The sequence below is a fragment of the Ptychodera flava genome, unplaced genomic scaffold (assembly GCF_041260155.1).
Source record: "Ptychodera flava strain L36383 unplaced genomic scaffold, AS_Pfla_20210202 Scaffold_93__1_contigs__length_395732_pilon, whole genome shotgun sequence".
Classification (NCBI taxonomy): Eukaryota; Metazoa; Hemichordata; class Enteropneusta; family Ptychoderidae; genus Ptychodera; species Ptychodera flava.
Genome location: NW_027248415.1, coordinates 7,502 through 79,590, shown reverse-complemented (window position 1 = coordinate 79,590; position 72,089 = coordinate 7,502). Strand labels below are relative to the sequence as shown.

At 38.4% G+C, this 72,089-nt stretch overlaps 1 protein-coding gene and 1 long non-coding RNA gene across 2 annotated transcripts; both read right to left on the bottom strand.

Annotated features, from left to right (window-relative positions):
* Positions 1-25,054: 25,054 nt before the first annotated feature.
* On the bottom strand, positions 25,055-41,068 carry LOC139129115 (medium-chain acyl-CoA ligase ACSF2, mitochondrial-like). The gene is made up of 8 exons (XM_070694767.1): positions 41,005-41,068; positions 40,572-40,737; positions 40,075-40,170; positions 39,121-39,269; positions 37,663-37,831; positions 35,400-35,507; positions 25,767-25,918; positions 25,055-25,097 (listed from the first exon to the last, which is right to left on the bottom strand). Exons 2-8 carry the CDS (start codon positions 40,710-40,712, stop codon positions 25,055-25,057), a joined length of 858 nt encoding a protein of 285 aa, XP_070550868.1. The 5' UTR covers positions 40,713-40,737; positions 41,005-41,068.
* Positions 41,069-42,517: 1,449 nt separating this feature from the next.
* Positions 42,518-47,437, bottom strand: LOC139129123 (uncharacterized). The gene is made up of 3 exons (XR_011551522.1): positions 47,282-47,437; positions 42,944-43,118; positions 42,518-42,696 (listed from the first exon to the last, which is right to left on the bottom strand). It is a non-coding gene; the product is annotated as an uncharacterized lncRNA (long non-coding RNA).
* Positions 47,438-72,089: the final 24,652 nt, after the last annotated feature.

Here is a 72,089-nt window from a genome sequence, read left to right as displayed (position 1 = left end):
AAATGAGAATAATACTGAAATGCAAACAACAAATACCGACCTGGCTGAGGTTCAGGGACGATGTTATTCTGATTTTCATCGGAACACAACACAAACTCAATGAATTCATATCAAACATCAACAAAATGCATCCTACTTTCAAATTTTCGTTTGAAAGCTCCTCTCAAGAAATCACATATTTAGACCTGACTATCTACAAAGGTCGTCGATACAACAAAGAGAATATTCTCGACATCAAGACACACCACAAAACCACAGATACTTTCCAGTTCTTACAAAGAAACTCATGCTATCCGGCAGCAAAATTCAAAGGTCTGATCAAAGGTGAAACATTACGATACATCAGAACACGTAACAACGAAACCGATTTTACACAGAAAGTCACACAATTTAGTGAAAAAAAATTAGTGAAAAATTACAAGACCGACAATATAAAACAAAATGAAATAGAACGCATTATCAGAGAGACAGATCATAAAAGCAGGAAAAGACTGCTTGAACAGCAAAAAGAAAGAAATAACGCCACCAACAATACAGTAGTCTTCATACCAACGTATAGCCCATACATTGACAGGACAAAAATCAAGCAAGCCCCGACATAAAACTGGAGTGAACTTGAAACAGACGAAACACTAAAAAACTATTCCAAAACTAACCAATAATCGCATATAGAAGGAACAGAAATATAGGCGACACACTTATAAGCGCCAGACTTCACAAAAACTATAATAGCTCAAACTCGGGTTCACACGAACCCACACAAACACAACAAGATCAAACAGTAGACATTCTAGCTTCCCTACCAAACGTAAATGGAACAACATATTACCAAATAAAAACAATCAACCATTCAACACGTCTCACCAATCAAAAATGAATTTTAAGTGACTGATGAAGAAAACTCTGTTTTCGAAACGTAGCGCCAAAGGATCGCAGTGTCACAGTAGTCTCTCCGCTCCAGTGCGGAGTAACATCAAGACACGTAGATTACGGGTACGTCTCGCCATGGCTAAGCAACATTTTGATGTGTGGAGTTGCTTTTGCCATTTTTTACATCCATGCTGTGACCAATTGTTGCCGCGATGGCAAAGCTTCTTACTTGAATACCGTCCATTGTGGTAATGACCGAACCGAAGACAGGATATAGTTCGGCGTTTAGTTCGGTGTTCTGTTCACACGTGTAAATAGGCCATTGTTTAGTACGGAGCACCGAACCTGGACCAGCCCTCTGACACCGAATTAATTTAGTTCTTTGTTAGTTCGGTGTTGTCTGTTTACACGTCCAACTGACACAGGTTTAAATTTATTCCGGTGTCAACTCCGGACTTAACTCACACGTGTAAACCCCCCTCAAAATACATGACCAAAGACAGACATTGTATAGACAGCCAGCATTGCATTGGAGTACAGGACATTGAAGGAAACAGACCTGACACTGCCACAGATAGACAAGACGTGTATACATTCTACTACCAGAGTAACTATCTCTGATGAGGATTTACTGTGTTACGGTTTTCACTACTCCTGTCAATAAACCCAATTCATACCAATATAATCGACACCCGTGTGAGGCGTGTAACAAGTACCGTAGATGACAGAAATTGGGGTAGATACAACAAGTCATTCAGAAAAGGGTTTTCATATAAAGATGGTAAAAGATTAAGGGCTAACTGTAAAGGAGGTTATAGATGTATGAATAAGGATTGTCCCTTTTTTAAATATTATAATAAACATAATACACAGCATAAGTTGACTTATGGCAAATCATCCCTATGCCAAGAATGTGAGCAAGAAATGACACACATTTCTTGTAATGCAGTCAAAATATGGGAATTTCCCAAAAAGAGCAACTTTGTCACTGTGTATCACTATGGTGAACACACTTGCATGGCAGTAAAAAAGCCCACTCTGCCTGGTAGTATGAAATCTTCTCTGAGTGAAAATCCAGATATGAAGCCATGTGTTGTTTCATCGCGTTTTCTCATGAATGTTGTTAAGAATGCTGAAACAAAACAAGAAGTTGAAGAGACAGCCTTTAACTTAACTGACTCTCACCAGAGTAGAAACCTGAAAGCAAAGGTGCTTGGGCCACAAGTTTGTAAAAGAAAGTTAGCAGAGTTACAAGATAAATGTGTAACACTTTATGAAGATGAATTTCTTTTGTATGAATACCAAATGAAGGAACAAAGGAATGGTGTGTGGTATGTTATACTGTCAAAGATAGAAAATGGTGTAGTAGTGAGAAAGGAATTCCAAACAGACACTCCTGAGAATTATAATACCTATGTAATAAAGTCATCCAAAGACAGATTAAAGACAGCAGTGAATATGATGGATAAAGAGCATTTCATGGGAAATGCATGGGATTTCATGGACTTCAAAGTAAATAGAGTGAAGATGAAAGGACAGAATCTAAAAAGTCTAAGTATCAGTATGTATCATACATTGCTCAAACGTATTGTATGGATTGCCCGAATGGACAGTGAGCATGAAGACACAAATACTGTTGTATTCTTTTTAAACAAGCTAGATGAGATGAGATAATATGTCAATTTTCTAATGGTGAATTGTTCAAACCAGCAGCTGGCTTCATGCTAGACGAAGGTGGTGGTTTGCATTCTGGGCTGGAAAATAAATATGGGAAGGTATACTGTGAAAATAATGTTATTACATGTCGCTTTCACCTTCTTCAGTGTGCAAATAGGCATGTGAAAGGTACATTTATTGGCCAACCTGAGAAAAATACAGCAGTCACAGAGTTCAAATCACTTGTAAATAAGCTAATCTATTCGACAACAGTTAATGAATACAATTCTTGGTACAAAAGAATTAAAGAGTTCATAAAAGAGAGTGAGAAACCAGGTCTAATGCGTTGGTTACACTGGTGGGATAAACGCCGATCTCATGTAGCACAGGCATATAGGCCAAAAGCAGATTCAAGTCCTAGTACAAATTTAGCAGAGTCTTGCCATGCCTCTATGGCACTGACTGGTGGATCAAATCTGACACTATCAGAAACTGCAGTCTTTGATGTTTCTGAGTCATTCAAGTATGCTCAGCTCATTAAAAGTTACTGTATTGGTACTGCTAAGTCTGGCACTGGACCATCATATGCCATGAAATTAAAAACACAAGAAAAGAATGAGGAGAAAAGAATAGACGCTCTTCTAAATGAATTAGATAAACAACATGACGGTGAAAGTGCTCCACTTGCACCGATAACAAATATATTTAGAGCTGATCCAATGTCATCACACAGGGCTGATAAAGGTAAAGATGGTGATATGAGACCAGTAGGGAGAACAAGGTCAACTGCCAGTAAGAATTTTAATTCTTCTCTACATAAAGCAAAGAACATGTGCCACTATAAGTTGACTGATACTGAGATTAACTCTCCAACACAAGCAACTATTTGTATTGAAGGTGGTGAAAACATTTATTTTGTTACTTTTGATGAGTTACCAATGTGCACATGTCCATTTGCTCAGAGTCAGATTTCTGTCCAGAAAGGCCCTGTTGCATGTAAACATCGTCTTTTCATCCTATTAAGTATTGGTTATAGGGAAACTGATAGAATAATGTTGCAGTATTGTTATACTCAACAAGAGTTGAGGGAAATTGTGAGTACGTTGACCAAGAACAAGAACAATCCATCACACATAATGGTTCCATCATCAAGCGTGAAAGCATTAAAGCTACAAACAGCACCAGATACAGAAAATGAACCATATGAGATAACTTTTTTGCAGGGTTTAATTTCAAAATGCTATGGCTGTAATGGCACATATAGTGAGAACAATAAAAAAGCACCTTATGATCTTATTATTAAGCATCGTGAAGTTAGACCACATTACAACAAAACAACTAAAGAATGGTTTATACCTGGAAAGAAAGAAAAGCAAAATGCTTATTATCATTTAAGCACAGCATGTGTGAAAAATATCCATGCAAATTTTGATCCTTTGTTTGTGACTATCCCAGCTACCTGGTGACCCAGGCAAACATTTCAGCTGAACACAAAGTTGTATTACAGACAGCTGGATTTTCACATTTGTCTAGCAAGGAGTAAGTGTTGTAGGTATTTATTAGATGCCATATGATGAGGCACAAGTATGCATGTAACCTCTGTCAGTACTGTGTCCATCTGTTGTCCATCAACATTTTTTATACACTGTCACATAATTTGAAATCTGAAGGTAAATTAATTTGGTCATAAAGGTCATTTATGAACCAAATTTTGGGGTCTTTTGACCTAATCTTTGCATCTCTTGTTGAATCATACATTTGTTTGTTTTATAGTTTTTTCTTACAATAAGGTATAGGATAAAGCCCGAGTACGAGGGCTCTCTGGTATATAAAGTCCAACCCAACGATAAAATGTCGAGGCCGCAGGCCGAGACATTTTATCGTAGGGTTGGACTTTATATACCAGAAAGCCCGAGTACGAGGGTTTTATCCGACTTAAAAACTATCGCCCCTAAACTGATATATTTTCGTTTTCAATGTGTTTACGTCAACCGTCCCCTTTGTCAATGTAACATGTTTAGGATATGAATTAAAACTTTTATTTGTGAATAGCCTTCCAGTGTAATGGAACATCCTATAAATGCCCTAGGGCACATTATATAAATGCCCTAGGGCACAGCAGATTTTGTGTTGCAGCTGGTTTCCGCTGTGTTACAAATTTGAATATTAAAACGTACCAGATGTCTACAGAATATGACATGTTCACTTTTGATTGGACAGTACTTTACTACGGCGCTGTCATTCGTTTCTGGAATTTGGTGACCAAGGCTTTACGAGTAGATAAAACACCCTGAATTGAGCACTCTGATTGGTCAATCAACAGTAGATAGTTTTTTCTTACAATAAGGTACAAATAAAATGGAATGTTCACTTTATAACTTAGTCAAATAAAGCATTTGGTTTGTTCAAGCAATCATGTCAGTTCATCCCCTGTCAAAATGAAAATTCAGGTTGGGTATGCATTGTCCACATAAAACATATATCATGCTTTGCTATACTGATGGATCCTAAATATGACCTCTGCATATGCAGAACTGATAAGGGAAATCCATCCATAAATTTGTACACATGAATAGTAAATTTGACGTTATTTTGGTCATTTGTACTTTCTTGGATAGATTATATTCAAATGAGTGAATTTGGCCCTTTAAGAGAAAAATATGATTGGGCTGATCAGTACCTTTGTCAGTAGTAAAGTAAACGTGGTCAACTGGGATTAGTAAGAATTTTTACACCCATTTTATTCATTTATCTACATGAAGCGAAGGAAAATTAACCATCCATGTAACTAAAGTATAACCCTGACCTATATACGAACTCACGCATGCGCAACAGCTGGCGCAGCAGTGCATTGTCCTGAACTAAGCGGGGAAATTCCCTGCTGAGCATGTTTATACACGTTCCGAAGGTGTACGGGAAATTCGTGTGAGTCATCACCATCAAACTAGCCTATATAAAGGACCCCCGTTGTCAGTCCGGCCGGCCGGTCGCGGAGTCTAGCTGAAGTTAACTAACTTTCATATCCATTCAATCCATAATATCGTAGATATCGCTCCAGCGGCGGACTAAATCCTTCTTGTTTTTGAATTTCTAGCGCCTGATGAAATATGTCCTGAATAAGTTCTGACCCCGGAGCCTCCTCGTTCCGAAGGGTTGCGCCTTTTTCTTGTATTTGTGTAAGCAGCTGTTTATATTGAACATAATAATGTTTATATTTCTCTCGTCTCTTTGCTACACCAGTTTTCCCTTGTATCACATCAATAACAACACCTGGTATAGGAGTTAAGGCTAACAGTACCGGAACTGTTGGAATTGCTGCTATGACAGCAGAGCTTACAAGAATTCCCTTAGTAATATTAAGAGCATATCAATTCGACCCATCAATTTGTAACTTCGTCGATATGCAGCACTTGTTCTTTCTATGTAATCAGCCAATTGTTCAACGCTTTCAACAACTGAGATGTGCATTTTTACTGTATATGTAAGGGATGATAAAAAATAATTGTAGTAATATAGAAATACAATATGGCAGAAGGAGGAGAAGATATACCACTCCAGGGTTTAGATGATGCAAATTTAAATGATGATGACGCTACTGCTGAAACATTCTTTATAGACGATGATAATGCCCTTGCAGAAGTCGATCCTTACCGGGATAGCTCAAGCGCGCGGAGCCCGCAGGTAGATCCTTCGACTAAATTTGGAGTAGAACTTAAAATACAAATGGCTAAAAAATTCTTAAACGAGAATAATATTACTGATGAAGCAGCACGAAACGAATTATTTTTGAATGCAAAGATTAGGTATGGAAAGCTGTATTATAAAGAACTCAGGCTATCAAAATTTCAGGAAGTGGTTTTAAATCGCTCAAGACAGTAAAAAAGAAGCAGGAGGATATGAATTTGTAACTAAAGTATACAGTAAGACGGGGAACAGCGCAGAGCCCGAATATGTGAGTCGTACATTGTATTCTGAAGATGTGAAAAATGATAAAATACCGGCTGAGAAGATGACGCCAGAAGACATGGGTATATACAAAGATGAACTGACAGAGTTACGGCAAGATGCTTCTGGTAATGCAGATAAAATACAAGCTTTTGAAAATAAAATCGAACAATGGAACAATCTAAACCAGAATATAGAGCTATTAATGATGAATTAAGGATTGCGAATATGCGTATTAGCGACCTTAACAACGAAAAAGTTAAAATAAGGCTATTGAAAAGAGAAGCTGAAAACAGTTAAAGGAAATTCCTGAAGATCACACCCAAGGAAAAGAAAAAGCCAAGAAACTACTAGCTGAACTCATAACAAGAGAAGCTAAAGTTGACAATCGAATTGAATACGAACATGGTAAGATCAGTGAGGCACGTGAAAGTCTGGCTACTACTAGTCTCTTCGTGATGTAATTTCCGATCCAGAATTATCACTCAGGCTGAAGCTGACAGAATTATTTAAACGGAATGGTATAACAATCGCTGCAATACTGACTGCCCTTGGAATGACAATATCAACAATTGCCCTGGCTGTGACTAGAGGAGGAGCAGGGAGCAGGAACTGGCGGGTCTGGTTCAGGTCCGCCAAAGTATATACAAAAGCGAAAGAAATTGTAAAGCAATTTGGTGAATGGTTAAAAACATTGGCCGCAAAAAGTGCTGCTGCAATACCAGGTTTAATCGGCTCCCTTGTCAGTTTTCTATTAAAAACAGCAGGATCGGTGGTCGGATTTGTTGGAGAACAGCTATGGATATTTTTAACTGGATTAACATTAGTCATTATAAATAAATTATGTATTAATATGGCATCAACATGTTTGGTGAAAAGAATATTACAAAGTTTCTTTCCAAAAATAAAGACCTGTTTGGTTTCTCTGTCGAATTGGAATGGTGCAAACTTCGGCGGGTAAATCGACATATACTTCGAGCAAATCCAGGTGTCCGACTCAAAGATGATAATCTATATCATAACATATTAGCTTTCGTGAAGGAATGTCAAAAGACTAACTTCTTTAAGCGACTAGAATTCATAGCTGTATTCCAGGATACTGAGGATGACCAAGAGGCTCATCATCTCCAAGAATATTGGGTTCTTCGATTGATTCGCGACACAGGCAATCGATTTATCTTTCAGTCAGACGGAAATATTTACGTAAAGATGTGATTTTTTCTTCTAAGTTATTATATACACGAAGTGAAACTTAAGATGTGATTAATTTTCTTTTTTTCTTCTACTATATACATTACACGAAAAATGGGGTACGATAGAACATTATCACCGACTTTCACCAACCGAATACCGAATGGAACGAAGTCAGAAAGAACTCATCACGTGATTGCTCATAATCCAAGTGAGGCAGATCCAGGCCAGACACTTATCATACGATGTCCGAAGTTAGAAAGCGGAGTACTCTTAGTTCCAGATACTTTCGACCTGGTTTTTGATCTCGAAGTAACGGGAGGTGGAACTACCCGTGTAGTACAAAATGTTGCAAAAAATTTGGTGGAGCGTATGAAACTCACATTTGAGGGTCAGACACTTTTCGATTTGAATAAATATAACCTTATTGAATGTTATCGCGATCTCTTCAAACATAAAAAGGAGAGAACGAACATGACACTGTACGGAATTCAGAACGAAAATCTAAGAAAATTAAGAAGCGGTTCGACCGATGCAGATGCCGCCGTCGTGGGCGATAATTTACTTTTCGACACATATAAAACAAAATATGCTATTCGTCTCACTCACCCCTCCTCATAACAGGTCATGGAGTTGCATATCCATCAGCGTTAGGGAGTCATATCGAATGGGAAATTACGTTGGCACCCGCCCCCCAATTACTTGTCAGTAATCAGTTTTATTACAACCAATTATAAATTAAAAAACATTCAAATGGAATACGAGACAATTTCTGACCTCGATCTCGCGAGGTCAACTGCTGGTTATTACAACGGTGGAAAAAGTTACCTTTACGAGCATATACATTATTTTAGAACAATCCCATTCAAAGAATCGGACACGGTTATCAATGAAAATATAAATGTACCACGACGTAGCATTAGAGGTATCGCTATACTCTTCACTAAAAATCAGAATCAGTCAGAACTGAACAGTGAACTTTTCTTTAACCCCTCCATTGAATCTGTGTCTGTAATGATTGAAGGCATTGCAAATAAAGTGTACGCTCAGAAGATGATACCAAGACAATTTTGGCGAGAGGTGCGACGGTATTTTGCTGAAGATAAAGATTGGTGTGAAATTGATATAGATGAGGCCGATTATTTGAAGAATAAATTCTGTCTGTTTATCGATCTGCGTAGTTTTAAAGATATTGAGTTTCATGGAAATGGTTTAAAAGTAATGAACACAAAGGACGGAATTCAACTTGAGATCCTGAAGAAAGATACCGCGTGGGGTGGCGATGACGCTCACAATGATAATATATTTGCCCACATTTATGTTATCAGTGATGCCCTAGTCTCTATTGAAAATAGTAGATTAATGTCTTTACAATTTTAAACCCGTCGTCCGTCCTATCGGCCATGTTTCTGCCAACCATTCGCCCGTGTCTGGATTATATAACTGCACACGTTTGATATCATTTGGCGCCATCATAATTTTACTACGCTTTTCACTACGGATTTCTCCAGCCTTTTTCCGTACAAACTGTACAAACTGTGCCGGCTCCGGCTCCTTCCCATTTCAAATAGATCTTTATAATCTTCAAAGTTCAAATGTTTTCTAACACAACAATCTTTCACCCCTTTATTTTTTTCGTCTCGGAAACGGGAGTTCGAAAAGCATACACTTTCGAGCGTATGCCGACAAAATCAAGAATAGGTTCACCATTCAACTCATCTTTAAATTTACCTATCACTTTTTTATTAATCTTCGGAAAGTTGGGGGCCACCATGGCCCCACTCATCCCACTAGTATCATATATAGACTTCTCACCATTCTTTTCCACATCTTCCCGAACTATATCATTGAAAGTTACGTCCGGGTCCGGGAGGGGCACACTGTAAACAAAACTGTCAGTATCCATGTAGGCTAATCGTATTCCAGGGAACTGGACCCGAAAGTAATTGTAATGCGTCTCATACATAAGCAGCTTAGAAAGTTCCAGTACTGCGGCGCCGATGAAAACTGGTTTTACATATCTATGCTCATCCGTTTTCAGTTCCAGTAGGGCACTGTCGCAGGAATCACCATCCTCTTCGGAAGTTATGAAGTTATATGTTTCATCTTTGGATTATACTTCTGAATCTTTTTACGTCCACTATCCGTGCCGTTCCAGTCCGAAACAAATTTAAAGTCTCTGTACTTTCGAACATCTTCTATTGTCTTACCGAACATTGCATTATTCATCAGCTTATAGAAATTCTTTTCAAATCTGTCCTCCCCTTTGCCCTCATTTTAGTGTTAAAGTCTATATATTTCGCGAGACATGGAGCTTCATCGAAAGCAAGCACCCGATAAATCTTTTTCAATCTCATTCCCATCCGAAGATAGAATTCCAGCAACTTGTAGTGTAAGACATAGGACTCTCTATCCATCACACTTGTAATCAGTCGACCGCCCTGCCTCGGAAATTCATAGTGATGCGGTGCTAATGGCAAATCGCTGTGTTCTTCATGTAATTCGGCTGGGTATTCTAAGTCTACTTCTAGAAAACTTGGTGGAAAGGTGGCGCCAGGTCCCCACGCTCCGCCAGCTCCGCCAGCTCGGGCCCCCGCTCCACCGACTCCGCCTTCCCATTCCTCCCACTCTTCCATCGTCATCCAATGAAGTCCGCCCGTAGGCATTGCCTGACTCATTGCCCAGCCGTAGAGATTGTTTGCATCGAGATATTTTATTTCGGTCACCGGTTTCTCCGGATCGTAATTCCCGCCAGTGGCGCCGGCCGCAGGATGATTTGTCTGTAAATAATGAATATTACACTGGCTGATACCGCCTCGAATCCCCCTCTGTACGAAATTCATCTGCTCAGCATCTTGAATGAGCCCAAATTTATTACCTGTGTAAAGTAACATAGCATCCCATGTCAAGCCGGGCGCTGACATATAGTGGGCTGGATCTAACTTATATGCTTCTAAACATGTGTCACGGAAATTTTCAATATATTTGCAAGAAGTAGAACGTCAGTCTCACAATAGAATTCCATATAATCACGAATCGTCTTACATCCAACTTCGTCCCATACTCTTAATGCATGTTCGTAATCAGACTCTGAAATCCCCTCTTCCGTCAATTCGCTATAAAATTCCCCCCTCTCCGGGAGCTCCCCCTCTCCCAGTCTGTCAACCGAGTCTAAATATTCGTAGGGGAAGAAACCTTTCGCCCTTTGAATGTTCGGGTATGAAAGTGGCGCCGCCGTCCACCCATCCTCCGACACAGTTTTTGCCAACTTCGCCAATGACCCCATCATCAACTGAGCACTGTCCATAAACTTTATAGAAAAGAAACGTTTCTTTATCTCCCTCCCCCCTCCGGCAACAACAATTGAGGCACTAAAAATAAATGTTTTCGAGAGGCCCATAATTCCACCATTGCTCGTCTTAGCTATTAAATTTGGCTCTTGTCCGGGACCATCATCTATTTCATGTAACTTTTTCAAAATAAAAGAACCATCGTATCCCTTGAGGTTGTGAAAGTAGATAGGAATGGTTCTCGACGGGCGACACCCTCGCAATAGAAGGTCGCCTCCTCCTTCACTACTCGGTATCCTGCCGGCTCTCCACATGCAATACAGACTGGATCACATCCGTCGCGCCGGTAATTAGAAGGATCCCTCATCGGTATTATTTTCCAATAATACGATTTCGAATAATACTCGGCCCGTTCTTTCATATCCTTTAGAAATTCTGTAACACAGGAGAGACCTGTGAATGTTCTTTTACCATAAACAGTGGGTCGGCCCGGGCCTCGTTCCGAAGGTCCCCACCCCCGTTCCACCATAACATACGAAAGACAAATTGGAATGTGCCGGCCGTCCCTTCTCAATAATTGCCTCAGTATCTGCATAGACGACGTAGGGGGCGGGGACCTTCTTCCGATGTCCTTCGAATTGACACACTTCCTTAGAAAAACTGGCTGGGCGTCGTCTGTTCCACAGTACACCTGATGTATTTCTAATTCTTCTGTTGACTTAAAACCTCTTTTACAAACCAGGCAAATACACTTCCTTCTGCGCTCATTCTTTCGATTAGTACGAGAATTACGAAGGCGATTTAACGCAGTAATTGGTATGAAGTGAGAACGGCCGCCGTCTTCGCCAACTATCAGTAAGATATTTGCTATTTGATTCCTATCACCTTCGGAACGGGCTCCGCCTTCCGTTCCGTCAGGGGCTCCGCTACAGCTACTATATAACACATTTATGCCGGACGGATCGGGATCATTCTCGTAGATCTGAAATACTTGAAGTTTGACCCCTGGATTTTGCTGCTCGAAGCGCCTGAATACAGTCATATCGGCGGGCGTGGGCGTGGGTATTCCCTCCCAACAGTAGTCAGCCATAAATGGGGCGTACGTATTCCATTTTCTCCTTACCTGACCACATTTCTTTTCACGAAACTCGGGGTCGGTCAACTTTAAACTTGCTACGATGGCGTATTGAAAACAGTTCTCAGCCCCCACCGGTAGAATAAGATCGCTAACACAATGCTTATTTTTTAACCATCCGGGAAGTTGGACTGCGCCAGCCCCCGGGCCAGCCCCGAGTAAAACTTCTACTAGAATTACTTCAAAATTAAGTATCTCCTCGAGAACGAGACCAGAACCCTCAACATTTTCAATTGTATCAAGCATACGATCGTAGCGATCTATTAATTGTTGCCCCACATCCGATCCCGATCCTCTTACATCTTTTGTGTATGTATCTTTTAATTTAACAGGCAATGTACGATTTTGTGTATTACCAGTTTTCGGATCCGATAATTTGACTTCCATTTCAGTATAAACAGAGTACATCTTTCGTTCCGAATGGACCATACCTTCAATATCCACCAGCTCCCCGATATCCTTGACTCGCTTGACTTCAGGAAATTTTTTTTGTAAAACTGCTCCCTTGAATGCTGTATGTAATCGACGGACCATAATAATCTTTATGATATATACTATCCTAAAAATTTTTTAAAATGAAAAATAATTATTCTATGATAGGTCATCAAAATCCACTATAATATTTTTGTCAGCATTTATTTGTTTATATATCTCACCTAATCTTTCTAAGTCGACTAGTTCTTCCACATCTTGAATTTCTGGTTTATTAGGCGCAGCACAAAATATTAATCTCTCAACAGTGAAAGAAAGGCCACGCTTACTTAAGCGCGGTTTAAATGCTAAGAATTCTATCTTACTACCTTTTCGGATATTACGAGGTACAATAGCAGGATTTTCTCGGACTGGTAGTAACGGACTCACTGTTTTAAAACCGCAGTCAATTTCTTGAACCATATCAATACATGTAGCGAAATCGTGAGCCCCTCTCCCTCTCCCTCTTTTAAACTGAAATTTAAAATACCTCATGCCCGGCTGAGGCCCCTCGCTCCCTCGCTTCTGATACACTTTAGATGGATTGTAAAATCCACAGGAATTATTCTTGGAGTGAGCGGCCAGGCTTAGAGCATAACTTTTAGCAGTAGATGCATCGAAACTTTCACCTAGGGTACGGAATATTATTAAATCAGTAAACTTTTGAAGACTCAGTTGCCAACTGACACACACCCCATCACATGTAGCTGGATCTCCTCCCGAACCATATTTAGGTCCGATGTTGAAAACTACTTCTAGCTCACTGTCTACGTATATGAAAGGATCTACATATTCACCAAATACTAATTTGCCTCCATCATCAATTTTGATGTTTTCTCCGGTTTCAAGTATTTTTATTGCATCTGAAATAGAAAGGATTGTCATTGTCTTATACGTATATATCTTAATAAAAAAAAATTTAAAAAAATTTCTATGATATAGTATCCCAAAATGTCATACATATTCATAAATGGACCAACTGGAAGTGGTAAGAGTTACGATGCAATAAATTTGGATCCGTATCACGTACCAGAATTTGACACTAGTTTTTCCAGCAACATTGCCGACTTTTATAATGGGCGCCACGTTTCGATTGCCGATTTCAGAACCAGTTTATAGAACATACGCTTAGTTTACAATGTCAGGCTGGGAGGAGGAGGAGGAGGAAACCTCCTCCCCCTCCCTTCAGAACACTACATTATTTGTGACTCTTCCATAATTCACATCTGACTTTTTCTCGAATCCGGGGCGTTTCCACGGAGTCGGAAGAAAAAAAGATTGTTTCTAGAGCATTTGACCATTTACACAGTTTCATTATCATATTCAAAGATATGCCTTGGGATTATTGCAGGCGGAATGTGTTGACTCGAGCCAGGTCGTACGAAATAGCCGCCTTAGAAGAACTAGAAGAGATTCACAATAAGTTCAAACAGACTTTCTTAGAAATTTGCCACGACTACAGACTTCCATGTTTGGTAATTCGGAACGCTCTTACCCCCCTCGTTCTCAAGAATATACTTAATCCAACATTGATACTGAGACAGTCGGGCCAGTAGAATATCCACGAGCTTTTGACTTTGGAATTGCATGGGGCAGCTCACGCGATAGCGGCAGCCAGGGATTTTTAATAGACGGTTTCAAGGAGGAGGAACTTGAAAAAGCGTACTTCCCACCTGGTCAAGAACAACTAGAACAACCTCGAGTCTCACTAAAGAACCTACACAAACTTCTTAACGCTTGTGAATCTGTGTGTGCTTATAATGCTTCGTTTGACCTACGAGCACTTGACATTATGAAACCCTACGGTTCTGTAACACCGGACTTTGAAGTTACTTGTCTATGGCTCATGTCAGTTGTGTACATTATACTTCAACCAGAACTTATCGATAAAGCTGAAAAAGGGGGACTCGAAAGAACGGACTGTGGTAACATGAGAAGTCGTTTTGAAGATCTTGCAAACTTAATATGTTCAGGAACCTCCCCGTGTACCACCTCATCCACATACGGCCGAAAAAGATGCAGTAAGTGAACATTACTTACGACAGTACATGATAAATACTTGGCCAGGTGGGGGGTGGAAGTGGGGTGGTAAACTGACACTTTCGGCTTTCAAGAAATTAAGACTTTTTCCATGGTACTTATTGAATAACTTTCGTAAATACTTACGTTAGTACTTACGTAGTACTTGACAAGTACCATGGACAGGAACTTACGTAGTACTTGACAAGTACCATGGACAGGAACTTACGAAGTACTTACGTTAGTACTAATAACATTTTCCTCTGGCTCCCAACTATTGAAACTTTCTGGATAACCTTTCCATTTTATCAGATAATATTTCTTTCCTCTAATTTTTTTCGTCTTCAAAATTCGTTCTACTCTGTACAGCTCGTCGCGTTCTGAAGGTGCGCTCTGAAGTTCATCAGAATAGAAAGTGCCGAGTATTTCCTCTCCATTCAGATCTTTTATTTTGTAAACTGGTGGTGTTCCCAAGCCAGCTGCGTACACAACTTTTGAAACTACGAAAATCTCCTCTGTCCAATTTGGTAAATATCCTTTCTTAAAGTGGTCTTGTATTTTGTAATTCGGACACGTTCTCCCGGCTTGAATTCAGGGTTGGCTCCCCCGGCTGCCAACTCAGGACCGAATAGTGTATAAAATGCCTGCCAATCGTTCTCCTCTGTTACGTCCCTGGGTTTCATTTTGATACTTCCGTGAACGGTGTTATTGTAATTCTCAAGAAGTTGTGGTAGAATGGGGAGCCAGGAACGTGTCTGTTTATATGTAAAGTATTTCCACATCATCGTCTTGAGGGTCCGATTAAAACGTTCAACGACGCTAGCTTTTTTGTCACTGTAGGTGTGAAACCAATGAATGCCTGACTCCTGGAGCCACCCCTGCATTTTGATTAGTAAATTCCCGCCCCTCATCTGTCTGAAGTTTGTCGGGCCTTCTCCCGGATTTCTTAATCACGTCTTGTAGCGCCTGTAACGTATCATCAGCCGTTTTTGACTGTATCGGCCTGGCCCATGCGTATTTACTGAGTACATCGATTACTGTTAGCATGTATCGAATGTTATGATTCTCTTTTGCGAACGGGGGAGGGAATTCCACGAGATCCGCTTGCCATTGAGAGTCTATCGATGTTACAAAAACGCGTCGGCCGCCCCGGAAGGCACCCCCACGAGTACGAGGTACCGGTTTATGTAGATTATAAGTTAGCTGAGTTTTTAACCAGTCCTTCACCTCTTTCTTAGTAACGTGTAGTCCGCTGGCCCGTGCTGCGTCATACAATTTTTGTACACCTCCAAAACCAGTTTTCGGGTTGTAATATAATTCTCTAAGAGTACCTTCGGGGGTGCCTTCGGCTTCAGCTTCCATAATTGCTATATTATACGAATAATTTTATGTCGTACGGATTCCGTAAACGAAATACTAGTTTACTGAATGGCCTACTTTTCAATTGCTTGATTAGGCCCACGGCTTCCCGTTCTGACACCTCCATTCCATATTCTTTTATAATAGTTTTGTTGTCTATCTTGTTCGGTGTGTAAAATAGTACTAACATCTGTATGTTTTCCCTGAATGGTTTACTAATACTAGTATATTGTTGAGTCAGAACCCAGACAGATAATCCGTCGTGCCTTGCGCTGAAACCAAGTTGGACTAAAACGTTACTGCGCTTCTTCATATCTTTGGACGAGGCGCAGTCATCGAGGATTATTAAAGTGTTCGTTCCAGCCCATTCTTTATGCACGTAGGTTAATGTATCATCCACTGCATCGAGTCCGACTGGAAATATAAACACATTATCATCGGTGAAAATGAATCTTCTATTATACGCTTTATTATTCATGAATGTTGGGCAAATGAATATCACATATTCGAATTTCCTTAAGTACGGACCGGTGAGGAGGTCCAACATAAATTCTGTTTTGCCAGAATATGTCGGTCCAGTTATAATCATGTTGAATGGTGGGGTTACGTATATTGACATTTCCTCTGGATCTATATACTGTAAATTAATGAATCTCTTCTAGTTCTTTTAAGTTACTGGTTCGAGTTAGATGAAACCCAGTCACATCGACAGCATCTGAATGAACTATATAGTTAGTGACTTTATTCCAGTACCTACAATAGTAATGAATATTGCTAAAGATAACAAACCAATTTTACCATATTCGTGAATAGGGTCTACGCTGGTCGTAGATGCTGCCCGTTCTGGGGAGGGGAGGGGAGGGACCGAATCCGAGTCGTGTCATTGTGAGGTGACTCTCCGGGCTCGTCCTGCCACTTCACAGGATCTCCCCCCTCCATCTCGTGTACAGCACTTTCTCGAACTTCCGTGTTTATATCACCGTTCACCCCGAAGGACCATAGATTCTGTTGCGTATTGCAATTCATTATTATAACCTGAGATTGCCGGGCCCGAAAGAATGACCATCTCAGACGGCAAGAGAAGTAAATTGGGTGAGACTGCCATATCAAGTTTGACACCAGTATTCATTATTGTGTCTTGATATCGCCTATAACTAATTACTTTGTCGGTATTACGAATTTCATCTTCGAGGAGAACGCCGAATTCTTTTCTTACTTGCTGTGCACTGCCAGTATCGCCCACTATGGTACTGCGAATATTTGCTTGTGCGCCGAGTATGCAATATACGTAGGCTTCAAGGCTTTCATTGAGGCGGGCGAGACTGGCCTTTGTTAGTCCGAGTCTCCCTTCAGAGGAATGAAACTATTGTATTGTCCCTCCGATCCATCATTTCGGAAGAAATAATAGTGTGGTCTGTCTTTGTCGGGCAGTACATGTTTTTTCTTTCCAAAAATGGTATGTGTATAGAAAACGCCTCCGTCGGCGGAGAGGAAAAAGTCATGACCGTTGTATATCGCTTTTGGCTGTCGAACGGGCCACGATTAGTGTAATATTCATATCCATAACCAAGACCCTTTATTTTGACCTTTTCGATATCGAAAGTCGGACTTCGTTGGACTTATATTTCCAAATTCTGTACATAGAAGTTCATATTGGACGAGATTGTACGGATTGTCGCCCGCTTTGAAGGTGGGGGTATCGTCTGGAAGTGCAACGCCCATTTCGTGAAGGATACGACGTATTGTAAAGTATACATGGAAACGGCAGAATGATCGTATTTGGGGCGGAAATTTCTTATCAAAGAGATGGGCGAATGATATACCACAACCAGTAGTGCTGCACCATACGGCGAAATTTAATTGCTGGTCCCAGTATTTCATCTTTGGGCTGCCCAGCCAGACATTACTTTCTTTAGCTGTTCTATGAGTGATTACGTTATCTTTGAACACATCCGAGGATGAAAAGTAAATTTATCTGTCGGCGTTACATATATTTCTAAGTCCATGAGAATAGGTTTTATTCCCCCGTCCGGTTTGGAAGGAATATCAGCATGCTGTACTGTTGGTATGCTCGTCTTATTCAATTGAAAAGCAACTGGGAATAAGTCTGTACTCATTATTCGTGTTTCTATATACAGATAGATTTAAATGGAGGAGAATTTTCCCGGAATCCCTGTCGGAATCCCTATCGGTACGGTTCTGTTAGGGGTACTAACATTCCAGACTATGTTAATACTTTATTTCGGATTCAGGTTTAAACGAATTTTTTATTTTTTACTAAGAATAGATAACATACTGCAAACAATGGAGAATTTAATAAAGTCATCGGCAGCGGCAAATACGACAGCGCCCTACCGGAACGGTTCCGAAGGGGCTTTGGAACTACCTTCGGACGCTCGATCCATAATAGAGACAAAACGTGAAAAAATACTCTGTGTCATCGCAAGTGGTCAAAGTAAGTTATTTTTTGGTAAGGAGTTTACAGTTAGAGAAGTGGAAACGTGGAAAGATGAATTCATAACACGAGCCTTTAAAGTCTATGAAGCGAAATACAGTTCTCTTATAAGTGATACCATCACTCAAAGTTTCATAGATCTAGGAGCCCGTGCAATCAGTCAGGTAGTTCCAATCGATGATCGAGATAACTATGCCACTGATCTTAAAAAGGATTTTATTCTAAACAGTGAAATAAAACGATTATCAGGACGGATAGCGTACACATGGGGGCCCCTGATTGCTCTAATTTCCACCGGTTTAATTACGGGTAAACATTTAAATTTTAAAAAAATCGGGTTTAATATAGTACCTGAAATAAATGGATTCAACTTCGCCGACTCAGCAAACGGCTCCGTCAGAGGATCCGTCAGGGACGATCCTAACACCAACACCGACACCTCCGACACAGCGCAACATAGAGAAAGTGACGTTACCGACGAAGCATCCAGGGAGAGTTGCTGCGGGCAAGAAATTAGCGGAATGGAACAGGCAAAACAGGAGAAGAAACTAAAAGCAATGGAGAGGGAGGGGGGGGAGGGGAATGATGCGGTAGCAGACCTACCGCTACAATGAAAGAACAGTGTGATAATAATTCACGCTGGTATAATAAATGTTATCTTGTTTTAGGAATTGTGGGAGTTTCATTGACTGCATTAGGGCTATATTGGGGGCGTGCTCGACATTATTGTTCCGTCCGGAAAGATCCTCCACAGAAAGCGAAAAAAACAGAGCACGTAGCAGCTCCATCCGGAACAGTTCCGACAGGGAGGGGAGGGAGAGGGAGAGGGGGAGGGAGAGGTCCCAGCTCCTCTACATTGTATGAGATGGATTAACTCCCCATATTTTTTATTTTTATTTTTTATTTTATATACTAGTCAGCAATCATGGATATTAAAACAGTTGTAAACACAATGTACGATGGTATTTTAATCGCAGGACTTGCGATGGGATATCTATGATCTCCAGCAAATTTCTGAAAATAGAGGTTGGCGATCCAAGTCGCCAAATTTGACTCGATTGGCAAAATTAGGCGGTGCGACTGCTGCCGCGGTAGCAACCAAAGATCTCCTTGAACAGAAAAATATTATTCCTGCAGAACCTTATACTTCGTAATGGGCACCTTCGAATAATAATAATATTCATCGAACACTTATACTTAGTAATATATACATACAACACACAACAATGATCATTTGGATTGAAAGTCAAACAGGTGAACCTGTTACTGTTAATTTTTACCCTTGTATTGACACGACACAGTTTACGAAGATAAGACTGCTAGAGTGCGGACTATATAATTCATGGCATAACATAACATCGACGAATAATGTAATAAAATATCAAGAAGGTGACCAACCGAAGAAGACTAAATCAATACGTCCAGGTAACTACAATATCGATACGTTAAACAAAGCAATCGGGTTGAAGCAAAAAATTAATTTTGAAAAACATCTGCCGACAAACCATGTTTATCTAACTTTGGCTAAAGATGTTAAAGTCTATTTCAATGCCACAGGTAGCTTTGCCAACGTAGTTGGTTTTTCAGATAAACCTGAGGACAACCCAGTTATAAAAAGTACTATGAGTCCGAAGAAAGTGGATTTCTTAACAGTCACTAAATATATAGTTCATTCAGATGTAGTCGATGTTACTGGAAATTATGTTTCATTTGGTTCGGGTGCCTCCGGAGGATACATACAGGGGAAAGTATCGAACTGTTTACAAATACTTCCCATCCGGGATACGAGAGAAATAAGTGAAAAGGTTACTTACGATTTTAAAAACGGAGCAATTTCTATGCCATTGAGAAAAGGGGAGATTACATGAATTCAATGCGTATCTGGATAACAGATCAGGATGGGAACATGATCGATTTCAATAACTGGCCAATTAGCTTTTGTATTGAATTATTGTAGTCCCGAAGCGGGGCCGGTGTAACCCTATCGGAAGATAACCATCCCACGACCAATCCTCCAGCAATATAGATCATCTCATATTTCTTTTGCTCAGGACTGGTTGATAATAATCTGAGAATTGAACTGCCCTTCGGAACGGTCTGACGTAGAGTTGCTTTGCACCGCTTCTGCTTCTTCCAGGATTTCTGCATCTGTATCTCTTAATTCTGCCGCAGCATGCGCGTCCTTTGCTTGATTTTCTCTTTCCCAGTCAGCCTGTAGTAATCTTTTTTCTGACCAGACGTTGCGATCATGTTCAAATTTTTCTAATGCTTTATCATGTCGGACCTTCTCTTCAATAAGAGCGTCACCATTACCAGAAAGCTTTTGTCCGATAATATTTCCTCCTGTGAATGCCGTTGCATTTAATACAGCACCGAGAACTGTCATTCCTATAGCTGAAGCCATGACTGTGTATTGTATATTACAAGGTATTATTTTAATTTTCACTGTATATAGGTCCCTACGGAGTATGTCTGATCCAAGTGGCTTCGGTCTAGGTACAATTCGTATGCAAATCTTGAGCTTGAAGATCTGAGTGATGTTAAAGTTAACAATAATACTAAGATGGCTGCTAATCATAATAAGGATTACGTCCTTCGTTACAAGGACCGCGAAAAATATTTCGTTTTAGCCAATGCCGCGGTGCAATCCCACGAGCATGCTGTAGAATTTTCCGAACTTAAAGACATTGATGAAACTGTAATTGACGCCACAAAGGCTTCGAATGATTCTACTCCTTTTGCTCTGACATGGGATTCGGCTAGTCAGAAATTCATGCCTTATAATGTGCCGCGTAACATCTTAGATATATTGGATAGTGAAATTGCAGGAGGTGTTGCTGAACCACCAGGAACTCCGAATGTGATTTATTTTGATAGCAATGTAAACAAATATAAATTGTTAGATTTTCGTAGTTGGCTTACTCCTACGAATCCATACATTGCACTTCTTGGTATACCGATTCACCTTAAAATTAGTCCTCTTAATACAATAATGAAGGCAGATAATACACTAAGAAGGTGGATAAACGAGGGGAGAATTATTGCTCGTATACAGCTAGCGGAGTTCCAGTTAGATTATTTTGGGACACAACTTTAAAGAAACTGGGTCTTAAAAGTGTCGGTGATGAGCAGCTGAATTAACTTTACAGACAGTAAATCACAGATGACTGATAATATGAAAATACTTCAACATGGTACAGTTCTCATTAGATGTGTAAAGTTAGCTACTGGAGATGAATTTGACGATTTGGTTGGATATTATGCTATGAAAACAGATAACAGAACAACTTGTGATATTATTATAAGTATTGATAAAGATCGGGGAGGGGAAATGAGTATTGAATGTTTTGTTGGTGGGAATAGAATAGAGAACAACTTAGGAACTACATTTGTACGTAGAGATAAAAGAGTGAACACTTTAGATATCAGTACCATTCATCTGAAACGACTCATTTTGTTTGAAGTAATGGTCTTCCGCACATTTTAAGTTCAGAGGAAATTACTAAAATTTTATCTATCAGGTGAACAAGTTCGCACCGATAGGAACTTCGTGTTCAACATCAGCTAGACTCCGCGACCGGCCGGCCGGACTGACAACGGGGCTCCTTTATATAGGCTAGTTTGATGGTGATGACTCACACGGAATTTCCCGTACACCTTCGGAACGTGTATAAACATGCTCAGCAGGGAATTTCCCCGCTTAGTTCAGGACAATGCACTGCTGCGCCAGCTGTTGCGCATGCGTGAGTTCGTATATAGGTCAGGGTTATACTTTAGTTACATGGATGGTTAATTTTTCCTTCGCTTCATGTAGATAAATGAATAAAATTGGTGTAAATTCTTACTTAATCCCAGTTGACCACGTTACTTTACTACTTTTGTCTCCAAAGTTCAGTTTGGTTGTAATGTCTAGCTTAACAAGTTACTTTGATAACAATTTCCAAAACTATTGCAAAAGTGCGCTGAGTCAAACTCCGGTGTTTTATATATATACATCCGTTACTGAACGATAGGCAACTAAAATGATCGCCGTTGGTGGCGTAGTTTCCGATAATGAATAAAATTGCGGTATAGAGGTCGGTCGGTTGTATCGTTCGTATTCCAGCCAGATTATGTTCCAGAGGATTATAGCGTACAGGATTTTTGATCAGTCAGAGTTGAAAATGTCCCATAAACACGTGCAAAAGGTATATGACCGCAGCTGGACACTCCATACTGTGCCTAATCTAGGGCATGCAGTAGCGATTCCTATGTCATAGTACGATAGTCCTGATCATGATTATTGATAAAAGACACCTTCTAAAGGTTTTATTTCTTATATAATAAATGCCATATTACATAGATTTGACATCTAGCCATAATTCTGAAACCCGCAGCCCGCAACCCGCAGCCAGCAGCCCGCAGCCCGCAACCCGCACTTTAGCAGATACCTTTGAGAGGAGATATGGACTTATAATAAAAAAAGCAGTCAGACGGTTTGGAGCTGAAATCTTTATTTGAATAACCACAGTCAAAATTTATATATATATATATATATATATATATATATATATATATATATATATATATATATTTCAGCTCCAAACCGTCTGACTGCTTTTTTTATTATAAGTCCATATCTCCTCTCAAACTTGTGTATACACTCCGCAAACATTGTCAACTGGCTAATCCACTGTCGGTATCAGAGGGATTTTGATTGAGTCAACACCACAGCCATCCTACACATAGTTAGTAACTACGTGTGATGTAGCAACGTAGTAACTTATGTGTGTGACTGTGTGACGGCTATGATGTTGACTTAATTAATCCGCTGATACCGACAGCTGATTAGCCAGTTAACAATGTTTGCGGAGCAATTGCAGTGGTGTATAGACAAGTTCAAGAGGAGATAAGGACTTGTAGGTAATATAGAGAAACTGTCAGATTGTGTGGAGTTGAAATCTTTATTTGAAATATCACAGTCAATTAGTAAACTGTTGCACAAAAAACACATCCCATCTCACCCCATACCCACCCCTCCCCAACTCCTGTTGAATTTACTGCTGTACCCTGTGACCTGTTCTGTATATTGCATGAGTTCTGTGCAGCATCTTGATATGGAATGACACCGATGCAATACCCAGAACAGGTGGTGTAAGTCTCACAGAGAATAGCACAGCAGAACACGTTTGATCAATACAGAAAACGCTTGACAAAAATACTCAAGACACTTCTTTAATATGACAACTTCAGGGGAACATTTTCAAAATAGATGCTGATTATTTTTTACATTTTTGGCCAGATCGTAAATCCATGTGCCATAGCTTCTCTGTAGAGGTACAGAGCAGATCAAAGGTCACAGGAAATTCTGACAAATAATATTTTGAAAATTGTCTTTTCAAAATCGACTGGGCCCGGTCAGACCTTGAAATTTGGCACACAGTAAATCTGGCCTTATCCAGTCTACAAAGTATTATAACACAATTTTTATTTATGAAACTTTACACAAATTTTAAAGATTCAATCCAAGATAGCTGCTGGGTGGTGTGACCAGTTGGCATAGTAACGATAAGAACGATGTCTGAGCTTTACCCATTCGGCAAATTGCAAGTCACTTTTTGCAATCAGTCTTCGCATGGGAGCCAAGATACATTAAAGTGGGTAAAAAGTCATTCAAGTTCATCCAAAAGTCGTCAAAAAATTTTTGATCCCAAACTGACTCAAACGTACCAGGAACAAAACCTGCAGTCCTTGTTGCTGGTGAAATATACTTATTATGCATGATTAATGAGATTTGCAAAAACAGTAATTCAATCACTGAAAAATCTACTCAAAAATGACAGGATCAATGACCTCGAAATTTTGTATACATCATGTAGGTGGTATGGTCCACTAGATTGCTAACAGATTTTTGATTGGTCAAAGTTTACGCAAACTAGGTAGAAAATTTGAATGTAAAATGGTAGCCAGGTCACATGACCAGCCATAATTTAATGGGCAAGGTGCACTTTCAAAAAGGCTGTGCGCAAAGGTTTTGGAGATCCAGCTTCACAAAAAAGTTACTGAAGGAGAAGAAAAGAAGGAAGTCTAACCCCAGTTAATATTATATACAGTGTATTGTTGCCTCAGAATACATGGGTTTAGGTGCCCGAGAGCAGGGGACAATGTGCCCGACGACAAGAGGGCAAATTATCTACATTAAACATCCCGGATGTTCCTATTCAAATCAATGCACTGATTTGCATTCACCTCGAGACATGTAATAAAATAGGGACCAAAAGCCCTAAATGCATGTTAGGGTTTGGTCAAATCTTTGGTCAAATCATTGGTAAAACTGTCACATCAGTACAGTATGTGCGTTATGTGACCAGTTGCCTTACATTGTGCATTTGAATCTGATCAAGAATTTTTTGAGTGTAACTGCCCCTACTTCAATGAGCTCATCAAAGTTTGTAAAACATTGAAGTAGCAGCCTGGCAGAGTTACACTTGATAAATTCAATCTCCTTTGATTTTACAGTTTTAATGTGTATGACACATCTGTAGCCTCGTACAAATTTGTTATGTAAATTGCCAATAGATATCCCAGCAAATGAATTGGACTCGGCAACTGTTTCAATAATATTCTGAATAATTATATCAATGACATTACTGATTTTGGCCATGTTTGGTGTTAGTGTGTCAACTAGTACTGCCATTCCAAAGTGATGTAGTACACCACAATATTACTTCAAAGTAAACGAAACAGGAGAGTCAATAGTTTAAATTTATTTTCCATATAGGCCATAATGGCTGAATGCACTGAGTTTGATTCGACTTCAAAGGCACATTAGTCACTCTTAGGTTTATAGTCATGCTGAAAGTTTGAAAATGTGAACTAGTGACAATTACCTCATTTGCATGTTTAATTACTGTCTGCAATGAGGCTACATATCAAAGCTTTATGCACTGATGGATGACCTATGTTTTTCTCTAAAATTATGAGCATGCTATGAAACTTCAAGGTTGTATATAGCATAAAAAGACATAACACAAGGTCCTGCATTTAGTTTACTTCTGCTTCTACAGCATGCTTCCGAAGCATTTCAAGTGATAATGGTCCACTTAAATCTAACTTTGATACACAATACTGTGCCAGTGGTAGAAGACAGAGTTATAGTGGCAATAGTACCGTATGTCTTTTTTGTCTGGCTCTTCTGTATGAAAACCGATGATTACTACGCTGTATCACATTTCTATAAAAGCAGTTTCACATACATGTATTGCCTTCACTTTCCTTCTCCAAGCAGCTTTCAAATTCCTTTGACTTTATATTCCAAAGACCAACTGAGATCTCATATCACATACTCATGTAATTGAAATAAAGCATGGTTTTTTGGTAGTCTATCTCCACTTACCCAGTGTGAAGCCATTTATCTTGCCCGATTACTTCTTTTGTCTTCTCCTCATCTTCCCAGTATCCTAACATTGTTGTAAACCCTCTGGTACACAGTTCTCCTGGGGTTTCAATGGCAACAACTTGACCACTCTCTGAATCAATTATTTTTGCCTGAAACAACATGTATTTATATCAGTCTGCACGAAAGGAACTCACACACAGTCACTCATATGCTGGCCCGTCAGTGACATGTTCAAAATAAGAAACTATGCAGTAAACAATGTACAACTATTTTTGTATATCTGCCTTTTATAAATCAATTTGATTATGATGCAGCAGACTTAACAAGGCTATTGAGAGCTGATTAACTCCATTTTGATGTTTGCAATAATGATTATTAGAAGAGCTAGGTGAAAAATCTCAATTATGCCACATTGATAAATGTAATAAATGTATGAGGTATTTGGCTGCAAAGACGATACTGGCAATCTATGATACAAATAACTCTTTTTATATTATGCAGACACAATTCACACAACAAGTGTGCAAGAATGCTGTACGCATGAAATTTGGTTTAACCCTTTCTCAACCACAGTTTCTCCAAAATCCATTGTTGTCAATGGTGCATGGGTCTGTTTATAGAGAATTGAGGTTAACAGGTTAATTCTGATCCCTTCAAATTGTGTTCTTCTTTATTGGATATTGATACATATGAAATGTACACGAGGAAATTAAACAATCCGTGGCATTATTAGGCCAACCATATTTCGATGTGGAAATCAGAGAAAGATATGATAAATCGTGTCTAAATTGCATTTTGTCACAGATTTCAGACCCAAAAACTGACGTTTATAAGCTAATTTTACATAAACTGCTGCGATTTTGCGAACGAATTCGAAAATTTAAATTGCGCGAGGTGCGCGATACATTTTGCGGCCAGGCATTTTTCTAGTTTGGAAAGAGAAAAACATTTGTGTGGAATGGGCTTTAAACTGGTATTTACGAGTGTTGAATAGCAATATTGGGCATGAAGTAGTTGCTCTTATGGGACGTGTTCTGTCTTATGCGTGAAAGAAAATCGAATATTGCAATTTGATATACTGCCCCTTATTTCCGATATGCGATTTTTGATATTGGTTTGGACCCGACAATGATACATTTTAATCCCGTCTCACTGAGACTGATACATTTTAGACAAAACATCAATCCGCGCCTATACTGTCGACGGTTTCCTCAATAGCCGATGTCTACATTCCTGCCCTTGTGATACTTTCTGATAAAACTGCAAAGTTAGTGTCTATGCTAAGCCGCTGTTTACTCAACCTGAGGCTGATCTGAAAGTCTGGCACAAGGACAGCTATGGATCTAGAACGGCTGTCAGTCGATGATAGTTACATAAGGCACTTCTTAATCCCGGGAAAAGTGAAAAAAAAAAGAAAGTATGAAAAGACATCGAGCTGTAGAGAACTGCAAATCAATTACGTGTTTATCAACCCCCATCAATTAATTATTTTATTCTCAATAAGGAATGCATCTGGCCGAAAAGTAAGTTACCCTTAAACTTTGTCCACTCTGTCACACGAAACTCCATAACAGCTCTATTGGGATGAGGGGGGAGCATGGTGACCATGTGCAGTCTGTTTCGGAAACAAAGCAGAGTAACTCGTTTGTAATTAAATATGCCTGACTTAAACGTTCAATTAATGTAAAACTTATTATGTTTGGCATGGCCGTCCGACTTGTGACGCCAGGTCAAGCTCAACCGAAAAGCTGCAATTTTCAATCCCAGGTTCTCGCATTAGTGGAGTTCTCCCCCAGTCAAACACTTGTTTTATTTCTATAACATTAATTACACAAGCTGATCTCAACCTTTTGGCTCCTTTTGCTAATCCTGCAAACAGAGTTTAAACAAGGTTAGCGTTTGATTAATGGTTGGTTCAAATCGCCAACGGTCATTGATTCCCCAACATCAGTGCTCAAATTTCCTAAAAAACCGTCTTCCAGTCGCGTTAGAATTTGAACATAACCACATAGTTCGATCGGCAGCAGCTTCGCGCTGACCGCCTGGTAGTTGTCTGCCCTGTTGCGGCCGACAAAAACCTAACAAGTTGCATTTTCTGGAACGTGTGCCCGCGTGTTGCCTATTTGGTGTCCACTTACACAGTGAAGGCAATCACGGCCTCGCGCCCTTTTAATCCGTGGCACTTTGCGGCCACTTCATTTTCTAATTTAGGTATTCAATTAAAAAATAGAATGAAGGGTAATTATCAAATTTCAATTATTTTAGGCGAGCAGATGAAGCGCATTTGGCCCTTTTTTAATTATATCAGATTTTGCCTAAAGTTAAAGAGTGAGAAATAAGTAAAAAGCCTTGTGAGGATGGTACATTGCGGCCAATCAGAATTTTGCTGGGAAAGCTTCATTTGATATTTGAAAATCCTTTTTTTTTCAAAATTCTGTTTAACTAATACCTATTTATTTTCCTTTTAACTTTCCAAAAGTCGTTTGCAAATCGCATTTCATTTTATCAATGTCCGAATGGCCATATATCATGTTGAAAAGCAAACTGCAAATTCGATCCAAAATCCTAATTTCTATTTGAGTTCAGGCGTGGTCTATTAGAATTCCCCCTGACGTAAATGATGGACATCTCGAAACAGCCAATCAGATTGAACCAAACAGTGACAAGGTGACGATTGACATATCACTTAAATATTTCAACAAAGTTATACTTTCCTTTGTCAATGTTTTTTTAATTGAATTGAATTTTCGGTCACTGTCAAATGTGCTTTCTCCCTCCAACCAAATAGTAGGTAGCAACATTATGAATGGTCATCAGCAGTGCAGCGAATTTCACGGCGTTTGTACAGAGGGATACCCAACAAATCACAAAAGTTTGTGACATACTCTGCGCGTTGAATGTTTTGTTAAACCATGGAGCTTTTCCGCTTCTAGCTCCATGGTTAAATGTTTTGCTACTTTCCTTCCCTTGGCTAGACCTGTCCCACACCAAAATTACACACCTCAGTGGCTGTGCGCGCCGCGAGCATTACAGGCGCCGACGTAGTTGAAAAGTGCTGTCAACCACTGCAGTGGCAAGCATGGTGAAAGTAATAAGCGAATTAGCTCTGCGTGGCAGGGCTGTGTGTTCCCGGCGTTATACGGCCTCCCACGACAGGCCGCGGCGGCCGTATAACGCCGGTAACACACAGCCCTGCCATGTAGAGGTGTAAGCGAATCAGCCACAGGCTCTAATGCAGGCCAACCGCCAGCCGTCACCGATGCTATTGTATCAGTGAAGGCTGGCGGTTCGCTTGCATTGAATCAAGAGCCTGTGGAATCAACCGCTCTAAGACACTGTACATATATTACATGTAAATTAAATTGTAATGCGACGTCTTCGTCGGAGAATTATGTTTTATTTAACGAGGTAATATGAGAATGCGTGCATATCAGCAAGCATGGAGTGTTTGGATCTGGTGGTGGTCGTGTCATCGTTTTGAAGTCTGACCTCCCCCCCCCCCCCCCCCCCCCCCCCCGACAATGTTCCAACTTCATGAACATCGTAGAGTAAGCTTAGATTTTTTTTGTGGTCGGCTGATGTTACCGCTCAGCAGATGATCACAGCTGTGTGTTGGCAACTCAATTTCGAAAAACAACGGTTGAACGTTGAACTGAGGTTGAACAACTTAACAGTCTCGATGTTGACTTGACCGGCATGATATTTCTGGATAGACAACTCCCTGTGGCTGAATACAACTAATTTTGCCACCGGAGTAGCTGTATGGGCACGCAATGCTACAACAGTGGAGAAAATGAATAATAATAATCATGTCAATCCTTTCATTTCTGTCAGAAATACTTCCAAAAAATGTACAAGAACAGGCTGATTCGTAAGTAGTCGGTGAACTGAATTATGATTAGCCTAATCGTAATATTCACGGGAATGCTTAGACATGTATCTAGCTGTGGAAACACAGCTACCTGTTGCAATGTTGGCGGGGTAGCGTGTGTCGCTATGCGGGTCATAAAAAGGTATTACCCGCATAGTGGCGCACGCTACCCTGCCAACAGATGGCTGCGTTTCCACAGCTAACATGTATCAATTTAGTGCCATGATAACTCATCTCATGCTCCGCCTCTCCTTAGCATAGACCACGCCCAAACTCAAATAGGAAATAGGAAAATGGCAAATTGGAAATTAGGTTGCAGTCGCCAATTCCCACTTGCAGATTTGAAAGGTGAACACCGCGCTGCACAGAGTTGCCTAACATAAATGAAAATAGGCACGTTTCTAGCATTTACGATGACATTTACAAATGAAATACTGATTGGCCGCAAATTACCATCCTCACAAGGGTTTTTACCAATTTCTCATATTTTTACCAGCGTTGAGAATTTGTTCATTTCGAAAAGGACCAAAATGCGCTTGATCAACTTGAAGAAACGTTTAAAAATTGATTATTAGCCTAATTTCTATTTTCTAATGGAATACCTAAATTAGAAAATGGAGTGGCCGCAAAGTGCCACGGATTCTCGCGCCCTTTTAAAAGGAGGCTCCGCCTTTAAAATTGAAAAATTGACAAACGAATTAACTTCCTGTTCTACACCAAATTTCGATATTTGATTTATTCCTAGCATATTGCAAAGCGATGGTCTTTACATCTTCTCACTTGTTTCGTGCGAACATTGCATACGTGCTGGATTTCGAGCCAATACGCGTTTCGTTCTCTAATATATCATCATCATATATAAGCTGGTCGCGTAATGCACGGCGTTATATGTAAAATTCGATGTTGAAAATGCCAACTCTAAAACGACAATCACGGAAAGAAATAATGACGATATTTCAGAATTCCTTCTTCGATTTCGACATTCAAATTCGGTTGGCCTAAAAATGCCACGGATTTTAATCCGTGGCACTTTGCGGCCACTCCATTTTCTAATTTAGGTATTCAATTAAAAAATAGAATGAAGGGTAATTATCAAATTTCAAATATTTTAGGCGAGCAGATGAAGCACATTTGGCCCTTTTCTAAATATATTAGATTTTGCCTCAAGTTAAAGAGTGAGAAATAAGTAAAAAGCCTTGTGAGGATGGTACATTGCGGCCAATCAGAATTTTGCTTGGAAAGCTTCATTCGATATTTGAAAATCCTATCTTTTTCAAAATTTTGTTTAACTAATACCTATTTATTTCCCTTTTAACTTTCCGAAAGTCGTTTGTCAAATCGCATTTCACTTTATCAATGTCCGAATGGCCATATGCCATGTTGAAGAGCAAACTGCAAATTCGATCCAAAATCCTAATTTCTATTTGAGTTTAGGCGTGGTCTATTGAAATTCCCCCTGACGTTAATGATGGACATCTCGAAACAGCCAATCAGATTAAACCAAACAGTGACAAGGTGACGATTGACATATCACTTATAATAAATATTTCAACAAAGTTATACTTTTCTTTGTCAATGTTTTTAAATTGAATTGAATTTTTGGTCGCTGCCAAATGTGCTTTCTCCCTCCAACCAAATAGCAGGTAGCAACATGATGTATGGTCATCAGGGGGTCATCAGCAGTGCAGCGAATTTCATGTCGTTTGTACAGAGGGATACCCAACAAATCACAAAAGTTTGTGACATACTCTGCGTGTTGAATGTTTTGTTAAACCATAGAGCTAGTCCGTTTCTAGCTCCATGGTTAAACGTTTTGCTACTTTCCTTTCCTTGGCTAGACCTGTCCCACACCAAAGTTACATATGTAAATCAGTGGGTGTGCGCGCCGCGGGCATCACAGGCGCCGACGTAGTTGAAAAGTGCTGTCAACTACGGCTGTGCCTGTGGCGAGCATGGTCAATAGTGAAAGTTTTAAGCGAATTAGCTCTGCATGGCAGGGCTGTGTGCTACCAGCGTTATACTGCCTCCCACTACAGGCCATATAACGCCGGGTAACACACAGCCCTGCCATGCAGAGCTATAAGCGAATCAGCCACAAGCTCTAATGCAGGCCAACCGCCAGCCGTCACCGATTCTATTGTATCAGTGACGGCTGGCGGTTCGCCTGCATTGAGTCAAGAGCTTGTGGAATCAACCGCCCTGAGACACTGTACATATATTACATGTAAATTAAATTCCAATGCGACGTCTTCATCGGAGCATTATGTTTTATTTAACGAGGTAATTTAATGAGAATGCGTGCATATCAGCAAGCGTTGAGTGTTTGGATCTGGTGGTCGTGTCATTGTTGACTCTAACTCTGACCTCGCACCAGACAATGTTCCAACTTCATGAACTTCGTAGAGTAAGTTTAGATTTTTGATGGTCGGCTGATGTTACCGCTCAGCAATTAGGACAACTTCCTGTGGCTGAATACAATCTAATTTTGCCACCGGAGTAGTTGTATGGGGATGCAATGCTATAACGGTGGAGAAAATGAATAATTAAATCATGTCAATCCTTTTATTTCTGTCAGAAATACTTCCAAAAAACGTACAAGAACAGGCTTATTCGTAATTAGGCCGTGAACTGAATTATGATTAGCCTAATCATAATATTCACGGGAATGCTTAGACATGTATCTAGCTGTGGAAACGCAGCTATCTCTTGGCGGCGTAGCGTGCGTCGCTATGTGGGTCATAAAAAGGTCAACCCCGCCGTGGCGGGGTATGACCCACATAGTGACGCACGCTACCTTGCCAACAGATAGCTGCGTTTCCACAGTTAACATGTATCAATTTAGATGCCATGATAACTCATCTCATACTCCGCCTCTCCTTAGCATAGACCACACCCAAACTTAGATATGAAATCGGAAAATGGCAAATTGGAAATTAGGTTGCAGTCGCCAATTCCCACTTGCAGTTTTGAAAGGTGAACACCGCACTGCACGGAGTTTCCTTACATAAATGAAAATAGGCACGTTTCTAAGATAACTAGCATTTACGATGACGTTTGTAAATGAAATACTGATTGGCCGCAAAGTACCATCCTCACAAGGGTTTTTACCAATTTATCATAATTTCACCACCGTTGAAAACTTGTTCATTTCGAAAAGGACCAAAATGCGCTTCATCAACGTGAAGAAACGTTTAAAAATTGATTATTAGCCTAATTTCTATTTTCTAATGCAATACCTAAATTAGAAAATGGACTGGCCGCAAAGTGCCACGGATTGATTTTAAACCTTATGTCAATTGCGTTTTCAATAAATTATGAAGCTCTAACCCTATTTAATCCGTGGCATTTTTAGGCCAACCGAATTTGAATGTCGTAATCGAAGAAGGAATTCTGAAATATCGTCATATTTCTTTCCGTGATTGTCGTTTCAGAGTTGGCATTTCCAACATCGGATTTTACATGTAACGCTGTGCATTACGCGGCCAGCTTATATTTGATAATGATATTAGAGAACGAAACGCGTATTAGCTCGAAATCCAGCACATATGCAATGTTCGCACGAAACAAGTGAGAAGATGTAAAGACCATCGCTTGGCAATATGCTAGGAATAAATCGAATATCGAAATTTGGTGTAGAACAGGAAGTTAATTCAGTTGTCAATGTTTCATTTGTAAAGGCGGGGCCTCCTTTTAAAAGGGCGCGAAGCCGTGGTTGCGTTCACTGTGTAAGTGGACACCAAATAGGCAACACGCGGGCACACGCTCCAGAAAATGCCACTTTTTAGTTTTTTCCGGCCGCAACAGGGCAGAAAACTACCAAGCAGTCAGCGCGAAGCTGCTGCCGATCGAACTCTGTGGTTATATTCAAATTCTAACGCGACTGGAAGATGATTTTTAGGAAATTCGCGCATTGGTGTTGGGGAATCAATGACCATTGGCGATTTGAACGGACTGTCAATCAAACGCTAACCTTGTATAAACTGTGTTTGGAGGATTAGCAAAAGAAGCCAAAAGGTTGAGATCAGTTTGTGTAATTAATGGTATAGAAATCAAACATCATACTGGCCAAGTGTTTGACTGGGAGGAGAACTCCACTAATGCGAGAACCTGGAATTGAAAATTGCGGCTTTAATGTTGACCTTGACCTGGCATCGCAAGTTGGACGGCCATGCCAAACATAATAAGTTTTACATTAAATGAACGAGTTACTCTGCTTTGCTTCCGAAACATACGGCACATGGTCACCATGCTCCCCCATCCCAATAGAGCTGTTATTGAGTTGCATTTGCCAGAGTGGACAAAGATTCAGGGTAACTACTTTTTGGCTAGATGCGTTCCTTATTCAGAATAAAATAATTGATGGGGGTGATAAACACGTTATTAATTTGCAGTTCTCTACATCTCTATGTCTTTTCTTACTTCCTTTTTTCACTTTTCTCGGGATCAACTTGAAGAAGTGCCTTTATGTAACTATCATCGACTGACAGCCGTGCTAGATCCATAGCTGTCCTTGTGCCAGACTTTCAGATCAGCCTCAGGCTGAGTTAACAGCGGCTCAGCATAGACACTAACTTTGCAGTTTTATCAGAAAGTATCACAAGGGCAGGAAGGAGCGCGCTTTTTACATGTAGACACCAGCTATTGAGTGTACCGTTGACAGTATAGGCGCGGATGGATGTTTTGTCTAAAATGTATCAGTCTCATGCAGTGAGACGGGATTATCACTAAAATGTAACATTGTCGGGTTCAAACCAATATCGAAAATCGCATATCCGAAATAAGGGGCAGTGTATCAAATTGCAATATTCGATTTTGTTTCACGCATAAGACAGAACACGTCGCTCAAGAGCAACCACTTCATGCGCAATATTGCCAGTCAACACTCGTAAATATCAATTTAAAGCCGATTCCACACAAATGTTTTTCTCTTTCAAAACTAGAAAGATGCCTGGCCGCCAAATGTATCGCGCACCTCGCGCAATTTAAATTTTCGAATTCGTTCACAAAATCGCAGCGGTTAATGTAAAATTAGCTTGTAAACGTCATTTCCTTGGGTCTGAAATCTGTGACAAAATGCAATTTAGACATAATTTATCATGTCTTTCTCTGATTTCCACATCGAAATATGGTTGGCCTAATAATGCCACGGATTCTTTTATCCGTTTTCTGGTTGGGAATTCCAATTTTACCCTTGAAAGTATATTTACTTTTGGGTAAAACCATGGTGTTGGAAGAATTACAGATGTAGGTTCATTATAAGTTTTAATGCAGAAAAAATTGACTGTACATAGCATTCCTGCATGAAGTAGAAATCTCACATTTCGAATTCTAAGAGTAAATTAATCAAGTTTCCCCCTCTATTTTTTTGTGAAAATCCTTTCATAGAGTTGTCACAAAAACTGGCAGCTATCTTTTACTTCAATGATTGTTCACCTCGGGACAAACTGTCACTCCATTACAAAAATATATAAAAAATCATAGGGTTTTTCGTGGAGAGAGAAATTCCATTTTACATCTATTACCCCAGTGGTTTGGATTTGAGTTGGCTGAGTTATACAAGACTAAATCTTCCAATTTAGGTTATGATTATTTGAAGATAGTACTTTAAAATATAATGTTGAACAGTATTGGTAAATATTTATCATTATTATACAAAAAGATGTGCAAGATGTGCACTGGATAATGACCATCAATTATAGAAACAATACATTCCTCATAATTCCTTTCAACACTTATCCTTAAGACTTAGGTAACAATACCTCTGTATGGTCAATGGGCCTACCAACTGTAGAAACTCGGATTTCAATTGGTAAATCTTGACCTGCCTGGAACGTTACTGGACTCGTTTCTGTCATTCCGTAACAAATCTATGAAATAACAAAGCAAGATTAAAGTATCAATAACTTTAAAAATGAAATGAAATCCTAACAAACAGAGATTCCATCTTAATAGCATGGCAGATCTCTGTTTCCGCAGTCTACAGAGATTTCTTCTTACCTATTAAACCGCTTGCATTTACAAGTCTGTCATGTCCAGTTAAGTTTCCTTGACAACAAGTCCAGCAACAAAGATTTACAGAAATATCCATGCAGGCTATTGATCATTTTTAGAAAATGGGTAAGGGTAAATATTCCATTGCAACATCAGAGAAAATTATAAACTTCACTCCTGAGCATTGGTATTTATTTCAATTCTCCAGGGCCATCAGATTTTGAGAAATTATGACGGGTGGTATCCCAGTACTGACCAGATGACACAGTATAGCAATTCAAAGGATGAAGGATGGAGGATTGATGTGTCACATAGATTAATGCAACACTTACATTGATAGGATTGACGTGTCACATAGATTATGCAACACTTACATTGATAGGATTGACGTGTCACATAGATTATGCAACACTTACATTGATAGGATTGACGTGTCACATAGATCAATGCGCAACACTTACATTGATAGGATTGACGTGTCACATTGATTATGCAACACTTACATTGATAGGATTGACGTGTCACATAGATTAATGCAACACTTACATTGATAGGATTGACGTGTCACATAGATTATGCAACACTTACATTGATAGGATTGACGTGTCACATAGATTAATGCAACATTTACATTGATAGGATTGACGTGTCACATAGATTAATGCAACACTTACATTGATAGGATTGACGTGTCACATAGATTATGCATCACTTACATTGATAGGATTGACGTGTCACATAGATTAATGCAACACTTACATTGATAGGATTGACGTGTCACATAGATTATGCATCACTTACATTGATAGGATTGACGTGTCACATAGATTAATGCAACACTTACATTGATAGGATTGACGTGTCACATAGATTATGCAACACTTACATTGATAGGATTGACGTGTCACATAGATTAATGCAACACTTACATTGATAGGATTGACGTGTCACATAGATTATGCAACACTTACATTGATAGGATTGACGTGTCACATAGATTATGCAACACTTACATTGATAGGATTGACGTTTCACATAGATTATGCATCACTTACATTGATAGGATTGACGTGTCACATAGATTATGCATCACTTACATTGATAGGATTGACGTGTCACATAGATTATGCAACACTTACATTGATAGGATTGACGTGTCACATAGATTAATGCAACACTTACATTGATAGGATTGACGTGTCACATAGATTATGCATCACTTACATTGATAGGATTGACGTGTCACATAGATTATGCAACACTTACATTGATAGGATTGAGGTGTCACATAGATTAATGCGCAACACTTACATTGATAGGATTGACGTGTCACATTGATTATGCAACACTTACATTGATAGGATTGACGTGTCACATAGATTAATGCAACACTTACATTGATAGGATTGACGTGTCACATAGATTATGCATCACTTACATTGATAGGATTGACGTGTCACATAGATTAATGCGCAACACTTACATTGATAGGATTGACGTGTCACATTGATTATGCAACACTTACATTGATAGGAATATCGTCTGTAGAAATGAACTAACCTTTCCAACGCGTCAGACATTTTTTTTAATCATCGTAATGTATTCAGTGCATGTTTGACGTGTCACATAGATTAATACAACACTTACATTGATAGGATTGACGTGTCACATTGATTATGCAACACTTACATTGATAGGATTGACGTGTCACATAGATTAATGCAACACTTACATTGATAGGATTGACGTGTCACATAGATTATGCATCACTTACATTGATAGGATTGACGTGTCACATAGATTAATGCGCAACACTTACATTGATAGGATTGACGTGTCACATTGATTATGCAACACTTACATTGATAGGAATATCGTCTGTAGAAATGAACTAACCTTTCCAACGCGTCAGACATTTTTTTTAATCATCGTAATGTATTCAGTGCATGTTTGACGTGTCACATAGATTAATACAACACTTACATTGATGGTGCATGATTGACGTGTCACATAGATTAATACAACACTTACATTGATGTCTCTGATGTTCATTTTTGAGATAAGTTGCTTCATAATTTCTATTGGACATGGTGAAGCTCCCATGACACCTGTACGTAGACTTGACAAATCATACTTGTCAAAGTCAGGATGGTGCAACACATCTATAAACATGGTTGTAGTACCATACAGTGATGTGCACCTGTAATGAAAATTGTAAAAAGTCTGTGCCAACATTGGAAAAAAGGCAAACGTTTGTTGTTAGTGGAAATACAAGCCATGATTATGCTAGATTCCCGATTCGAAAAAAATCTGATGCATGTATGTGTGACAACTAAAATACTGAATATTTTATCCCATGTAGGATCAATTTCAACAGAATTCTGATCTACAAAACAGCAAAGCAAATTATCAGATTATAATGACTTAATCATTTCATTTCAAAGTTTGCCGTTTGGCAGACATTGCACAGTGATTCAGAACACCAATAAGATTCGTGCTTATCAATGACATGAGTTATGAGAATTCAGAATTTTTTTGACAAAAACACATCAACATTACCGTATTCTCAAAAAATATAATACTGAAATTATCAGACTGAGTTGATTTAAAATTATCCCTTGAACTGGCAATGCATCTTTTGCAATAACTGGATTAGAATTTTCTGATACTTAACCTTCCTTAAACATCTGACTTAAAGTAGAAAACAAAAGATATTGTTACAAGATGACAATATTTCAGACATCTTGCCACATTCGCACAAACACACATGCATATACTTGATACAGACAGCAGTGTTGCAGCCAGGATGTGCCCTAATGCGACAATGACCCAAAATCGAACCTGTTGTCCAGCATTGTTGCATACTGCGGGTCACCTTGGGCGCACTCATGAGTTGACTGTGCACAGTGTTTTGTGTAGTCTGTAAATAGTATCTGATATTGACGATTACCTCCATTTTGCATGATTATTTTGAGGCTTATATTTTCGTACTTTTGGAGCACAGACTATTAAAACGCTACACTTGGTATATAGTATAACTTGCTTGTAGTCCGACTGAGCTATTTGATTGGCCGCAGATACTAGCTGCTACAATTAGAAATTTAAGCATAGTGAAGCAGTCCTGGTAGCTCGAATTTTGTTTTGTGAAACTAATTTGTTAAAATATATACGAAATTTGATTAACAACTGATGCATGTTGTCCCCAAAATGTGCAAAATGCCCCGAAATAAACAGTAGTGGGACAGAGTGTCCCCTAGTTTAAAATTCCTGGCTGCCACCCTACAGACAGGCATGCAACAGATTGCATTTGTAGTACCTGGTAGTTTCATTATGAAATACACTTACACCACTGGACTGATAACCATTGCACCATTAGAGTATAACCAGGGTGAATTCCACATGCACTTTTCTTTGTACAAGACATCCATCCATGTGATACTAAAATATGATTGATATCAAAATCATAAAAGCTGTAGAACCATACTATACCTCTCATTGGTTACTGCCTTTAATGTTCCGAGAGGATCAAAGGCTGGTGATGGATACACTACAGTAGATCCAAACAGCATACTACAAATACTGCCCAGGGTTGCTCCAAAAGAGTGGAATAACGGCACTGGTACATTGATGATGTGCTCCTATCAATCAAAATAAATGGAAACTTACATGATAAGGACTCTGGGAGTGACTGTATTTGATAGACTACAATTTCCACGCAAGGCAGGTGGGTTGTGCATAATTGATCTTGTCCAAACTCTGTAACCATGACAACTGTAAATGTATTATTCAGGAAATCCCCACTTTACATTTATTTTAATTCTTTCTAGTTTGTAAAGTTTGTTTTAGTTTGATACAATGGGAATAATCATACAGACTAATCATATATTTGTTAGATTCAAACAAACAGTATATATGTGCGTTAACAGTATTTTTGTCTTTGTGCGTTTTGTCTTTTGTCTTTGATTATATCACCATATTGCTGCAACATGTACTCCATCTTAACATTCATAGAAACAATTTGCCCCTTTACCTTTGGCGAAATTTAGATGCCCATATCATCAATAATGTCTAACAATGAATATTACGACTTTGTTTTCCAAACTTTCCTTAAGACGTCTTTCAACCACTCTCTTTCAAAATCAAGAATAAAAATCGGGGGTCACCATGCAAATTTTGGTACTAGAGAAACAAATACCCAAGATTTACTGATATTTAAAATTTAAAATGTCTGCCATCCCTGTGTTAACTCTATGGAGAAAAAATAAATATTTTGAACTTCGAAAAACTGAGCAGGTGAAAAGTTTTCTTACACCAAGAGCTTTAAAATGAACCCCCACAAGTGGTATATCAGAAAAGAATTGTAAAAGAGTGAGAGTCCAAATATCTGTCCCAGAGGCGCTTTCTTCCTTCAATACAAACAAGTCCCTATAGATGTTGACTTACTTCGGCATGATAACCAAGTGACCTGCCAACATAATATGCATCATTCAGTATGTTGTGATGAGACAGACAAACACCTTTTGGTTGTCCTGTTGTGCCCTACAAAGCAAAGAAAAGTAGGAAACTACCATAGAGTCAAACGTACCTCAACAGTCATACCTCAAATAAGGGCACCTATTATTTAAGAACAGATTTTTGATCCAAAAATAATTGGTTAAAGACACAGGTTTGCTTCTGCTTTGCATAAAGTAACAGGAGCATATATGGGGCCTACAAATGAGTGCAGTAAAAAGAAATGGATTGTTTTATATACAGTGCTAGTTGACATATTGACTCTGAAGATATTAGCAAAATTCACTTTAAAATAAGGAACATTTTACATATATACATATACATGATTGATTAATTAATTAATTAAATTTAATGCAATTACTAGTATGTACAAATATGAAAGCACGAAACAGGAAGGCCACTTTTAAGAATGATGGATATGTACTCACGGATGTGAACTGAATGTTAATAGGGTCGTCAAACTGCAATTCATCTTGGAGTTCTTCTACTTCAACAAAATGTTCATTGCTGGGTGCGTCAAGGATGTCATCAAACATGTAAGTCCCTGGGAAATGTCCTTCACCAAGCATTATTACAGACTTCAAACTGGGAATCCTGTTCGAAGATCACACATTGCAAGTATATAGCAAAGAAGCTACTTCAATATATTTGGAAACAATTCAATCTCAAGTACTGGTTTATCATCAAATTCAACTTGAAATCAGCCATGTCACATGCCTGCGCCCCTAAAATACATAGATATATGTTCTAAGATATATGTTCACTTCTAGAATCTCTACTGTATGTGATGATTCAAGTATTCTAAATGCTTACTTTGAAAGCTGACCCTGATGCTATTTCACAAGTGTCACTGTCACCCACCTTGCACTTTTAATTTCACCCTGATGAGCTTTATCAAGTTCAGGACAAATTTCTTGTATGATTGCATGATTGCAATGATACCATTGATTTCATTTGATCAGTAATAATGTAATCTTGACATGCCAGATTTGAAAACTACTGGATGCAAGAAGAAATTTTTGGCCAAAGATGGGAAATTTAGACATAAAAACACAACTGTAAATGTCACAACAATGCAATATTCAAATCCAACAGAAGTCATTCCTAGGCACAGCCAAACCTATTTCTCAGCTATCAGCCAAATGATTATTGAACAGAAAGAACATATTTTGACTACAAGTGAGGCAACGTACCTATAAAATTTGATTATGCAATGTTCATTATCATTTTGGCAAGTCTGAATTAGGTCATCCAATAGAACTTGCCAACCAAAATCGAAAGCTCTTTTTCAGAAACATACCAAATACACAGTAAATTGAAACTTTCACTAGAAACAGTAAACTTTTCATTAAAATAATTAACCTCTTCAATGACAGTGACATAGACTGTTGCTAAGCGAGGGACAAGCACTGACCAATATGCTGACCAGTATTTAACAACTACCCAACTAGATCTGATTTTCTGTTGATTCCTAACCAAAAGTTGATATATCTTTTTGTGTTCTGAACTTGGTGGAAGTGGATGCCTTTTTAGTCATAAACTGCACTGAGATTAGCATACGCCGATAGTCTCGTTTTCAGAAAAATTACAATATCTGGTAATGTTCATCACATGACGATATTTACTACCCTTTTAAATTCCAAAACTGTTATTGCTTTTGAAGAAGAAGTTGTTTTGACCACAGTGGGAAGATTCATCCCAAAATTTAATGTGGGAAACTTTCATCGTATGATGCTGTGTGTTGGCCGCTACAGCTAACACACAGCATCGTACGCAGGGCTAGCGAGAGAGTTGCCGACATCGACGGTTATTTACGAGAAGTGAATAAAAGACTGGCATTTTTGGAAGCGATCGAGTAGCTGAGGTACGCTGGGATACGACTTGGGCCCAAGAACGCTGAATTTCGGCAGTAATTTGGCTTTTTACATCAAGTCCCAAAATGGATTTGAAGTCACCGACCCTACGTACGGGTCTTTGCAGGGCTGTGGTGAGCGGGGCGATTAGCTGTAGCGGAACACACAGCATCGTACGCAGGGCACATACATACATACATACATACACACACACATACATACATACATACATACATACTGAAGTCAACAGGTACCAACTGCCCACCAGGTTGACAGCAAATGAGAGCTATAACAACAAATTTTCATCGACAGAATCATGATTTCTGTACCTTTTATTCACTCAACACCATTTAGTTTAATGCATGTAGAAAATACCACTAACTATTCAAAAACCTCTACTACGCCCCTATTAAAGGACTGAATCCTATTTCTATTGTAAAAGCAAAACTGGGTAACATAAAACATATATTGTAATTAAGAAAAGGCAAAGTTTTGAGCAATAAATATGAACATATACCTTGTTTAATGCATACTCTAACTCCATTGGTCTATATGCTGGGTTTATATTGACTTGAATGGCGCCAATACGACTTGTTGCATACTGTGTTAACACCCATTCCAAACGATTCGGAGACCACATTCCGACTCTATCTCCTCTCTTTATACCAATGGCTAGAAGACCAGCTGCAAGTCTGTCAATCTAAACACAGATGTAAAAGGTTGATGATTCAACTATTTGTTTAATTTGATTTTTAATGTGAAAGGGTGTCTTAATCTAACATGATATTAAAAAAGACTTGGCATAAGCCAATATGAATGAGAGAAATTGTTTGTTATTCCAGCATTACACAATTTACAGGATACATGCAGATTTTCAACTTGAACATTATAAAATTAAGTTTTTCATAAAATGTTTCACTTCAAATAAAAATTTTACACTCATTTACCTCTAGTCTGAGTTGTGCAAACGTTTTCCTGATGCCTTGTTGAGAAAAAACGGCTGCAATCTTGTCTGGCCATTTTTCAGTTGTCTGGTCGATAATTTTACCAATAGTCTGTCCTATCAGGGGTACACTACTGGCATTGTGTGCATAACTCTGAGTGTACTTCTGTTCCTGTTGGCTGAACATTCCAGTGAAAGCCAAATCAATATAAGAAATATTGTCTATTATACATGCAATACATTTGCCTTGGATCAACTTTATTTCCCACTCTACATTACTTTCTTGCTCAACTTTCTTTTGAGTAGAAATGTTTGGAAATGTCCACGATAAAAAGTGCAGTATATTGCCTTCTCTTTCTCAAAGGAAGAAATACATCCCTGACGACTCCTAAATCCACGAGCTACAGCCAATAGTTGCCTTTTTAACATTTTTTCATTTACCGTTCGCACGAAAGACATAACGAGATCTGGGCTAGGTCACGATGGGCTTGCAAGAATAACATTTATATTCTTTTCATTTAATACATTTTATGTATTACATTTATTACATTAAAAGTCTACACAAATTGCATCATACGATCGGGGCTAGGTCTACAGCAAAAAACAGGATGGTTGGACAGTCTCATATACATAACGTTTACTTTTTTGTATGTCCCACAAAAGTTCTGTAGATAACATTGTAGATAAAAAGTACCGACTCATTTGAGTGAAATACTAATCATGTAACACTCCACTCCACTGTTTATCCTTGTGTGTCTATAAAAACTCCACTCCACTGTTTATCCTTGTGTGTCTATAAAAACAGATTGGCATCAGTACGTATACATTGCATTATGGTTTGTTTAGCCAGAGTGCTGTCCTTATTAACTTCGGTCTCTACTATCAACTCAACAAGTAATTTAGCACTTCCCTTGTGTGTTCTATCCAGACACTCAAATGAGTTGGTTGTAGATAGCCTTGTACGAAATACATTTTTTTTTACATTTACTACATTTTCTATTTGTATCATATTTATTTAATCACAGTTCTGCAATAATTACATTAAAAGATCGGGGCTGGGTCTAGTTAAGCTTGCACGAAATACATTCTTTGAATTTAATACATATATTTACATGTATTACACTCATAACATTAAAGGTCTGCACGAATTAAATGATAAAAATGGGTGCTAGATCTAGATACACTCTTTACATTTACTACATTTTTACATGTATTACATTTATTACATAAAATGAAATAATGCATTTTTGAGTGTATTTCATGCAAGGCCGGCCAAAACTCCCGAGGACGTCCGATCTGCCCTCCGTCGAAGTCTAGATAGTAAAGTATTTCACGATGATATTTGACGAAAAAATGTATTAAATGTGATTTTTTTCGTTTATGAATAAATGTAATAATGTAAAACGTGCAGAATTCTTGACTACTGGCCATGGATGAAATCCACACCATACCATCTTACATAGAAAACTATTCAATAGAACAGAAAAAATACATAATACACTCTCTGTTTTTACGGAAAGTCCCACGACTTTTAAGTTAATATTTCATTCTGATCTCAGGGCTGTGCACTAACAGTCATTTCACAGTCATTCACAGTCATTTCACAGCCATTGCTACAACATTGCCATTTTCTAAATACATGGTACGCAATATATGGTTCGTATGCTCAAGCAGATCATCATGTCACAGCTGAATAAAACTTCAAAGCAAATGACTTGATGTAAAAATCGGATTTAAAATATAAAAATAGAAAATAGTGGTTTTAGTATTTTGGCATCACATTAGCAGTATTAAAATGTTTGTTTATGGAGAAACAGAAGTATGCAACACAGAGCTGTTGTGGAGGACTCACAAAAATTATTCCGTGCAAGTACGTCGAACGTTATGAAAAGTCAACCCTACAGGATAGAGGTCGCTATAATTTGAAGAAGTCAAATTCTTCGCTAAAGAAATAAACTTCTTCGAAATCCCAATTAATAAAGATTGCACACGCAGTCATCAGATTCAACCTTCATGACAAGTGTCACATAATCCGTCATTTAATTCGGACAACCCTTTTTTCACACTGAAATCAAACATTGGCAGTCGAAATATATTGGCAAATTTCATTACGTCATCGGTTCAAATGACCATTTACATCAAGATTAGACCTTTTCTATGAACTTTAATACTCGGTATCAAATTAGTTTCCAAGCAACGCTCCAGTAAGTCACTGACCGCCTTACCCTTGTTGTGACATTGTTGTTATTATCAGCCAAGAAGGTAGTCAGCGTTCGTAATTGAATTTTAACTTTTGCTAAAACTTTCCTAAACTTTCAAAAATTCCCTTTCCAAATAAAAAATAAAAAATTGGGGTCACCGTACAAAATTTGGTACCTGGAGAAACACAATACCCAATATTTACTGACTTTTATAACTCAAAGTGTGTATGGCCGCCGTCCTAGACAATTTACATTAAATTTCTGATTTTCATAATAAAACTATTTTGGTGAAACTCTTATTTAGTCAAGGAGCTTCAAAATGAACACTACAAGGGATAGACCCAAACAGGTGCTTGACAGGCCGAATATCGCAAGATCAGTCGCCGAAACGCATTCTACCTTAAGCAGTCTGCATCCTGTCGTCCTGTAATGCTATTGTGGTCGATAACTACGCTGTATTTCAGTAGGCTAATTGTTTCCAACCTATTTGCCATGTTTTCTTTGGCCTCCGCTGATCATACAGAGAAACACGCCCCCCCCCCCCGGTCAATCAGTCCAAATGCAGCCCAAGTGTGATTTTGCGTTCTTATTCGGAGATTGATGACAATCACGAAACTGATTTTGGCCGAATAGTGTCACCAGTCTTAAAGAGCGAAGGCGTGTAATTTTGCAACTGTTTTTCCGAACTGTGCAATGCAACAGAGCAGAGTCGCAGATCTTACCATGAATTATTCATGGTAAGATCTGTGACACTGTCCGAACTGTTGTTTGTATCAATACCAATTTTTCACAGCAGGACAACCTTGTCGACCCAAATTCATTCACCATGCTATGTTGCGATCTGACGATCGACCTTAGATGACCTTTTCCTGTGAACGTGTTCAAATGATAACAGACAATCGAATTACTGTAAGGAAGCCATCATTATTTACTGCCTTGGGGTAGGTCGGAGGAATCCGATGGGGGTCACTCAAAAATTGAAATCTACAAGGGGGTTGCTCAAAATGTGGAGAGAAAGAAGGTGTTACTCAAATTTTTGGAGCAAATTAAATTGAAACACCGCTCAGCTGCACCCATTGCACACATCAATTTCTCAAATTTTCGATGCGAGAGGGGGACATCCCACTCTTATGCTCTCCTTCCTTGGGGTGTTCTGACAGTTTTACTTAGTAAAAACAAATTAATTGAAAAAATTGTACCAGATTGCACCATTGTACGTATCAATTCTCACAATTTTCCATGTAATAGTGGGGACACCCCTCTGATAATCCGCCCTTAGTCTCTTGCGTGTCTCCTGTACTTTCAAATTCTGTCCTGTCAGATATCCTAGTGAAACCCTGTTATGATACCCATTCAAATTAAACAATACCATATAGCTGGATACTGGTTATAACATAAGCTTTTATATCAACATTTCGTTGTGACTTTGAATTTTATTTTATTGGTATCATCTTTGTCAACAGTAATGAATAACTGATGATAATCAAACAGGATACACCTGGATTTGAAAGGTCTTTACTATTATCGTATTTTTGTAAGCTTATCATATACATGTATTTATATTTAACTTTTCCCATGGGGGGTCCGTCAACATTTCTGTATTAGAGAGATTGGGGTTACTCGAATTCCTCTTGGTTGGCAGGGGGCGTTACCCGAAATTTCAGAGTTTCCGATGAAATTCCTCCTACCGTACCCCACACGCCGTAAATAATGACAGCTCCCTAAACACTGGGTACCCATCACAAATACTCGACGCTCGGTGTCATGTCATGAGGCCTTCTTTTACCACTGTCCCTTTTGTGGAGGGACCGTGCTTTTACTTATAAGGAAATTGCCAATGGCCTGGGACAATGACATCATCGACTGAACGAGGTACTTAGGCTATTTCTCCAAATTACGATCATCCTACGAAACTCGAGCGTTTGCGCCGCGCCGCGCGTCGTAATCGCCCGCGATTCACCTCTTTCGAACTCGAGCAGTATAAACATCGAGCTCAGCGCAACGGAATAGTGCAACGTTAGGTTAAATGTCGGCTGTATGTAAAATAATAATATTTTTATTGCTTGCTTGTAAATATAGAATTTACATCACATTTGTGGTATTAGATGTACAGAGAATTAACAACATCGATTTATCCATACCTTGCAGTGGAAATACAACGGCCAGTACGGCCCCTGGTCATCAATACAAGTATCGGCCGACATGTTTTGAATTGCCAATTTATACGTACGAACTTGATCGTCTGTTTCATAGCAGTTCGGGGACCAAACTAAAGTGCGTATTCTCTCAGTCCTTGAACCTCCACTGTACTGTGATGTGTTCAGTAACATGAATATTCATTATAAGGAAAGGCCGTAGCCTGACCCGGAACCTACATAGCTGTCTCTAGTTGAGGGTCCATAGCTGTTGCCGGGGTTCCTGCCTTTTATGGGCTGATTTTGACTTTTTACGACTGTAACTTCTTCACCACAGTGAAGGGGTTTAAAGTCGTGATAGTATAGTAATAGACTATAAGGACCATGTAACGTCACAAATATATTTTGCAAAATACGATATAAAATTGATATATTCTACCGGCGCGGGAGCGACATGAATTCCACCAGCAGACATTAAATCTCCAATCACAGTAGGTAAGGGTCGATAAATACTTTCGCAGGACTTAAAAAAGCGCTTGACACCGAGGGCCTATATGTACAATGTAAAAGATTTGACCACAAAAAACCGGGGGTCGGGACTGTGATTTGACTATAAAAGCCGTACTGCGGTGCAAATTTACGTGGCTTTTTGTCATGCCTGAAAAGAAGCAGGAAGACATTAGAGCTGCAAGCAGCATTGATGGGGCCCAAGCAATTGACAGCCAAAGTGCAAAGCAGTAAAATGAAGTGCTAGCATTATAAGTATTGGTGGCATAATGGTTTGTTTAAAAAGGAAAATATACAAGGTGTGTAAGTTGAAATTGCAAATTAAAGTCACCAAAGGTCATGCCAAAATTTGTTGAATTAATTCAGACGTAATATACTGGTCAGTTTCGAACGGAAAACGGCCTCTCTCAGTATTGCTTAGCCTTAAATTAAGTAATATGTACATAATTATTGAGGTATGTCAATTATAAAAGAAACAACGCGCCTCATTTCACGTAATACCACAGCTGTACTTGTGGCAGTTGCTGACATCTTGAAAAGTTGGTTAAAGTTCGAAAGGTCATCCCGAAATGCTTGACAAAGCATTGTCTCATGGTGATCAATATTCAACACAAACTAAACCTCTCGCCCATGTGGTTGTTGAGATACATGACAGTTGGTCAAATATTATATATTAAGTCATTAAAATATTGGGTTCAAAATTTTGATCTCATATGAGTCAATACACTAGTCACATACTAGGTCGAACAGTGTGTTTCCTTTGGAGAAAATGTGTTTTTTTTTAAATATAACATTACTTCATGGTCATCGTAGGTGTTTTTCGCAGTTTCCAATCTGGCCGCAAAACTGCATGGCCGGTTGAAATGCCATTAGTAATCTTGCAAGTTCTTAGACAAGTGATGATGTGAGCAAAATTTCAGCTTCTTGAAAGGAAGACTTTTGTAGATTAAAGAATCAACATTTTCCACGGCTGCCAAGTCGCGTTACAGCTCGAAGTAGGCCTATATACGCGAACATTTAAAGACACAGAGCCTGCGTTGCATTTATTACATGCATCTGAGTACGAACATCCGGGGAGTTAGCGGGCCGGTGAACAATGTACTGACCGGCATGGTTACCCGGTCCAGTGAAGCCCTTCGACGTTTTCGACGTCAAAATTAACACTTAACGCTAGATGTAAAATATCCACCCATACGGTATCAGCAGTCAAATACACAGCGGACTGAAAATAAACCAGTCAGTCAGTTAGTCATCCGAAGAGTTGAAATAAAAAGTTATCTGGCATCGTTCCTTTAAAGTTAGGCTCAACACTTTTTATCCAGCCCTCGAAGTAACTTACACTTGCCTGCTTTGGCCATTGGGTAATCCCACTCATGGTAAAACAGCATAAGATTATCACAATTATCACACCATGCATGCAGCATTAGCCTGTAGAGAAAACTAGGGTCTATGGTACAGTAAGAGAACAGCAAGAAACCTTCAGAGAACCAGTTATAAGACCAAGAGACTTTTAAGGTTGATACTATACATCCTTATTGGCAATACATATCATACTCCTATGTTTAAAACTAACGATAGCAACAAGAAACCTGTGCTGAGACCAAAACAAACCTACCCCAACCCTGGACGGACATGACAACTTCCCTGCCATCTTTTTTCGAGGCGTTGGGTACCTTAATACGAGTGGTACAGCGGTAGCCGCAGCGACCAAAGCGTACTTCTTAAAATTGTCTTTGTTTGTTTCTTACTTACGTCCTTAGCATGTAGCTGTAACCTTTATGGTACTTTTAAACACAAAGCAAACGTTTAATGCAAATTTAAACCGAATCAAAGATTTCCCCTCGAGGTTATTTTATTGGCATGAAACAGTACTGTCGAAAAAGTGTATATATTTCTTTTCATGTAGGTTGATGATTTCATTTGTAGGCTAAAGGGTGGCGTAAAACTTCCCTTCCCTTTTACACTTAATTTTAAAATCATGGAAATGTCTCACGTGGTTTTGAACTATTACAGATGATGTATTTGACAAAGTCAGAAGCTCATTGTCCTTTAATCTATGCACATTCTTGTGTTTATTAGTATTTCCTCATATACTTGACCTTTGTAAGAATTCATTCACTTGAATACAACATAATTCTGTAATCGTTGTTTTTAGACAAATTCGCGATAAGCAAACATAAAGATCAGAATAATACTATGTGGCCTGACAGTGTACAGATGAAGTAACGCTCTTTATTCACAGGGTGTTCTGATTCCGTGTCCAATTGATACAGTCGAGCTATCTTTGGCATTCTGACAATCTAGATAGCTTCAGATCATTAATGAGTTAACGTTCGGCCCTATATTCAATGCTCGCTTTGTTCTTCACGCAGCGAAAGCTAAATTATTACGGTGTTCAACTAATATTATAAATAAGGTTATAGTTGAAATAATAGCAGCAACAACGATTACGTGTTCTGTATCTTTATTAAGGTAGAACGCACCTTGGGGACAGACATTCGGACTCTCAAACTTTTACAATTCTATTCTGATATACCACATGTGGGGGTTCATTTTAAAGCTCTTAGTGAAAGAAAACTTTTCACCGGCTTAGTTTTTCGAAATTCGAAAATTTTTATTTTTCTCCATAGAATTCTCCATAGAGTTAACACATGCAGGGATGGCGGCCATTTTAAATTTCTAATATCGGTAAATCTTGGGTAATTTGTTTCTCTAGTACCAAAATTTGCACGGTGACCCCCTATTTTTATTCTTGATTTTGAAAGAGAATGATTGAAAGATTCCTTGATTCACTTTCGAGGTGCATACTACCTTTACAAATACGACACACAAGAACAACAACCCGTTTGCTTTGTTCTCTAGCTGTAGGTACATTCTACTGTTTTTTTTGTCAAATATTTGTTTTTAGTGAGAACTATACCTTTTCTACACGACTAAAGGTCAACGTGTCAAGGTTGGGTCAAAGATCGTGCTGTACAACATGGGTAAAATGTCTACATCTCATCAAACGCATAAATCCCACGGTTAGAAGTCAACCTGAGGTACGGTGAAAAAGCATGCACTACCGAAATAAAATTATTTTATTATTATCGCATGAAATAAAAAGCGGGGATAAGGAAAAATATATTTTTGTAGTGACCTCACGTCCACTCCTTTTCATCACAAACTATGTTACATAATCGGGAGCCATTTTGGTGAGCGGGTTACTTTGGAGCATCTTGTTATTATGGGGTCAAAAAAGTCTACAGTTATCTTCGTTTCCTTAATCGAAAGTCTTTATGTCATGAGGTGAAAACCGGGGTGCATACATGTATACCATTTCCCTCACAAACGCGTGCACAGAAATATTCGCGTCGTTCTATCACAGTCTATCGTTTGTATCTTGGACAGATGCATCGTCCGTTCGCACGGGCCCGCTACTTGGACTACTGTATGTCTCCCACTAAACTATCCCATTTCGAGGAGCATCCAGCTGCCCCGACAGGAGACCTTGGCAAGCGAAGATGGAACAGATGCCGTGTAGGTCTACACTGTCTCGTTTGAATCGTGTATCATTTGTATTCCAGGTTTCACCTATTGCCGCTTGCCAGGCCGGGGTCTCCGGGAATCGGGATGTAGTTCGTTGATGTCACACTCAGAGCAATTCCATTTTTTAAGGTTGCAATGGAAGATTTTGTCCCGCAAAAAGAACATGCTTCATCAATCATTGCAAATCTCGATTAATGGCGTCTGGTTACTTTTCGCACGTAGACCAACATTTTCCCCAACTCTTGAAAACTGGGACAAACCAGTGAGGCGATTAATGTTACAACCTCTCATGTACAGCGACGACGTCAGTTATCAGAAAGAGGCAGTTTCTTTTGTCTGACATTCTGTTTAAATGAATATAGTATAGCTATTGTCATTCTTGTATATTGAGCTCAATAAACCATGCGTCTAATTCTTATATATCTTCTACTTTTGAAACAAATTTTTGGTTGGTCACTGTGCTCAGTTTTTTACAATATGGCCAGAATTCACAATTTGCCTTCTCTCTCATGATTGTCATTTTGTGTGCTCTTCGGCAGGAGCAATTGAACTGGCCAGAGTTGGATTAACTCAAGTTAGCTTTTAGACCAATAAATTAAAAACATCACTGAGGCATTTAAAGAACTTGCCTTTGATATATGACTATACAAATTGCTAATAAACACCTGTGAGCGGAACAGTGCATTACGTGTTTATTTTTTCTGCGCCAACATCATTGAAAAATACGCGGGCCTGTGATAGTTCAGGGGGGACTTGAAAAATATTTGACCATATAGAGGGGGGGGGCATTTGATAATTTTTTAGGGTACTTAGGGGGGGGGGTCTGAAGAAAAATAAGATTTCAATCGCGATTCCTCCTGCCCTCCCCCCTAAACGTTATTCGTGAACGCAGTCTTATTGTCACAATTTGCAAATCAAATGCATTCTGAATCACTTTCACAGTTTATCTATCTACCTATACCTATCTATCTATCTATCTACCTATCTATCTATCTATCTATCTATCTATCTATCTATCTGTCTGTCTGTCTGTCTGTCTGTCTGTCTGTCTACCTACCTATACCTATCTATCTATCTATCTATCTATCTATCTATCTATCTATCTATCTATCTGTCTGTCTGTCTATCTATATATCTATCTAGCTATCTATCGTATATTTTAACACTTTATGGTGCTATAAAAAGCACATTGTTAGTGTTTTCTCTGCATGTTCATTGAAAGTGGCACGTTGTGCCCTATCATCAAAATCAGGGGGCAGACTTGACATTTTAGGGGGCAGTGTTGATGCAGATTTAACTTTGAAGTTCCTAGGAAGTGCTTCCCCAATATCATTATGATCGTTGCCTAGTTCAGTTGCGTTGTCTATGTTGCATGCAACATCCGTACTATATCAGCATTATGATGTTTGTCAGCTTGTGATGTGATAGGCTGCTTTCCATCTTCTCTGTCGATTTGTCATTTTTTAACCCAAAGCTTTCTCCGATTCAGAATTTGACGTAGTTTGTTCCCTTGGACACGATTTGGTCCGAATTTTGGGGTTTAAATCAATGTAAATATGAGGTGATCAAACTATTGTGTTTCATTGCGATCGAGATCGATCGTCACTGCAGCGTGCCTGCACGAAGCTGGAATTTTCCATAATATTTCAAGTTCTGCTTTAAAACTTTACCGCTATTAAAACATGAGCACTGCACTAGCATCCATTGAGACTGAACAGCAACTACGTCGTTGGCTGTTCTTTTCGATGCGTACACACTTCACGTCATGCACGTCACCAAAGCCAAGTGACAGGCGATATTTTGTGTTTTCCGAAGGAACATTATGACTAGAAAAAACAGCAAATTCACAGGTCACTTACGTAGTACACTATGCGCATTGGTCACCCTCATGGACGTCTTTGCGTGCTGTGTTTTTGTGTGCAATTTCCGCGCTGTCAGTGACTTTTTCAGGGGCAGCCAATGTACAGTCACCTGTGGTCTATTCGGCTCTGCGTCGATGCGCCCTATAGACGTATGTCTTCTTCTCAGGTATATGTACACACGTCTATAGGGCGAATAGACGCAGAGCCGAATAGACCACAGGTGACTGTGGACAATGGCTCAAAATGAGCGATTTGCGCAATTGCGCAGTTGAGAGAAAACAGAGGGTATATCTTCAAGTGCTTAAAACATTTGTAGTAACAAAATAATTTTAAGCATATCTCTAAACTCTGAGCATCAGCTTTACAATGCTTGTTTATATATATGCATGCTGAGTGTTGGCAGTTCCCCTTTGCAGATTGGGAAGATGTTCAAAGTATCATGGAAGTTCTTCTCTCTGTCAAATAATATCAAAATGAAGTATGCTGCGAATGTGACCCAGCGAGACAATGAACATGGCTTTGTTCAGACTGAAGGTGAAAGGGTAGGAACACTTTGTTGAAATCATTCCTGTGAAGTTAGATTTCTTTCTCAGGTCCAGTGCATTTTAAGAGTTCAAAAAGAGATAGCTGTGGAAACGAAGCTATCTGTGACGGGGTAGCGTGCGTCTATGCGGGTCATCAAAAGGTCAACCCCGCCACGGATATCCGTTGCGCGGTTGATGTACTGTCACAAGTATGTGAACACCATGGAGTTTAGCATAGTATAGGCCTAAATGTCTGAAGATATTTTTTGTGTGATACTAAGGAAAAATTGATTCCGATTTCTCTATTTGGGGCAGACGATCGTCTTGGATGCTGATACTCTTCCACCAAATCAATCAATCAATCAATCAATCAATCAATCAATCAAACAAATTTATATATCGCCAGAATCCAAGAAAAAATATCTGTTCAATGGCGCTTAGAAGAATTGGTCCGCACAGTAAGCTAGCTTGAAGAGATGGGTCTCCAATTTGTTTTTGAATGTTTCCAGACTTGATGATTGACGAATTTCTTGTGGTAAGTCATTCCACAGTTTTGGAGCACAATTAGAGAAAGCACGGCCGCCATATACTCGATGTCCGTGTCGCCGTCATGATCACTCGCCCCATTTGACACTAGAAGACAATTTCGGCGAAATGAAAATTACATACTGTAAAACGGCCGTCACTTTCGAGGGTTTGGTGCACCTAGCCATTTTCATTTATTCCAAATGCACATTAATATATATCTAGGGACCACGCTATGTCAGTGGGGAGAGCACGAGAGTGTCCCCCTCTCGCCTCGAAAATTTTGAGAAATTGATGTGTGCAATGCCATTGAAGTGTTTCAATTTATTCAGAAGGTACGGAGCAATATGACATACGATTTACATGACTAATTTCTGACTCAATACAAATTTACAAGGTATCAAGAAATCCACAAGTCCCATTATCAGACTGTCACCAACATTTTCACATTCAGTGCAGCTGTCTGATGCAATAGGCTGTACCATTCTCATTCAAAAAGTGAAGTCCATGTTGTCAATTAAGTGTTTCTACTCTTAAAATCCTTGAACCTAGACTACTGTCCTTTTTTATGTGCTTTCAAGTCATCGTTGTGATCATATAATTTAGAGCACTACAAGTAGAAGTCACTGTGTGTAATGTTCATCTTACAGCCAAACACCCAATATTTACTGAAACAAAATTTTAACTTTACTCTAATTTCAAAACTTATTTTAGCAATTGTATTTGAATTTCTTGTCTTAATAATGCTCAGCTTATAAGATTCATATCAGCACTATACTTTTATCGACATTTGTGATGGTCTATGGTTTGTAAAGCATGGTTACTAAAATTAGTGCAAATTTAACAATTTGCAAATGTCATATGTTACAAGCACAGCTAACAAAGACATACTATAAATTTATTCATTTAGTCATAAACATTATTTCTATGATACATTTCACTCTTGCGAAATTCTCAAAAAATGAAAATGAAAAGTTAGTGGACATGTATGTCATAATGCAAACCATTAAAGGTTTCATTTTTACTACGAACTTGCATTACGTTATACACTAGTTTTTATGAGTTACTTGTAATATTGCAACATTCAGCTATAGGACACCTAACATTTTTTGAAAAATTCGAAATATATAAAGATCCAATTTTCCCAAATTAGTTCCAGTCGTGTTAATCTTACATTTGTACATATGAACTTTTCATTTTGACATTGCACCTTGACAATATTAGATAAAGTTCCCTGTAAAATTACAGACTTTCCTCTGAGTATTCTCATGTAGGTTTTCATATACTATGTAATTAAACAAAGGCCGAAAAAAACTTTGTTGTTGTTGATTGGCAAACTATAAGAACAGTTGTTTGGCGTAGGATTATATGGATGCGCATCACTTTTTAAAGTAAGAGAGGTGCAAGAGATTCTCTGAGAGCACCTCATGAAATCTTCTCGTAAAATTTCACCCTTCTTTTTTCAACATATCTTGACCAGGTGTCACACCCGATAGATGACTTGCTGACATGATATCTGTAAAAACTGTGCTCCTGAAATGAAACAAATGTTGATGAGTGACGCATTGTGGGTATTGCACACGCTCAAGCTGAGATCAACACAACAACACAACACTAACACTGGTCTACTGTTGCGTCTGGATAGCCATAGTAAAAGTCCCAAAATAGCTTTATAAAATCTACAAAAGTTTCACAAATGTGCCAAGCAAACAACTCTCCGGGGTTTTTTTCATGATGCAGCAACCAAATGTGTGTATTTGCACCATTCTGCCATCATACAACAGTTTATCGGTATTTTATTAGTGATTTCATGAATCATAACAGTAGCATTGGTGCCATACACTCATAACTAATAGTACTTAATCTATTACAGGCATAATTAATACTGATGCTTTTACTACTCCTATAGTTCAGTACTTAGTATTGGTACTTTTCCAAGCGATACCATACAGCTACTATTGGTATCATTAACACCAACAGTAGTTTTCTTCCCTGAAAAAAGCGCACTACCCTACATCTTCGTGCTTTGAACAAAATTTAAAATTTTCATATCATAAATAAACGGTTTTAACAATCCCTCAAAAGAGATTTTTTAAAATGGCGTTTCAGGCGATACCGAAAGATTCAAAGCGTGCGTTCGTTGCTATCGCTGACAACCACGCCTAGTTAAAGAAGTTTGTGGAGTGAACGAAGTACGACGCCGTGTCTGTATATCGATCAACGACCTCAAATAATCTGGACAATTGCCACTCTGAATTTTGAAAGTAAGGAGGAATATTTTAAACTTAATCCTTTCCTATACAGGTAACCGATGAAGTTTAAAAATAACGAGTGAAATATGCTCCAATTTCGTTTATGCTGGTAATTAGGCGTGCAGCGGCATTTTTGACAGACTCGGATTTTTTTTCACTGGTAGACGTAATTTTGGATTCCATAAAGGAGGCTGTTGCAATAATCCAGCCTTGATGTTACAAAAGCATGTACTAATTTCTTTTCAGTTTTTGCATCAATAAGGTGACGATTTTTCCGATTTTATGCACAGCGAAAACATGCAGATTTGCAAATACCATAAACGTGACTCATCGTGAATCCATCGGAATCAAGCATGACCCCAAGTTTCTTACTGTCGTTGATGAAATTATGTCAAACATGTCGAGTCAGACAGATTTCAGATTTGTTCCATCCTTTCGGAACCGTGACGAAAACTGAACCACCTCTGTTTTGCCATCGTTCAGAATTTGCATGTTAGACGTCATCCATCGACGGATATCATCTACACACTGTTCACGGTCTAATCTAACATAACATCTTCAGGATTTTTACAAACTCCATAGATCTAAGAATCGTCCGCATATAGCATGTACTGTAAACCATTGGCGGAAATGGTATCATCGAGAGAGGCAGTATACAACGTAAAAAATATGGGCCCTAGTACAGAACCTTCGGGAACTCCACACTGTAAAATACAGCTTCTGAAGTGGTGGAATCAATAGAAACGCAATATGTTAAATATGACCGGATCCACTGTAAGGTTAGACAGGATACACAAAAACGATATTCTAATCCATGAAGCAAAATCGCGTGGTCTAGAGTATCAAAGGCTGCTGACAAATCAAGCATTATCATAATTACATCCTTACGAGAGTCTAAAGCCATCATAACATCATTGTGAACACGAAAGAGGGCGGTTTCGGTGGTATGATACATGCGATATGCTGATTGACACTTTGCATATAACAGGTTTTCTGACAAATAATTTTTCAACTGATCTGCAACTGGTCTAAACATTTCGATAAAAAGCATCGTACGGGTCATGTCATCGATTAGTTCTCTAGAATCCGCAGCATCAATCCTTGAACGATGATATTCCGATTTTATTTCATCAATGCGTCGATAATATTGTGAACGTTTGGCGATAAATATTTCGCGGTGAAAGACTAAATCCACCACGATGCCACTTACGCTCATATTTAGGGACAGATTTTCGCATTGTCATTGGTTCATTATTGTAACATGGTTCTCTTGCTTTCAAAGTAACAGTTTTGGATGTTATCGGTGCTAATTTATCGAGGATATCGATGACACAATGTACAAAGATCATTCACGTCGTGAATTTGATGGCAATTCGTTACCGGCATAGATATCATTGATCTCAGTTCCAGAATATTTATCGACCGTAAATTAGGTTGACTGCGTGTAGCTTTCATAATTGGTGGAAGTGCTACATTCGTATTAAAAGGGACCAGGCTGTGATCAGAATCAAGTACATCAGAGACATTGACTTTATCAAAAAGCCGATCAGAGGCACGTGTTATGAGAAGATCCAGTGTATGTCCTAGTCTGGGTTTGGTTGACTTACATGGTGTGGGAGATTTTTTGAATTCAACAGATCGGGCAGTCGACAAGATTCGCGAGATTCCAGATCGTTCATATGGAAATTACAGTCACTTGTAATCAATAAATGTCCAGGTGATGGAATGGTAATTTCTTGCAGATTCGAGAAATCTGATAGAAAATCGTTCGTTGAACTTGGATTTTTCTTTGGTCTTGGGGTCGATAAACGATAATGACACGTAAAGTTTCACTAAGGACTCGTAAGCAGATATTAAAGGGACATTAGCTGTAACTTTTAACTAATTTTTCACTACTCTATTTCAATGTATCAACTACAGAATTTTACTATAATCCGATCATCATGACCAAGCCCGGTGTCTTGCTTGCTAACAGCCTGTGTATGTGAAATGACCGTTGTTATTGTTGATAAATGTATTCTAGTCCGGACCTGAATACAAAATTTAAACAATAACAATGCAGATTATACTCATATAGGGTATATTTGTGAGCTAAATATTAGGAATTTCTCCATGGTTCAGGGATTCAAACCAGAAACTGCATTAAGCTTTTCTATTTTTAATGATCTTTGACCGTGACGAAAATGATGTAGATGATATATTCACAATTAATAATTATGCTCTAGAACCCTCCGTCTTAAAAAATAAATTCAGCCCTACATTCGGTCGCTCCTTTTCTGTATCGCATGTAAATGCTCGATCTCTTGGTAATAGCATAGATGATGTACGTCTGTTGTATAATCACTGTATTTCTGGTACGTTCGACGTTATTGGTGTGTCGGAAACTTGGAGAATTGATAATCCAAGTTTATTTCATATGCCAAATTATTCTTTTGAGCTTAAGTGTAGAAACACAGGTCGGGGCGGTGGAGTAGGTGCGTATGTGCACTCCTCCCTCGATTATAAATTGTTGTATTACAATGTAATGCATTCGGAATCATTATGGTTCGAAATCTGTGGTACTAAAAATCGTATCATTGTTGGTGTATTGTATCGCAAACCAGGTACTAATATTGAGGAATTTGAAAACAGGCTTTCTGTTGTTCTTTTTACCGTTAAATTTGACAAAAATATTGTATCCTTGTGGGCGATTTTAATCTCGATGTTACAAAATCAGACCACAATGTTAGAAGTTTCATATCTAGAATGCAATGTTTTCACCTTGAGCAGTTAATTTCATTACCTACTCGGATTACAAGTACATCTAGGTCAACAATTGACCACATCTATACAAATATTAGCTCTTGTATGTCAGATAAATGCTGGTACAATTATTGCTGATATCTCAGACCACTTACCAGTATTATGTATTTTTGATAATTTTCACATTCACTTACCAATTTAAGGTCATTTTATAAGAGAGATTTCAGGCGTTATAATCGTGACAGTTTTGTTTCTGACCTACGTAATATTGACTGGGATAGCGTTTTGAACGCCAGTGATAGCAGTGTCGACACTTCTTTCGATTTGTTTAACAATCTTTTTACTCAGGTATGCGATCGCCATGCTCCCTTGAAAGTCAGACTAAACAAAAAGGAAAAATAATCCTTGGATCACTAAGGCTATAGAGAATTCTATTAACACCAAGCGTAAATTGTACGTGCAAGTTATCTCCAGTCACCATGATACCAGGGCAATTTATCGTTTTAAATCGTACAGAAATATTCTCACAAGCGTTTCTAAGGAATAAAAAAATTACTACGTTAATTTATTCAGAGTAAATAATGGTAACAATATGTGGAGTGTTGTTAATGAATTGCTTGGTAAGAAAACCAGCCCTGATAAAATACCAGACCGCCTACAGGTTGAGGCAAATGGTGTTGAACACATTTTGACTGACCAAGCTGATATTGTACGGGGTTTTAACGACTTTTTTTGTACATGTTGGTGAAAACTTGGCAAAAAATATTCCACACTCTGCAAACGATTTTAGGCATTACCTATAGTCAGCCAATGACTGTGTGGGGTTGTTTACGAAGCAGGATCTTTTGAGTTCAAGTGATGGAGACAGAGGCGTCGACTGTATTTCTTCAAACTTTATTACTACAGCTACGATGAACTACTGCTACAATAATATAATGTATCAGTGGGTGGATAAGTGACGACCAGATCCAGTGGTGAGCGATGCGCTCTGAGTATAAGTATACACATACACTATACTGTGCATAAACATATACTAAAGTAAAGTGGCTAATTCAGGCTGTGATATAGCCGATTTTGGCGGGAAAGTAAGAAGCGTCTTTGACTTTGATTGGTTAGAGATGAGTCACACGTCAGAAAGAATTAAAACTATGTGTAAACACAGGATATTGGAAGGAACTGAAGAGATTACAATCTGTCTTCATTGTCAAGGAATTAAGAAGTAGCTATCTTTGTATATGTTTCTCGACAATGACACACCCATTTTTTCTCACACCAGTAACAGAGTATGAGATTCACCAACTTTTAGTAAATTTAGATGGCAAAAAAGCAAGTGGAAGGGATAATTTGCCCCCGAGACTTCTCACAGATGCAGCCATTGTCATTTTAAGACCTCTGGTCCATATTATAAATAATTCTTTTTTCAACAGGTGTGTTCCCCACCGCTTTGAAAATTGCCTAAGTTACGCCCATCTTTAAAAGGGGAGAACGAGAACTTGTTGGGAATTATTAAGTTATCTTTGATTAACTTAGTAAATTATTTGTTACATGAAATTGACAAAGGAAATTCTACTTTAGGGTATTTATCGACTTTAGTAAAGCTTTCGACACTATAAACCATGACATTTTGTTGTCAAAACTTGAGCATTACGGGTTCAGGGCCCTTGCCTACACTAGATACAAAGTTATTTGAAACCGTTCTCAATTTGTTCAATTAAATGACAATGCTGGGCTCGAAATTAACTTTTTTCCTTGGTAGTCCCATTGGACTACCATTTTCTGAAGTTGGTAGCCCAGTGACAAGGTCTGGTAGTCCATGCATGAATGAAGGGTTTTTTTTGTAAAGGATATTTTTATTTATATCTAGACAATGAAAGATTTATTTTGCGTGATTCTATCCAGGAAGTGAATTTTCTAGTCATTTGACATCAATACATGTAGATCATAGCCTTAGGAGAGCGGTAACGCCTCAAGTTTGACGACGTATTCACGCATACGCAGAGCTTATATACAAATTTTGATGTTCGCCATGACGTGTCACTCAGCAAGTGTAAACATAACATGGCTAAAAACAGATTGGCTATGAATTTCAGGATGACAACTTGGTACAGTCATGTTCCCAATACTTTCGTGGCAATTTTGACTATATTTCTCCACCATAGTACACTATCATGGGATGATCTCGTACACTTCGGAAAGCGTAATTTGTGGAGGCCCGACAGCTTTTTCTTTGCAGTTTGATTAATTTTGTGTTTAATTGTGATTGATACATTGTGATTAAATAAGTATGAAAATGAATTTTCATTGTCCATCATTTCCCGAGCCTGTCATCCAGTTACATCAGTTCAGATAATGATATTTTATTGAAAGTTTGTCGCAACAAATTCTATTGCACTGTCGCCTTTTAATTTCAAATTGCTTAACAAAGTCATGGTCTGGCCTTTCTGTGTCCAACTGGGTTGACTGTATGAGCGTCGGCCATCTCACAGCGCGCTCAACTTTATGTCGCCCACTAAGTAATTTCATGTCCCGGGCTTTGGTAGTCCGTGTGGGCTACCATTTCATGGGTTTTGGTAGCCCCAGGGCTAAATTGGTAGTCTGTGGACGCGGGACTACCGTTAATTTCGAGCCCTGCAATGTGTCAGAGAAATCTAGCATCCATCATGGTGTACCCCAAGGATCAGTGTTGGGTCCGACTTTATTTTTAATATATACATGGAGGTAGGAAGAGAAGGAGCCTGCACGTCTATTGTCTCCTTTGAGGGAGATGAAACATGCCGCTTGTTTGCTAAGCAAACAATAACGCATCTGCCCGGGTAATCCCATAAATGGATTATGCCGGTTCGGATACGTTCGATGTTCTTCGGGAATAGTCGGATAGAAAGTACACATGCGCTAAAACAAGTCTTCCGCGAACAGACATGTGATGACTGAAGTAGGCGATCTTCTCGACGATTTTTCTTAACTTTAAACTTTTAAGTATTCCGAATATGAAGGAAATGACATGAAACACTGGAAACAAATTAGCGAGAGTGGCCAGTTCGACTACGGACACAGCTAGTTTGACCTTTTTATAAGAACATCGACAGGTCTGCGAACTGGCCGAATGAATTCAGTCCTGTTAGTTGTCAGATATGACAGTTTCGATGGGCCCTATTCTACGATGACGAATTCCTGATTTCCTACCACGAGGACGAATTGCAAACCTGATTTTGCGTGCTGCTCCCATTGCTTGCCGCGGTACTTTGGTGTTTACTCTAACCCTAGCCACCATATCCCGAGGTGATCCATTGGATAATATTCACACGTTCTAGATTTACTTCTTACAGTCACACAGAAAACTGTGCTTGTTAATGTCTTCTACACGGGGACCGCGACCGGTACCCATATTCTCAGACACGGCGCATTCGACTGTTTTCATGTCACACGCTTTGCTACTTTCTGCGATCAGCGACTTTTGTTAAATTTTGTTTGATTGGCTAGTACTGATAAATGCAGCCACTAAGCCAATTACGCTGTATGTTTCATAATGCGACAAAATCTGCGCCTCTAAATGTAATTCGCTATTAATTACTTTTTAATTAATGATTATACATAATGTATTTAGTCGCATGCGGGTGTTCCGCCATTGGGCACGATTGAAGGATCTGAGTTGGTGGACTACCGTACCGGTACACTATACATCATAATCTTTCAATCTAATTGCAGTCACCTGTAACTCAAGCAAGATCATAGGTTTGTATAATGAATTGTGAAGGAACGGACCAATCACTGACAAGTACCAATACCATTGCGGAGAGCATTGACTGTCTTACATTCCGACGTCATGTGTAAAACAACGCTTTGATTGGCTGGTGTAAACTGCTTTCCTGTAATAGGCTAATTATGCATTGTGTTTGTTAGTGAACCCCCTACCAGAACAAGTGGGACGTCACTTGCGTTTTTGCCCTTGTACTGTAGAGTTGTAGAGTTGCCATTGAATAAGGTTCGTAATCGTGTCTATATTGTGAGTTGAGAGAGGTCTATATTGTGAGTTGAGAGAGAATATTTTGAGTCGATATTATAAATACATTTTTGTTGAAAGAGAATTTGCTTGCGTTTTGTTTAACCATGTCTCCCCTTGTTTTCTTCCTTTTGCTGTGGTGTGTTCCAGCGTCGATGTTTTGTACTTTTCTTCTTGTCAAGTGTTTGTTGTGGCTCATGGACAGGTACGTAAGATTTTTCCGTAATTCAATATTAAACTTTGTCAGTTTCCCAAACTTTCTAGATCAGTAACAAGAATGTAGGAGATACAAAGTGATCATAAATTTGCTTGTTTTTTATTGACAGTAGCTCGCTTCTACTGTCTATGGTTTGTGCTAGAAGTTGACGAGAATACTCACGTATATCAATGGTGTAACGACCAGTGACATCATAGTTCTAGCTGGTGCAGTACCACAATGGTTAATATGGTTTTAATACATAGGCACAAGCATTTTTTTGTCTCTGTGTGCCACCCGCGTCTCACCGTCGCGTTCGGACATTTTACGTCGATCTTTAAAAGTCTGTTTGTCATGATGCGCTCGTCAGTGTAAACACGGATAGAACTGAGATCTCTTCTACCTCTACGGTGTAAACAAACAATAAGCTTATGGCGGCCTGCATTTCTCCCGCGTTCAAAATTTCAATGTTCATTATAAAATAATGTAAAAAATAGACACAATAAATAGGACATAACAAAATGAGTATCCCTACAAACGATAAAAAGTGTAGTAAAGTCCAGTTCTTGATCCCTTCTAGAAAGGCGAGTCCCTTGTACACTATTTGCTCCACAGGGGCACAACTCTCGCTATGTGAAACCCCGGTGATTCATCAAGACTGCATCACAGTGATTTCGCGAAGCGGTGATACAGGTGCCTTTGGTTTTCCCACTGTGACTAAACTTCACATTTCATCAATAGTGAAACTTTTTGCTGTAATTTATGGGATCAATCAGTGCACTGCAAACACACACACACACACACACATGGGGTCCGGGGATTTCTTCTTATGTGGATTTACAAAACTTTCTTTCAAGCATACTATCTCTAAAAATAACCCTGACCCTATTCAAAACCCCAGCAAAATGTATTTGATGTTCTCCTTCCAAGGAAAGTCCGCTATTAAAGTAATTTATGCCGCGCATGGTGTTAAAAAAAGATGCCTTGAAGCACTGACGTCCTTTGTACCTTTGTGTTATTATTTGGCATAAATGTGAAATAGGCTGGATAGTTGCAAAAAGTCAAATGGTTCGGACATTGATAAATTTCACTGACAATCATGAAAATTATTTGAACTGGTTGGTTACTGCTCCAGGATAATAAACACTAAATGTGATTGGCATGAGTTGGAATATGTAAATTCGAGAGTGGAATGTAAGACCTGGGACTCAACATGATGAAAAATATCTTAAAGGGAAAATGGTGAACTTTTATTTTGTATCATTGATTGTAAGGGGGAAAATGGGCAACAAGTCACTGGCAATGACATAGTCCCCGCTTGTAATTGGGAATTAGTCAGTGGAAGTTACTAAATTGAAGTCAATATGATCCACATGAAAAAGAGAAATCAGGGTACCAAAGACCTATCTGTGGCTGATGCCATTACTGGATTATACTGTAAAAAATAGACATTAGTATGAATGGCATAGGGTTTCCTTTTACAAAGTTTGTCAGTTTGACAGAATAGGGTATGTCATGTACTGGCTCTTCAAATGTCAAAATTCGACTAATCTGCAGAAAACTGGTCTGGTCCCGGCATGTCTGAGTAATGGCTCTTGACTTTAAAAAATCAAAACGCCAGATATTAACCAAAAGTGTCACTATGGTAACTACAGAGGAGACTTACTATAAATAGCTATTGATACTGCTAAGTGCCTTTCTTGACTATTTAAACTTTGTATCATAAACATTTTGCAGCAAGTGTCATCAGCTTTAGGATATAGATCACTTATTTCAAACATTCTTTCCCTGTTTAGAGATGCAACTTTAATACAGAAAACAATGGAGTTAGTCTATACCATGGAAGTGAAAATGTACAGACAATCTGGACTGCTACCCTAATTATGAAAGGTCATTAAATAAGTCAATTAGTAATTAATTGACAAGATGTTGTTAAATGTCATTGCATTCTATTTAAACACCGAGATTAACATCTGTATAAAGTTTCATCAAATTTGCTGCAGTATTTTAGATGAATCACTCTAATTAAGAAAATGTACTAATATCATGAATATACAAATTAGCAACTAACTGACATGATACTTCTACATGTCGTTGCATGCTATTACAGCTCTGAGATTTCAACATCTGTGCCATGTTTCATCAAATTTGATGAAGTATATCTGGACATATCACACAAATTAGAAATGTTAATTAAATATGCAAATTAGCAATTTAGTGACAATAATGGTAATAAATGTTTTTGCAGGCTATCAAAACACTATAAGATCATTTTCTGTACCACATCTTATCAAATAAGATGCAGTATTTACAGACATATTGCATTAATTATGAAAATTCATCAAATATACAAGTAAGCGCTGGATTGACCTGATACTGCTTATGTCTTTGCATGTTATTACAACAGTGTGAAATCAACATCTGCACCAAGTTTCATCAAATCTGATGTTGTTTTTCTAGACGTATCACACTAATTAGGAAAGTTCATCAAATATGCAAATGAGCAATTAATTAACAGGAGACTGCTAAATGTCTTTGAAGATTTTTACAGCTCTGTGATCAAAATTTGTGCAAAGTTGCATTGAACCTGCTGCATTTTTTTAGACATATCACCTAAATTATGAAAACTCATTAAATATGCAATTCAGCAATTAATTGACACGATACTTCTTATGTCTTTTCATGCTATTACAACACTGTAAGATCAATATCTGTGCCTCTTTTCATCAAATTTGATGCAGTATTTCTAGACAAATCACACTAGTTATGAAAGTTCATCAAATATGCAAAGTATAATTTAATACACATAGTTCTGCTAAATGTCTTTGCACACTAGTTGAACATCTGTACCAAGTTTTGTTAAATTTGCTCTAGTATTTCTAGACATGTCACACTAATTAGAAAAGGTCATCAAGTATGCAAATTAGGAATTATTAAACATGATGCTACTACCATTAAAGTCATTTTATAAGACGCATCTGCATTATAAGTCGCACCCTTCTTTGATTGACTTGTGTAGGATGAAATCCTTAAATTTTCAAAAATGGTAAACGTATGCATTATAAGTCGCACCCCTTTTCCACCACAGCTGTCACACTACCAGCCACCATTGAGGTCGGCTCTATTCATCAAAAGTTGAAACTTTGTTGTTCCTTGGGGTTCAATAAAATAGACCATGTTCCGAACCGTGCGAGACATTCCGAGATATCGTGAGAATATGTGGTTTGCAGTGGCCGTGTTCTCACAACACAGGACAAACTGCGTAAAACAGGACAAGTCGCTAATTACGTTAAACACTGCATAAAATATATGAAGTTGCAATCTTTGCTCAGTTCTGCACTTTTTCTAGTTCCATACAAAGTTTGACTTGTATTACTAAGCTGGAAACCTGTTTCTACGGGCATGTATTAAAGACTCGCGAGATCTCGCAATCAGCGGAACATCGTCTATTGTTTCACTTCACATGTTTCTTAACCATGGGCAACTACATCCTCCAAAAGAGAACAACCATAAGCAAACTCTTCTTTTAATTATCTTTTAAAGTTATTTATTCAATTAAGGCAAACTTCTATTAGTAAGCCCCCCCCTCCCCACTCCTTGAAAAAAAATAATCTGAGAATTTCCATGTTATTAGTGGCACGCCTCCTTTAAAAATGTAAAAAGTACATATTATAAGTCGCACCCCATCTCTTGAGAAATAATTTGGGTTCAAAATTTGCAACATCATAATAAAAGACGCGTCTTATAAAATGACTTTAACGGAAAATGTTTTTGTGCACTGTTAGAGTACTGAGAGTTCTACATCTGTACTACGTTTCATTAATGAAATTTGATGCAGTATTTCTGGACATAGATCACTAATTAGGAAAATTCATCAAATGAGCAAATTAGCAATTAATTGACATGATACCTTTAAATATATTTGAAACTATTATAACTCTGGTATATCAACATCTGTACCAAGTTTCATCAAATTTGAGTTGGTAATTCTTGAAATATCACGAATGATTGTAGTGTCTTATACACATTCACGTTGCGACAAATTTTGGATTCAGATGCTGAGAATGCAAGAAACCAGACATCAAGACTAATTTTGAATTCAGATTCAGAGGTTGCAACTTTGAATATCCAAAAAAACTGAATCCTTGGTGGCCAAATTTGATTGTTTTATGATATGTGGCGTGTATTGGGAGGCCATATGGGACTATAATATACAAAACCTAATCTGTAAGTCCCTGCCGCTGCGCTGGGACTAACAAATTGTTGTACCATATGGCCAATGTCTAAATAAAAACCCAATCACTCTATCTGGACTTGAAGTAGATGCGAATATAATCACAATATGTCTTTTGGTCCTATTTGGCAAATATTCACTAGTCTACAATGCATGTTTAAATGAAAAATAAATCTTTATTTAGGAACTGTAAGTCAATAGTACATCTTAATGTATGAGATAAGTGAGCTTACCTCTCTTCTAGTGTATTAAAATTTAATTCTGAATTAGATACCACAAGGAACTATGTACAGTATGGTGAAAAATAAACTAATTATCATGACAATCAATTCAATGTGGAAATGTTGTCTGACAGTCATATGTATCTGGCATAGTATGCACCATGAGACAAATAATAACATTGTTAATACATAAGGATCACCCAACTGGTTCATCACTGACATCAGCTTCTGCATCAGATTTTGTGATAGGTAAAAAAATTTTCTCTGCAGATATTCGCGGCAGTCATATCATAGCATGGCTTGCATTTTTTCCACAGGAGAAATTCCTGGGCATAGACATGTTAAGTTCACATTCTCGCAAACTGTATTTAAGTTTTGACTTCAGGCAGCACATACACTGCGATATTAAAATGTTGTAGCTCACGAACGATACTTTGAAGATGCATCAAGGTCAAAAAAATACTGAATAGGCCTAACTTTAACATATGAAGTTTGGATTCTCATGATTTAATGTTCAACACTGATGTGTTTTGATGAAACACCATGTCCTTGATTTTCAAAGTAGTATTTCCCATGGATTTCTTCGGTCAGTCTAAAACAGCATTCAGATTATCCATAGTCAGCTACACCTTGCTTGAGAAGGTCATCACATCAGTGCTGATTTTCACATACAATCAAAACCCCGGATCAAAACTCACTAGTTGATCTTAAAAAGAGCCATCTACCATGGCAAAACAGTACAATAGCAAGTTGCTATTACTAGTATGAGGATAATGAGCTGTGGTGTGTTCCTTCTAGATAAGTTAATTGCTTTCAACCTATTGTTTTGCAATTTTAATCGAAAGTATAATTTATTGGTGGAATAGTAGAAGCAAACTTTATAACAGCAGTGAAAAACAGATTTATTATAACTTCAGCAGTCATTTAATATCATAAAGCATCCTGTTTATTTCTGTTCCACTAAATACTGCCGGATGGCAAAAATACCAATAAAAGACACAAGTACACAAAATTTGTTAAAGGTAATGTACATCTTACTAACAAAAGCTGTAAATATAACCAGTTTTTGACAACTATTAGAGGAGAGGTCACCACAAGCTTATTTTAAAGAGTGTGTTCATGATATTAAACTTTCAATAGAAAGTACCCCTTCTATACTTTTCCACCTTGGAATATATGACTTTGCTTCGTGTACTTCCTTAGTTCACTGACTCATTCTGCACGTCAACATAGTGTCCCTGAGTCCCATCTTTTCAAATACTGGGAGAAGCACTGTAGTGGCTTGAGAGAAAATGACTTTGTTAGAAGAAAGACATATATTCAAAATTTACAGATGCAAATTTGCAACAAGAGGGATTTTAATTACATTCCTAGAAAGCTACTTATCATAATTTATAAGGCTACTAGACTTGCAATATCAGATTACTAGATGTACATCCAATGATGAAAATATTTAAAAATCATTTATGAATGAAAATTTGAAACGAATCTTAAGAAGCTGAAATTCTGTCATCTAGTATCCTAGAAAAGTATCATAAGCTCATTAAAGAGGTTGTTTTAGAGAACAGAATCTTTGAAATTGTTTTGAAAAATGTGAAAAAATTCTAACAGATATGTAAATGAAAATTGTTGCTGAAATTAGATAAGGCCAAGAAAGATAAAAAGTTTGTTTCTCATCCTAGACATATTGCAAAAATGATGCGGTGTTGAGGGGTTTTCTTTTCTTTTCACAATTTTTTTTATTCTTCAACCAACAAGAACGTGCAAAAAACCAAGAAAACAACATAGGAATGCTCGCAGAGAAAAATGCACAGCAGTTTTGCTTTAGTATTTTTGTATAGCAACAGTTCTGTGGTTTGACTTTTAGTGCAGCAATGCACAGTTTTGACAGCCTAATATAACAGTGCCATATGTGTACAGTTCTGAATGGAATGATAGTGTCACTTATTTTGTCTACAGTTGTGTTTTATACAGCACTGTGTTATGCACTATCGTTGCATATTTTTGAGGTTTTTTTTCATTTTATTTCCTTATGAGCACAAAAAAGGTTGACGCTGCAGGTTTGAATTGACACGTGCGAGGATGAGATACAAACGTTTAATTTTTCTTGGCCTAATCTGCTTTTCTACAATGCTTCAACACTAAATGAAAGCTACAAAACCAGTGGTTCAGTGAGCATAATATTTGACCAAATTATTGGAACATTGAGTTCTGAATAACAATTGAAAATTTCATCAATATTTTAAAGAATCTTAGGTTGGTTAATCCTTAGGACCTTTATACCAAAATCTATTTTGTGAAGATGAATTTAGAAAGAATTGGCAAGCTGATGGAAAACTTTCAAACTGATTTTGAATTCCCATGCATAGGTTGTTAGAATAACCTCAATTTATAAAGGACTTCAGGACTTGAAATACTTTTTACAACCACCTGTCCACTGGACAAGCTAAAATAAAAAGTACCTGACTCATTCAAAAGGTGCCTGTCCACAAAAATGGTTCTGTTTAATTTACCAGCAGTCCCCCCAAGTTCAGTGATCTATTGTCTATTCTTAATCAGCCGTTAGGAGTTCACAAAATAAGAACTGCTTTGTTTGCTTGCTCCTTGCAGAAATTGAGATTGCTACTGTCAAGAGTTCAAACGATGAATATCAACCAAAACAGCCCTGATTATCGTTTAGTCCAAATTATTATTGATATCAGCAATTACCGGCTGTTTAAGCCAGTAAGGACAGAACTCTTGAACAGTGACAAGCGTTTATTTTTTCATGTACCATTTGCAAACAAGGGGATTGACCAAATAAACATCAGCAATATTTTGCATGATAAGAAAGTTGTGGAAAAAATACCTCCATATTTTAAATTTCAAGAACCACCTATAGTTTCCTACTCATACACAAAAACCATTGGTAGGAAACTTTTAACTATAACAATGTCTTGAAAAATTTCAACTTCCATTAAACAACAGCAGAACTTGCAATTGCTTGTCATCCCCCTTTTGCTATAAACCACTTGGTCACATAATAACTGGTGACCTGACCATCATTACCAACAGTAAACTTCGGCAACTCTTTCAATATGGCCCAAAATATCGAGAGCCACAAAATATTAATTGGAAATTTAATTTCAGAATTATCATGGATGCCGCCGAAAAATATGCAAGACAGTGGGCTGCAGTTGAGGAAGTTGATGTGGAATGCCTCTCTGACTGGCTGAGCAAAGTCAGAGATAAATTAAAATCACGTATTTCACATTTCCGTTCTCACAGTAAAGATGTAAATAATTCCTCAGTATTAGATGACCCATCGGTCAAAGCATGCCTCGATGCTTTACACAACGAATATGTTGTAGTTCCTGCAGACAAAGCTTCAAACAACATCATCTTTGTCTGTAGGAATTATTATATCCAGTGTATAATAGATGAATTAAACCTTCATTCAGATAAGAGTAATACCACCTACGCTCTTTCCTCCCTCACTGATGAAGACATTTTTGCAAACCATTCATCTGTGCTCAATGAATTTGGCATTCCTTTGAAAGAGAAGGACAAAAAACTGCCTATGTTGTATTGGATACCTAAACTGCACAAGAACCCTTACAAACAACGTTTTATTGCAGGATCAAGCAATTGCACTACCAAACATCTGTCACAATTATTGACTATAATTTTAACAACCATCAAAGATGGTCTTTTTCGATATTGTGACAAAGTGTATGAAACAAGTGGGTTGAATCAAATGTGGATACTTAAAAATTCGAAGGAATTGTTGCTTGATTTAAAAGTCAAGAAAAACAAGTTCAGCTCAATCCGAACATTTGACTTTTCCACTTTATACACCACAATTCCCCACGATAAACTTAAAACAAGGCTGTCATCTCTTGTGAAACAAGCTTTCCTGCATAAAAATGGCAGTAGAAGGTACCAATACATTACCATCAAACATAGGACAGGTTATTTCAGTAACAACATGGATGCCAAGCACAAATACACAGATGAAGAAATTATTAAAATGCTTAATTTCTTAATCGACAACATATTTGTTAAGTTTGGCGGTATGACATTTCAACAATCTATCGGCATACCAATGGGTACAAATTGTGCACCCCTTCTTGCAGACTTTCTGTATTCATATGAAGCAGAGTTCCTACAGTCTCTCTACAAAGCAGGGTCTAAAAAACTTGCAAGGCGTTTTAACAACACGCACAGATATATCGATGATCTGA

Excerpts from the sequence above, each read along its gene's own strand:
- LOC139129115 (XM_070694767.1), bottom strand. The coding sequence starts at position 40,712 with ATGCTTGGTGAAGGACATTTCCCAGGGACTTACATGTTTGATGACATC. Across the intron at positions 25,919-35,399 it reads GGCCCATTGACCATACAGAG|GCAAAAATAATTGATTCAGA; the intron begins GTATTGTTACCT and ends ATGTTGTTTCAG. Across the intron at positions 25,098-25,766 it reads GATAAATGGCTTCACACTGG|TAATATTGTGGTGTACTACA; the intron begins GTAAGTGGAGAT and ends TTTACTTTGAAG.